The 72,089-nt window shown below is 37.6% G+C and overlaps 4 protein-coding genes and 2 pseudogenes across 6 annotated transcripts; 5 read left to right on the forward strand and 1 right to left on the reverse strand.

Moving 5' to 3' along the window:
• Positions 1–156: 156 nt before the first annotated feature.
• LOC143578992 (OVARIAN TUMOR DOMAIN-containing deubiquitinating enzyme 6-like) lies at positions 157–4,579 on the forward strand. The gene is made up of 8 exons (XM_077062415.1): positions 157–723; positions 801–962; positions 2,133–2,210; positions 2,295–2,373; positions 2,473–2,618; positions 2,694–2,759; positions 3,206–3,380; positions 4,339–4,579. Exons 1-8 carry the CDS (start codon positions 157–159, stop codon positions 4,530–4,532), a joined length of 1,467 nt encoding a protein of 488 aa, XP_076918530.1. The 3' UTR covers positions 4,533–4,579.
• Positions 4,580–7,173: 2,594 nt separating this feature from the next.
• Positions 7,174–16,807, forward strand: LOC143578991 (aquaporin SIP1-1-like; annotated as a pseudogene). The gene is made up of 3 exons (XR_013143375.1): positions 7,174–7,472; positions 8,660–8,932; positions 16,661–16,807. The product of XR_013143375.1 is annotated as an aquaporin SIP1-1-like (transcript).
• A 3,348-nt stretch (positions 16,808–20,155) lies between these two features.
• On the forward strand, positions 20,156–24,356 carry LOC143578993 (apyrase 2-like). The gene is made up of 9 exons (XM_077062416.1): positions 20,156–20,476; positions 22,471–22,599; positions 22,684–22,740; positions 22,851–22,943; positions 23,022–23,227; positions 23,313–23,404; positions 23,485–23,702; positions 23,784–23,973; positions 24,060–24,356. The coding sequence occupies exons 1-9, from the start codon at positions 20,156–20,158 to the stop codon at positions 24,173–24,175; spliced, it is 1,422 nt and encodes a 473-aa protein (XP_076918531.1). The 3' UTR covers positions 24,176–24,356.
• Positions 24,357–25,877: 1,521 nt separating this feature from the next.
• LOC143578990 (uncharacterized) lies at positions 25,878–27,061 on the reverse strand. The gene has a single exon (XM_077062414.1). It carries the CDS (start codon positions 26,984–26,986, stop codon positions 25,889–25,891), a length of 1,098 nt encoding a protein of 365 aa, XP_076918529.1. The 5' UTR covers positions 26,987–27,061; the 3' UTR covers positions 25,878–25,888.
• A 3,609-nt stretch (positions 27,062–30,670) lies between these two features.
• Positions 30,671–34,207, forward strand: LOC143579003 (ricin B-like lectin R40G3). Its single transcript, XM_077062422.1, has 4 exons — positions 30,671–30,871; positions 32,250–32,372; positions 33,667–33,895; positions 34,062–34,207. Coding segments are annotated over exons 1-4 (555 nt in total). The 3' UTR covers positions 34,064–34,207.
• Positions 34,208–48,013: 13,806 nt separating this feature from the next.
• On the forward strand, positions 48,014–49,908 carry LOC143579004 (NAC domain-containing protein 92 pseudogene; annotated as a pseudogene). Its single transcript, XR_013143379.1, has 3 exons — positions 48,014–48,209; positions 48,794–49,089; positions 49,175–49,908. The product of XR_013143379.1 is annotated as an NAC domain-containing protein 92 pseudogene (transcript).
• The last annotated feature ends 22,181 nt before the right edge of the window (positions 49,909–72,089 follow it).

A 72,089-nucleotide genomic window follows, 5' to 3' on the forward strand; every position in this document is an offset into this window, starting at 1 on the left:
CAGCTACAAGAAATTGACCGTAAATCATTCATCGGAGTCTCATCTCCCAAAGCTCGAACTCGTGATAAATACAAAATTAGGGTTTTGTAAAAAAAAATCAAGAAAATCAAGAAAAAATTGATCTTTTTTGGTTTTAGGGGTTCGAATTGCGAAAACATGACTCGGGTGTTTGTTCAAAGAGGGAGTGGATCTTCATCGTCATCATCGTCTGGTAATAATAGTAATGCGAATAGGAGTGCACATGTTGCAGGAGATGATGTTGTTGTGGTTCAAGAACAGGTTGTTTGTGAAGATCTTCCGGTTGATAATATCGAAACCGTCGATAAGAGCGATAAAATCGATAAAAGTGAGAAAACGGATAAAAGTGATGAACTTGATGTGAGTGTTGGTGAGAAGGTTGAGAATGAGGTGGTGGAAAAGACGGGTGCTTTGAGGGTTATTGAGGAGGAAGAGGAGAAGGATGGATTGGAAAAGGATGAGTATCGGGGTTCGGATGTTGGTGGGAGTGTGTATCCGCCGCCACCGCCGGCTCCGCCGCCGAAACCGTCGTCGACGAGTTTGAATTCCAGGAGGTTTGGGAATTCGTCTAGACGGGCCACTGCGTGGCCGGTTGTTTCTACGGTGGAGGGGCGGTCTTCATCGCCGAGGTCGCATTGTGAGAATGATGGGTATAATAGTGCTGATGAGCAGAACCCTTGTTATGGATCGTCTTACGGTGATGCTGTGAGTTGTAGTGATTTTAGTGCACCATTGAATTGTTACTTTCGTGACATTTAGTTAAATAAATGTTTTTTTTTTAGGAAAGGGAACGTCAATTTGAGCTTGATATTAGACGCACGAAAGGTTATGAAGTTAAACGAATGCTGGAAGATGGAAATTGTTTGTTTCGTGCTGTTGCAGATCAGGTTTACGGGGATTCTGAAGCATATGATTTGGCTAGACAAATGTGCATAGATTACATGGTATGTTAGCTTCTTCTATGCATCTTTTTGTTGAAATATAAACATGTTAAAGCAACCCAAAATGAGCTACAACTATCTTAAAATTGAATTTGATATATCCAACACCTGACATAGGGGTGTAAGGTGTTTGGATTTTTGTATTGAAACGCATAGTTACTTATTATCTGATTATTGTAATTACGGGTCGTATTAATTATTTAGAGGCCAATGATTGGTTTTTGGATAATTGGTGTCATACTAGCTGCAGTAAGACTAGACGTAACGGAGAATTTTGGGAGCTAACATTGCTTATGTGGCTGCCAAGTTTTTGTTAAACACCACAACACTTTCTTTTTCTTCACCATCATCAATGTACGCCAAGGCCTTAACGGGCTTTATTTGGTGATGACATTAATAACATTTAATATATGACCGTTGGGGGAGATTTTCCACACCCCTTCAATGGCTCATTTATTTTAAAAAGGATTTTATCTATGTACATCGATACCGATTTTTCTTTTCTTGAAAAAGACTTATCTCATTTACTACCCAAAGAGCATGTTATATTCGAGCGAAAGGAAGAACGAAACACGTGCTAAATATCGTGTCAACAAGTTTTTATATAAAAAGGTGTTCCAGTATCTTTTCTTATTTCAAGTTGCCTTTGTTTATTATTTTTCTTTTTCAAGTATCGTTTTTTTCCTATGTGCTTGTAACTTTTATTTTTTCAAAATGTCATCGTATATTATGTGTAGTTTTATTATTTAATTATTATGTTTATTGAATAATGAAATATCAAGTAAATAAAAAAATGATTTTGAGTAATAATTGCAATTAGTTAAAGCCACTACACTTGATTTAAAAGGGGCTTTATTTTCGTCTACATGACGCCTAAGTCGCATTTTAACTAAACAATTAGCTGAAACCACTGCACAGTACACGTAGCCTAAGAATGACAATGTAACAGCGAGATAAAATTACTATATTCCCAAAATTGCTGTTTTTGTTCGTTATATCCGCTTTTAAGTAATCAGAAACTTTCACCTGAACATTTGTGACATATTTACATGAGTTTATTATTTTTTCACTAACTCTAAAATTTCTTGAGTTCATATATATCAAATAACGTTATCTGTATTCTGTAAAGTAGTGTTAGTGTCGAAATAACTTACTAAGTCGTCGTTCATCCAGGAACGGGAGAGAGACCACTTTTCTCAGTTTATAACCGAAGGTTTCACTTTTTATTGCAAGAGGAAAAGAAGGGATAAAGTATGTAAATTTGCAAAATTACCGAATTTTACAATATAACACTAGATAGTTATAGACTTATAGTTATATCATTTATGAGTGCAGGTTTATGGGAACAATGTTGAGATTCAAGCATTATCTGAAATGTACAACCGGCCTATTCATATATATTCTTATAGCACCGGTATATATATTATCAGTTCATCATGTTATATTGTTTTCTTAAGTATTTTGACTTTTTTGACCTTTTGCTATTTGACTTTCAAAACTTTGTTAATAACAGAGCCGATTAACATATTCCATGGGAGCTATAATACGGACACACCTCCGATCAGGTTAAGTTATCATCATGGCAACCACTACAATTCTCTTGTTGACCCGCGTAGGTTGACCATTGGCGCTGGGCTCGGTTTTAGCTCCCTACAAGGGGTATGCTCACTTCACTGACAGTTAATTAAAGAATATAACTTTTTTGTATCTTACTTTTTATTTTTATTTTTTTAGGCAAACGTTGATAAAGATCAAGTAAAGGCGGTAATTAAAGCTCAACAAGATCAACAGATTGATAATGTAACGATTCTTTTACGTGATTTATTACTGCTAGGGGTGGCAAATGTGACCCATTGGGTTGTAATAAAATGTATATAATGGGTCAGAATGGGTCAAGCTAAAAAAAGAAAAGGATTGAAACGGGCCAAAATGGGTTGACATTTCTTGAGGGGGTTTTTTTTTTCAATGGAACGAGAAAAAACTGGTCAACCTTTTTTACTTTTTGATTTTTTAATTATTTTTTTTGAATTTTTTAATGAGGGGTTTCTAAAATCTCAACCCATTTCAACCCCTCATTAAAAAATTCAAAAAAAAAATTAAAAAATCGTTACTCGAAATATAAATCAAAAACTAAAAAAGTAAAAAAACTAAAAAGTTTCCTCCGTTTTTCTCGTTCCAATTTACTGCGTATTAATCTTAACGGTCTTCATGATCAGATCATGTTCTAATTAGCTGATTAAAAACAGGCTCTTTTAGCGGAGGCCCGGTTTTGCTCTGATGTGGAGTTAACTGAGAAAGAAATTGAGCGTATGGTGATGGAAGCTTCACGGGCTCAATATATGGCGAATGATAAGTTTAAACAGCAACTGGGTCTAAGGGAATCTTCGTCATCTGATGCTGAGCCATCATCTTCTGGAGGCAGTATGTATCTTTTCTTTTCCCTCGTTTAAAATGGATTCTTGTGTTGTCATGGTTTTAGAGGTTGCAAAACGGGCGGGTCTGGTAATGGGTTCATGTCAAAATGAATGACTTTTTTTGCGTGGGTTGAAGGTTGGCCCGTTCGCTTTCTTGTCCGACATTTTAAACTTTTTTCTTGAGTAAAATGTTTTAAGAAAACTTAAAAAGGTTGTAGATGATGACAGTATGTTGGTCATTTTTCAATACATTTTGGACTGCTTTCTTGACCCAAATATTTCAAGAAAAACTTAAAAACGTTGAACAATGATGAAGGTATTTTGGTCATTTTTTAATACATTTTTGGACCACTTTCTCAACCCGAAAATTTCAAGAAAAACTTAAATAAGCTGAAAAATGATGAAGGTATTTTGGTCATTTTTCAATACATTTTTGGACCAGTTTCTTGACCCGACATTTCAAGAAAAACTTAAAAAGGTTGAAAATGATGAGGGTATTTTGGTAATTTTTCAAATACATTTTGGACCGCTTTTTGACCCAAACGTTGACAAATGATGAAGGCATTTTGGTCATTTTTAATACATTTTTGGATCAGTTTCTCGACCCGAACATTTCAAGAAAAACTTAAAATGGTTGAAAATGATGAGGGTATTTTGGTCATTTTCCAATACATTTTTGACCACCTTCTTGGCCCGATTATTTCAAGAAAAACTTAGGTTGAAGATGATGAGCGCATCCTGGTTTCCATTTTCACTACATTTTTTACCCGAATCACTTTCTTGTCCAACATTTAAAATCTTTTTAACTTAAAGCTGAAGGTGATGAGGGCATTTTTGTCATTTTGCCAATACATTTTGGGCTAAAAGGGTGCAACTGAAAATGTTCTAAGGACAGAAAATAAGTTTTAACTTCAAAAACAAGAATCATTTTCAAAACTTTTTTATTAATAAAATAAATTTGCCAGGGCCATCAGGAAGTGAGATCACGGGCGGTTCAGAAGGGTCGGTTTTATGCAGCAGTATGCAAATGGTGCTGTCAATGGGGTTCAGTTATGTGCAGGCAATGGAAGCTTACAGCATATTTGGAGACGATGTCGATTCAATGGTTTGTTACCTTCTTGAAACCAGCAGCAGGCGCAAAGGCAAGGCTACCGAATAAGACAACGCTTACATGTTCGTGTAATAACAAACAGCAGTCAGCAGTATTATTATTACTATTATCATCATTATGTTTATAGGGACTTTTAGTGGTGTTAACAAATAATATGAGTTCTGCAAAGTTGTTGAAATAATGCCTTTGTGTGGGTTGGTTGAATCTTGGAATATTGTTTTTTTTTGTTTTTTGTTTTTTTGTGTGTGTATGTTCTGTCTAATCTTAGGTGGGTTTTTTTTTCGCTTAAAAAGTCTGTAAGGGGCTTACGTCTGTGGGCGTGCAAACATAAGCTTCTGAAGACTGTTTTTAAAAAGAATAGATTTGAAAAATGCTTTTATGGTCTTAAAAAATAAGCTATTGTTCAACTTCTTCACATTTCTTAACATCCTACACACACCCAATATCCAACACCACCACCACCCAACGTGCGCCACAACCACCACCGTCTGCCACCACCTTCCACCGTCAGCCACAACCACCGTCCACTACCACCACCCATTGTCCACCACCACCCACCGTCCGCCACCACCACCACGCACCACCGTCTGCCATTTGCCACCACCTTTCATCACCACCACCACCTATCGTCAGCCAACACCATCGTCCACCACCCACCACCACCACCGTCCATCACCACCACCACCCACCATCGGCCACAACCACGTCCACTGCCACCACGACCACCGTCCACCACCATCGTCCACCACCCACCACCACCACCGTCCATCACCACCACCACCCACCATCGGCCACAACCACGTCCACTACCACCACGACCACCCTCCACCACCCACCACCATCGTCCACCACCCACCACCACCACCCACCGTCCACCATTATCGTTCATTGCCTACACAATCGTCGTCACCAATCGTCCACCACCACCCCCTTCCACAGTTCGTACACCACCACCAATTATTTTAGCAGTCTACAAACGATAAATGACTTCTATCTACTGTGATATATATGATATATAACTAATTTTCAGCTTATGCAAACGATATCCAGTTTATAAAACAAACAGTATTATATTTTCAAATTACAGACATTCATACCACATCTTCAGTTGCAGACATGAAATCAGATTGCAAACAGTTTTTGTCTTAAAAAACCAACAATACCTTAGTAAGTGTTGCAAAAATCCTGACCAAGCGCCAAGATTAATCGCTAGGCCCCATATATCATTTTTAATGGAATCTATTGTAATACTAGTTTTAGAGCCCGTGTCACACACGGGATAATTAAAATTATAAAATTATAAGTAAAACAAATAATTACATAGCGTATATGAAAAAAAATGTATTACATATATGCTTGTATCTAGACAATATGTACATAAATTGATTTTATTTATATCACAAAATTCTTTTTTTAAATTAACTTAATAAAAAAATGCTCGTGCAAAAACGTATCCGAGAATATTTCTTTCTATTAAAAAATTTATTCTCGGTGCCATATATGTATAATTGAAAGACTTTTGGTTATGAACCAACTTCGGAAATAAAGTTTCTCATACGATAGTAGTTCTAACCACCAGTTTAAATACAAAAGGAGCGATGCATTTATTGATATATTTATCAATTTACCACTCATTAAAGGAAAGTAGAACATTAAATTGTAATAATGGATGTTCTTCAAGAGCTATGCTTTTCTGAGCTACACCATGAAAAAGATTCTGATAAGTTTCAGAGGACTTCTTGACTTTGTCATACTGACAACATAAAAAATAACATGTTAACCAATCCAATTTTGTGAATATTTTGTTTCATTTAAGCATAGTTTTCCATGACATGTTTCCCATACAACGTTCTGATCACCATTGAAGGAAAAATTAATGTTAACATAAATATTTCAAAATTGATAAAAGTTAGAAGCATTAATAGGCATGGGGGTGGTATGTCATAGTGTTCACAGTCTTTTCTTATATTTTAATAGTTGAGAGAAAAATAGTCAGTTTATCAAATCCCGAACCTTTTGATTATTTTAAAAAATGCCCCTTAAAAATAAATTTGAAACCAGAATCATGTTTAAAATTCTAACTTTCATACTTTTTACATTTCAAAGTCAACACTTTGAACCCATAAAAAATTTGACGATAAATCTATTTTGCATTTTCAAACTTTTAAAAATACTCAAAATTTTAATTTTTGACCCGTAACAAATTTTGACCTAAATGTAGTTAACTTGTACCCAATAATCTATTTACCAACTTTTGACGCATAATATCAAATTTAAGTTCCATAAAAACCCGAAACAATTTTCATTTAAGAAACATGATTTATTGTTTATTTTTGAATTTCACCAAGTATTTTGAAATATGTAGTAAAATAATATGTTAATATTTATATTTATAAAAATATATGGATATTATATAAATATAGTGTAAAAGTAAAGTGAATAATTATTGATTTATTACATATACTAGGGTAAATTAGTTTTGGACAAGGGTTCACATTTATTTTACTTTATTAGAATAGGTAGATTTGGTGAGCACCAAACTTTTAACTAACTTTTAAATTCATGGTCGTTGGTTCATCACACATATATGATATAATATAATATAACCATGATGTCAATAAATATTTCTTTATTGAAATTGTTTCCATAAAATTGCCTCTCTTTGGAAGAGATTTCTAAGTACCCCGAAAAACCGATATGGGGTTGGTTAAGGTGGCGGTTGGAGACGGCGTGTTGACGTTTTTGTGGGTGTTTTGTGCTTCGTGTCTTGGCGCTGCTACTTCCGTCATTGCTAAAGCTATCGGTGTCCAAGGGATGGCGTCGCTTTTCATCACAATGTCGCTTGTGTTCATACTCTTGTTCGTGTTTGGTTTCGTTGGGGCGGTGTAAGGTGGCGCTAGTTTTAACCCGACTTGTACTGCTGCGTTTTATGCCGTTGGTGTAGGTGGTGATTCGCTTGTTTCCGCTGCTGTTCGGTTTCCTGCTCAGGTGATTAGTCGTATGGTTTTGACTTTTGCGGTCAATCAGATCAAGGTTGACTTCTAAGGTCAACGCATATATATTGAGTCAAGAGTAAACTGCGAGATTATTCGTTTGAAACTGACACCGAACTGGTGAAACCGACTAAAACCAAACCGAATTGCAAATTTGGTTTTAAATCAAAGAGTGAACTGCGGTTTTCGTTCATGTGGTTTGTTTAAATATGTGGTTTTAGTCAAATAGTTTCAAATTTGCGATTTTCGTCCACGTGGTTTCATTTAACTTGCAATTAAACCCGAATTCACTAATCCCGTTAAGTCTGGTTGTTAAACCTATCAACTTGTCATTTACGCGAGCGGCAGTTTTGTCCTTTCCTCCCCCCCCCCCCCCCCAAAAACACACCCCAGCTCCTCACGTGAGGGGGCTTGCGAATTAGAACTGAAGTTTATTTGGGGAGAAAAATGACAAAACTGCCCGTCACGTGAAGGACACGCTGATGGGTTTAACGACCAGACATAACAAGATTAGTGAATTCGGGTTTAATTGCAAGTGAAATGAAACCACATGAACGAACATTAGAAATTTGAAACTATTAGACTAAAGTCGTAGATTTGGACAAACCATAGGGATGAAAACTGAAGTTTACTCTAAATCAAAACTAAATTGGTAATCTGATTTTCGGCTTCCCCAATTCTAAATTTGGTTTAAACCGAGTAACCCAAATAACCGAATAACAAATTATAGTCCTTTGATTTTTGTAATTTAGCTTTTTCTTTACTGTATAAATGTTACATACCTACACTCCACATGGATTGAGCCATTGAAATTCTATTTATAACTTAACAAATATTGGTAAAAACATTAAAAAAAAAAGTTTATATATTTTTTTATTCAGTTTATTCAGCAGAAGAAACTAAAAAACTGATCGGAACTCAAATTCAGTTTTCGGTTCGGTTTGAACCTTAATGGATTTGGTTTGGTTTAGTTTATTTGTTAGAATCATATAAAATCCTAAACCAAATAACCTGAAAACCGAACCGATGAATGTCTTGCCTCATATATCACAAATACATTTCACTCGGGTACCGAAAATAAACCTCTTGGCTCCTCATGCACAAGCAAACAATATTGGTTGATACAAAAGTCGTACGTTACACAAACAAAGATGATCCCAACCATACTCGTTTTCTTGACAGGCAGCTGGCGCAGTTGGGGGTGCATTTGCGGTTCTCGAACTCATGCCATCGAAATACAAACACACACTAGGAGGACCTTCTTTAAAAGTAGATATGAATACAGGAGCACTTGCTGAAAGCATTTTGACTTTCACAAGTACCATGTGTGTCCTCTACATTATCCTAAGGGGACCTAAAAGCATTATTATGAAAAACTGGTTGCTTTCGATGTCGATGATGACACTAGTGTTTTTCGGCCGAGGTTATACGGGTCCTTCAATGAATCCCGCCAATGTAAGTTTTACGGATTTGTTAGAATGACGCAAACCTACCATGTAAAAGATGTGTTAGTTGATTGTTAGAATTTTTTTATCTGCTTGTTGCTTACACAAATACGGGTCTATTGAACCCTTTATTAGAATTGGTTGGATTCTCTATTGTGACCCCGGTGGGCCCGATCAACAAGTTTTGGTTTTGCTACTGGCCCACCGCACAGAACCAATATCTAAGGATGTGTGAAGAGTATATTAGTCATTTTCATTACCAATTCTAATGATGCAAGCATGCTATGTAGAAAATGCACTTTTGAGTTGAAAAATATTTAACAAGGACAATATTCAACTAGAAAAGGGTAATTTTTACATTTGTTTGGTTTATTTGGGTAGTAAAGGGTATTTTAGTAATTTACATTGTCGATCTTGATTTTATAGGATTCATCTCTTTTATGTAGGCATTTGGATGGGCTTACGTGAACAACCGGCACAACACATGGGAGCAATTTTATGTTTACTGGATTTCTCCGTTTGTAGGGGCAATTTTGGCAGCATGGATTTTCCGTATCGTCTTTCCACCACCTTCAAAGGTGAAATCTGCTTGAAAAACAAGCCGTATTTAGGTTGACTGAAGAAACACTAATCGACCCCGGGCAGATTACGGATAATCTGGGGGTTAAATAGATGTTTCCCACGAGGGGTTAGATCTGGCGAAGATGGTTCTTCTGATAACCTGCAAAACAGACACCGTGAGCTCGTCACTGAGAATGGGGGGGTACCTCCTTGTGACCACCCTCCGGCGTGAGAATCAGACTAGATTGCTCTTGAATATAAGTGTATATTAAGAGAATGACTAGAGCAGATATCAGGTAATATATCAAGGTATGAGATATGAGATAAGATGATACCATTCCAAGGTGTTGGAGTATTTATAGCCGAAGGTAGGTTTCCAAGCAGGTACAGCCGGCTGAATAGTGTTCCTGTTCTGCTAACTGTGGGCTACGCACATGCCATGCTGGTGGTTGGTGGGTAGGCAGCGGCTGATAATGACCAGGCCGGCTGTGTACTATTCCTGTTCCACCAACTGCAGGCTATGCACGTCCTCCGACAGGTTGGTGAGTAGGCAGTGGCAAATAGTGACATACAGTACAAGAGCGTGCTGCTCGTCATACTGTTGTCAGTGAGCTGTCGTATCTTTGGTCAGATCTTTTGTCCATACCTCGTCAGGTACAGTACAAAAGATCCTCCAGTATCGTACGGACTGGCTCATTTGTGCAGGAGTGTTCCCGGCTTTGTGCGGGAGTGTTCCCGGCTTGCTCACTCCTTCTTCAGGTGACATTACTGAATTATTTAAGAGTTAAGTGCCTTGTGCGTGTAGCCTTTCTGCGCAGGTAGCCTTCCCTGATGGCTTGTATCCGCAGCTGCGGGAACAGGCGGAGTACTTCACCATTGGGAGGCTTTTCCTGCGGGAACAGCTTGCGTACTGCGCGTAAGGACGTCACGTCTCTGAGCATGGTGGGTCCTGCGGGCCCAGTTGGTTTCTGCGCAGACGTCCCTCTTCAAGGGGTTGCGAGTTTAGCCTTTGCGCAGACGTCCCTGTTTGAGGTGAGTCTTGCGGGTCCAACTGGGCTCTGCTGGGACCTACCTCTTCAAGTCCCCCCAGTCCAATGTTCTTCTCATGAATTGTTAATAAGTGAGGTGAACTTTTGGACTTAAGCAAAGGGTTTTGAAAAGGGTTATAGTTTTAAGGTTTTCCATGAGGATTCTTCCCGCGGAAGTCCTAATGTCACGTGCAGAAATTCCCGACTTTCCTGCTTGATCTTTGGGTATGATGCGGGTAGGTCTGTAACCTCCTCGCAAGTCAGGAGCGTTGAGTTCCACTTGTGTAGATTCTCCATGAGGTTTTGGTAGTTTTGAACATAGTGATCAATTATGTTTAAACAACCAATTCCATCTTGGAGCTTCAAACAATCTAGTTCTCGACGTTCCCGCTATGCGGGGATGTTATTCCCGTTTCCGCAAGCATGGCCCGGAAGATCCTTCTTGGTTTCAATTCCCTGCTGAGTGCTAGGTATGTGAAGGGTTTCGCCTTGACACTGTACCCGCACTCGTCTTATAGTTACTTTACTTCCAAGGTATTCCTGGCTTCAATTCCCTGCGGGTGCTTAGTATGTGAAGGGTTTTGCCTTGACACTATACTCGCACCCGTCTTATGGTTACTTGGTTGCCGAGGTATTCTTGGCTTCAATTCCCTGCAGGTGCTAAGTATGTGAAGGGTTTTGCCTTAACACTGTACTCGCACCTGTCTTATAGTTACTTGGTTGCCAAGGTAAGGGGTATATTCCCGCTTACTTTTGAATCTTTTTGAATCTTTGAAATTCGAAGAGTTGGTGAAAGGATAAGAACAGTCCAAACTGTTGAAACGTCGTCCGACGGTTTCTTCTGACAGTGTCAGGACGTGCAGGAAGTTATGGCGACGTGACAGTACATGGTCATTCCAGACGCTTTTTCAGGCGCGTGTTTCTTCTGACAATGCTGAAACCTCTGCTGGAATTCCTCTAATTCTGTCATCTTCTGATGAGGAATCCGCAGACGGTCCTTTCTTCACGCGGAAGAAGAAGGCTGCTGGCGGAAAGGGCAAGGCGAAGGTTGCCTCCACCGCCGATCAGGGGAACCGGTCAAACTCGGAGACCGAGAGCGAGGAGGCGGCGGGGAACCCAGGTGGTGTTGAGACCACTGCTCCGGAGGCTGAGACGACTGTCACCTCCGAGCAGCCCAGGACGACGACGGTGACCGGTATGAAGAGGCCGGCTCCATCGGGTTCGTCCCCGCCTGTTCGCACCTTTAGGCTCAAGAAAACCCGTAAGTATAATCTTCCTTTACTTTTACTGCATAACTTTCCACCATTATACTTATATCTTCTTTGTGCATGCGTGGATGCTACCGCATTCCAGGGTGGAGCGGGAGGGAGCAGTTCTGGACCCATGAAGGTAGGTTTGGTCAACCTACCTGAAGCGATGACCCAGGCGACTGCACCTGCTTCAGTTGGTTCAGTTGCTCACCCGGTTGAGCCAACTGTTCCAACTGTGACGACGTCCCCGCCGGCTGTCAGTGCCATATTCACTGATTCTTTCACTGAGCCGGCGGTGAGTATTTCTGTGGATTCTTCCACAGCCGCGGCCGCGGTTGTGAGTTCACCTCCGGTGAGTTCACCTCCGCTGGTTTCTACCACGGCGGCCTCCGCTATGCCTCCTCCGGCGCCGGCGACTACGGCCGGTCCTTCAGGTATGTCCGGTGTTGGGGCGTCAAGCCAATCTCTGCCTCCTTCCCATCTGCCTGACCTCTTGGATGGATATCCGTTAGGTTCGGGTGATGGGTTTGGCGGCTACAGGCCTGTTGTCGACCCTACAGGTGCGTAGGGTTATTTTGGCCTTTTTATTATTTTATTTTATATATGTTTTTTATATATCATCTTTTCCTAACTGCTTTTTGCTTTTGCAGTGTCGGATTCCAATGAAGTGTATGTTCCACGATGGAACATCCGCCGAGGAACAACCCTTCGGACGCCTGTAGAATGCGTCGAATGGGCGCGCCACGCCGCCCCCGCTGGTGCGCTGGGGGAAGCCATGTCCAGCTACCAGGAGGGTAGGCTGTCGAATGAACTGCGGATTCTCCTTGCCCGGATGCAGCCGCGCGTCGAGTTACTTTGTCGTGAAAACGACAAGTTAAAGACGGCGCATAGCCTGGAAGTGGCTCAGGCGCGGGCCATCCGGGAGGAGAACAAGAGGCTTGCCGCAGTGGCTGCGGAAAAGGAGAAGGCCTTCAAGGCCCTCGAGGTTGAAGTTCAGGCCCGGCTCGAGGCCCGTTCCAAGGCTGCCCAAGCTGTTAACGAACAGCTTCGGCTGGCTAAGGAAACTGCACGGAACGCAACTGAGAGGGCCACCAAGGCTGAAGCTGTTGCTGAGCCTCTACGCATTGAGAATGAGGAGCTTAAAGCCAAGCTAGAGAGGCTCCAGCAGGCTCATGATGCCTTGGCTATGGAAGACGCCAAGAAGCTCCAAGAGATCTTGGACCAGAGGGGCGTGCTTGACCACACTGAGCGGAAGCTAAAGGGCGTTGAAGAGGCTGCTGCTAAGGAAGTGTTGCTCGCCAACCTTAACAAAAGTGAAGCCGAACGCGCCCGTAACCAAGCTCAAGCTGCCCTCCAGGAGGCTCTGGTTGCCAAGGAATGGCTTCTTCGAGAAGCGTTGTCTCAGGTATGCGCAATTTCATGATATCTTTACGCTTCTTTGTACATAGAAAAGGTTTTGATACTTGTATTTTTTCTTGTAGGTTGTGCATCGGGTCTTCACGGACACGTCATACGACGATGCCATGAGCGCAGCCCTCAACGCTTCTCATGAGGATGGGGAAAAGGCTGGCTTCCTTCTTGGTCTAGGGTTCGTTGAGAAGGGCATCCCGCCTTCCAACTTCCCTTTATATGATGTGGATACTGAAGCTGTATATGACCAAGCAGTGAACCAGTATGCCGCTTTCCCGCATCCGGTGGTGGAGAAGGTGAACGAAGTTGCTGCTGCTGATGATGGGCTAACCATTCTTAAGACCTTCCTTGAACCGCCACAGCCAACTGATGGTGCGGGTACAAGTGGGTTTGGAGGGAGTGGTCCTGAAGCTTGAACCTTTAGATCCCTTCCCACTGTTAGGATAGGTTTACATTGTATAGATTTATATTCTTGTAGGCGGGTAGTTACCCGGCCATTCTTGTAATACTTGAATTATTATGGAATACAAATCTTTGTGCGGGTAGGACCGCTACTTTCAGTGGATGACTTGCTTAATAAACGTTATATGACATGCTTATGCATACTATAGTTTAATTTGGCACTTGTTTTGCCGCATAAACAATGTATGATTCGCTTGTGCATACTGTAGTTTAACTTAGCAATTTCTTAAGTACTTTGAATAAGTTAACCTATCAACGTGGCAGATAATAGGTTAAAGTTTTGCTTCCTCTTTCGTGATTGTGCGGGTAAGACCGTCACTTGCACTTAGTAGGATGGCTAAACTTTACCTATATCTGACATGCGTGGAGGTTTTCCTTATTTTTTCCTTGAAGATATTTTCTAAGTGTTCTGAATAAGTTAACCGTTCGACGCGCGGTTGTCGATAAGTTAAAGTTCAGTTTCCTCTATCATGATTGTGCGGGTAAAACCGTCACTTGCATTTAGTAGGATGACCAAACTTTACCTATGGCTGACCTGCGTGAAGGTTTTCCTTATCTTTTCCTTAGAAATTCTTATCGTTTTTTGTGTTTATGCGGGTTTTGCCGCCTTCCACATGCAACGACTTTCCACGTGATTATGCGGTGAATACCGGCATATCAGTGTGGAAAGTTGATAAGTATAAAGTAAGATCATCAGCGTCAATGTGATAAGGAGAATCATTTCCATTAGAAGTGGCTCTGGGCCTTTTCTTTTACAAGTTTGGAATTGATCTACATGCAAACTGTGTAATTGAGCTCCCTTCCATGTTCTTGGGAGTGTCATCGAGCCTTTCGAGCCGATATGCACTTGGTTCGGAATCTCGTTGTTTACGCAGTATGTAGTCTCCAACATTGAAGCTGCAGTTTTATTCGTGTTTTCCCCAACTGGGGTTCTACACGCATCAGCCTGCTCAGCGTTCGTTACGCCACGAGGTGCGCGAGCGTCCCATCTCTGACAAATGCTTCGACGATGTCCTTCAAGTCTGTGCATTCTTCAGTGTTGTGGCCTTTCGTCCTGTGAAAGTCACAGTATTTGCTCCGATCAGCATTGTGACGATGTCGGATTATTGGAGCCTTTGGCCATGGGAGCTTCTCAGTGGCGAATATCTCGGTGACGCTTTTGGTGAGTGGCGTCCATCTGGAGTTCTGGTTCGACTGTACGTTATCCCTTCCGCCTAACCGACGTTGGCAGTCGGATGAGGTGTCAAAGTTTACCCTTGACTGCCAAATGCCTAGCTTCCGCTTTTTGTTTAGTCGGGCGGTTAGGACGTTGTCTTCTCTTGTTTTCTGGGTGTAGAGGTTTGTGCTCTGGGGGAGATCTCTACCCAGTTGCTTCTCCGTTTCCGCAAAGCGTTTAGCTGCTGTCATGATGGCATCCCATGTGGACGGCATGCCATCTTTACCCGTTAAGGTGCGGATGAGCTCTGGGTCTTTCGCGCCTTGGATGAAAGCAGCGCGAACAAGATCTTCGCTAATAGTGCCCAGACTTAGCTTCTTTGAATTGAAGCGCGTGATGAAGTCTAGTAAAGACTCATCTTCCTCTCGGATGCAGTTGAGGATTGTCCATTGCTCTTCGGTATACTTTCTTTGTTGGCTGAAGTGTTGGCTGAAGTTCTGCTGGAAGTCTGCCCAATCGTAGATGTGGTGGACCGGTAGACGATCGAACCACGCTCTAGCTGCCCCAACAAGCGTCATTTGGAACATGTAACACCACGTAGGTTCCGTCCAATTACTGACGGTTGCCCCCGCTATGAATCTGTTCAAATGATCGTCTGGATCAGATATACCATCGTAAGTGCCGATGTTGGACATCTGTTTGGCACTTTTCGGGGCGATTTCTTCCGCAATGTCCCTTGCAAATTTGGACGTTCCCGCATTTGCAGCAGTTGGTCTAAATGTTTTGGAGAAGTCACGTGGGTTTCCACCCGCATTTTTTGGTTTGAAGGTTTCTCCAAAATGCCTTCTCGGTTGGGAGTCCGTTTCCTTACGCTTCCCTTTCGCCCTATGACGAGGGTTTGCGTCACTATCGGATTCCTCCGAATCATCGTCCAAGTACTCTCCGAATTCATCAGCCTGTTGGAGTGAACGTAAGCGTTCATCCAACTCAGCTTGGAATTCTTTTTGACGTGCTTCCGCCCACGCTTTAACTTCATCGAGTGTTTGGCGGGGGAGCCTCGTTCGTTGTCTCTCTAACTGGGTATCGGTGAATCCCAGTGAAAGGTTATTTACTGCACTTGCCCCAGCTCGGGTAACTGGGGTAGTGTTCGTAAAATTTACTGCACTTGCCCCGGCTTGGGTAACCGGGGTAGTGTTCGTAAAAACTGTGTAGTCGCCGGTATTCCCCCCAGTAGCTGGGGTTGTGGTTACCGGGGTTTCTTGGTCACTCGTTGGTTTTGGGACCGGAGTAACTTTAACCATCTTTCCAGGAGTTTTGAGAAAACTGAAAAGGATTAAGTTCTAGCTTTTATGCACGGATGGCGCCAATGAAGAGGTAGGTCCCAGCAGAGCCCAGTTGGACCCGCAAGACTCACCTCAAACAGGGACGTCTGCGCAAAGGCTAAACTCGCAACCCCTTGAAGAGGGACGTCTGCGCAGAAACCAACTGGGCCCGCAGGACTCACCATGCTCAGAGACGTGACGTCCTTACGCGCAGTACGCAAGCTGTTCCCGCAGGAAAAGCCTCCCAATGGTGAAGTACTCCGCCTGTTCCCGCAGCTGCGGATACAAGCCATCACGGAAGGCTACCTGCGCAGCAAGGCTACACGCACAAGGCACTTAACTCTTAAGTTCTGGACCCATGAAGGCACATTTACCCAGTTCTGGACCCATGAAGGTAGGTTTGGTCCCATGAAGGTAAACCTACCTTCATGGGACCAAACCTACCTACCTTCAGCAGGCACATTTGTTTGGTTTATTTGGGTAGTAAAGGGTATTTTAGTAATTTACATTGTCGATCTTGATTTTATAGGATTCATATCTTTTATGTAGGCATTTGGATGGGCATACGTGAACAACCGGCACAACACATGGGAGCAATTTTATGTTTACTGGATTTCTCCGTTTGTAGGGGCAATTTTGGCAGCATGGATTTTCCGTATCGTCTTTCCACCACCTTCAAAGGTGAAATCTGCTTGAAAAACAAGCCGTATTTAGGTTGACGAACACCAGAAAAGTATTTATGGCCTTTGTACCCTCGGCACCATATCAATGACACTATTGTTTTGCATCAAAAAGAACTAAGTCATTTTAATATCGTACAATCGTTTTATAAATGTTAGTGTATGATAAGTTATCATTTTTTTCATCGACCAAAAATTAAAAATTAAAAAGTAAATACCGAAAGACAGGCTAAAATTATTTTATAAAGGGAGACAGAAATAAGAAGAATGAGAAGGATTTGTAGAAAAAAAACCCTCAAAAATATAATGAAAAATTAATAAAACATCATGACTCAAAATTTAATAAAAAAAAAACGAAAAATGTAAAAATGCAAACATGCCACCGTCTTCCTCGTTCAAAAAAAAAACTCGAAAAAGAAATAATGTTGAGGAAAAATATCATTGTGTCTTTTTATTTATTAATGTGTCTTGTGCTTATTTTTGTCATTGACCATATCTTTTTTTCTTGGCATTATGTCTTTTTTTCTTGATATTGCATTATATTACTCAACATTGTGTTATATTTTGCGGCATATTGTGTCTTTTTTTATTTTATCATTGTGTTGTTTATTTATTTTCGGCATTGTGCCTTTTTGGCGTTTTTTTTTGTGGACGGGAATAACAGAAACATTTTGGTTTTTAATTTTTTCGGTTTTTTATTTATATTTTGAGTTACGATTTTTAAAGAGTTTTTTTTTTATCACAAATTTTTCTCAAACCTCTTATTTTTGTCTTTATTTGCATTTTAACTTTTCTCCAAAAAAATAATCTATATCTACATATTTAATAAAGTAAATAAGTTAAAGAGTGTTTTTTTTTGTTACAGTTCAGAAAAAAAAAAAGCTAAATGGTTTTAACACAAGTTGGCACGTGGTCAACATTTTGTCCCCAACGTGAGTTGTACCATAAATAACACTTGTGTGTCGGCTGCAACAAAATTTGTCCACGCGCACTTAATAATAATATAATACTAACGTTTAATATGACTTTGGTTATTCACGCACTCTTTGACTTATACACACCCATTTTCAAGTTGTTTTATATGATAGTATAACCCCTATACGATCGTATGTAGGGTGTGTAGATAACCAAAGGGTATATGAATAACATATCCCTATTTAATCTCGTTATTTTCTTATCATTTTACACAAAATAGAAATTATGACTTTAGGTCTAAGCATTAGTTGGTCTGATACCATTATCTTGATACTTAAACCGACACCAAACAAGTTTACCTGCATTGAAGTTGCATGTTTTCATATATTATACAAAAATAACAAATAATAAGAGTTGTTCGTGAATGTCCGGTAATGATTATACTTTTTGAAATTAATATGTAATCGTTCATGTTTGTTTGTTTATTAGAGTCGTTTATGTATGTCTGTCAATTAATGTTCATTAGTGTATGTTAGTGTTCGTTTGTCCATTAGTGTTCATTAATGTTTGTGAGTTCGCTTGTCCATTGGGGTCCGTTAGTGATCGTTTTTCCGTTTGCGTCTATTTACAATATTAACGAGCGGACACAAATGGACGCTGACAAACTCAATTCCCTTAATGGATGGATACAGACACAAATATGTGTTCGAGAACCGCCAGTTTGTCCGAAGAAGCTTAACGAACGAACACGGACAAGATCTCGTTCGGGTTCAGTTCGGTCCATTTACAGCCCTAACAACAAAGTAGAATATGAGTAGACTCTTTAATTGCAAGGCATAAACAAGCCAACTTAGCTTAAGCTTGGCTCATCCAAGCTTTTATGTTTAAACCCAAGCTCGCCTTGTGACTAAGTTACAAATTCAAGCTCAACTTATTTATTATTTATCAAGTATATAACTATTTTATTTATATAGATATATATAATATCTTCGTATATGTTATTATTACGCATAAAAATAACATATTATTTATTTATTTTTATCATACTTCTATCGCGAAGCTAAACAAGTTTGATATGTGAAGCCCCGGTTCAATTTGAATAATATTTAAGCTCATTTAAACTTTGCATCATTTCAAGTTTTTAGCAAACCAATCTCGAGTAGCTTATGTCTCAACTAATTTAAACCGGGGATGTGAATGGGTCAAATTTGGCCAAAATCATAACCATAACCGAGATGTAGGTTAATTGACTGATCGTTTATGACGGTTTCGGTTAATTTGTTTTGAAGGTCATAGCGAGTTGTTTACAGGCCGGTTAATCTTGAATTTATACCTAGCTAAAAATAGCTCAAAACAGTACAATTGCGCATTATTTCTGAAAATCCCAACTTGAAATTTATAACGAGTTACATAGTATCAGAAAATACATATAAACTATAATATTAAAAAAATAATACATATCCTCAGTTCGATTCATTTTAACGGGTATGGAAATCTCGTCAACCATAACCAACCCACTATCAAGGCATGTTTGGTATTGAGTTTGAAAAATGCTTATTAGTTTATTGGCTTTTCAAAAAGCCATTCTGAAAAGTCAAGACTTGAGGCTTTTGAAAACTGTTTTTAGCCATTTCAAAAAGCTAAGATAAAAAAGATTTTTGTGATTGCCAAACACATTTTAACTTATTGTCATTTTGAAAACACCAATAAGCCAATAAACATTTTTCAAACTCAATCCCAAACACGCTCTTATGAGTTTCAAAAAATCATTATACCAAGTCACTGATTTTCGACACGGCTCGGTTTTATCGGTTAATTTGGTTATAAATCAGGAGGAACCGATGGGATGTCCTACACCTATAAACTAACCGAACAAACACAGACACATATTTTTAGTTCATGTCCGTTTAAAATCTAAACGAACAATTCACGAACATAAATGAACAAACAAAACATATGTTCATGTCCATCCGCTTATTAAAACGAGCTTCCCGCCAGACAGTTCACCGAACATTCGGTTCGTTAACCCACATAACAAGTCCCTTTATGCATTTTGTCCAAACCACGTAAAGGCGTGCGCCTTTGCGGCAGTTAAACTTCAAATTAACACAACACACTTGATTCATTACTCGTTATTATTATTACCCTATAAATAACCACCACTCCGATCGGAATCCAACCACCACCACCGCATTATTATTATTATTATTATTATTATTATTATTATTATTATTATTATTATTATTCTCCGATCAACAAAGATCCGACCCGATCCGATCGATCCGATCGGCCAATTCGGATCGAGCTGGAGTCCGTACAAGACGCTTCTCACAAATCCCCGTCCTCCGCCGCCGGCAACGGCCAGATACGGTACCGATCTCCGTCCGCCGCCGAGCTTCTAGAAGGCCAGGTCTTCGCCACGTCAGCGCCAGATCAACTAACTGACAGAATGATTAAACGCCGGCAGCCACATACCGAGTCGTTATCCGATAAAATAAACCGTTACCGCGGGGCTATTTTGGTAATTTCAGTACCTGTTATTTTGGTATCGTTTGTGTTGTTTGTAATGCCGTCTGCGAGGTCTCCTGTTGACGGAGTCTCGTCGAACAGAAAGTTTTCGCCGAATTATGTGTTGCATTCGGATCCGGGGAGTAATAAGTATGCGGTGGTGTTCGATGCTGGGAGTTCGGGGAGTAGAGTTCATGTGTTTTGTTTTGATCAGAATTTGGATCTTGTGCGAATCGGTGATGGACTTGAGCTGTTTGAGCAGGTAATTCGATTGCTCCATGTTGTTGATTTTGCAGTTAGGTCAGGTTTATTAGCAATTATGTGCAATGAAGTGTAGTTTAGGATCGGAATTGAAGTAGATCCAGTGTAATGCGTTGATTTGCATTACATTAACGATAGACCATTACATCAAAACCATAAAACTGTACTTAGTAAGTAGTGATTGATTACATTATTTTCAAGAAATACAAAGTGTCATTTGTTGCATTTGTAAAACACTTGATCTTTAAATATCCTGAGTCATCTATCCAATTCACTGTTGTATAACACGCTAGTCGGGTGGTTTACATGTAAAAAAATGATTTTTACATATAAACACATGTAGAAGCCATTTTGATTTTAAAGATACATTAAGCCCTAACTTTGTTGATTTTGTGTTATTGTGAATTAGGTTAGGTTTATTAACAGTTATGTGTGATGAACTGTAGTTTAGGTTAAGAATTAGGTTAGGTTTATTAACAGTTATGTGTGATGAACTGTAGTTTAGGTTATGAATTGAAGTAGATCCGGTGGAATGGGTCGATTTCTGTTAATGATGAAACATTGCATTACATTATCTTGATCTTTAAATCTCCCAAGTCCTTTGGTTACTTCAATGTTGTCATGAAGTGTGGTTTAGGTTACAAATTGAAAGAGATCTGGTGGAATGTGTCAGTTTCTTTTAATGATAATACATTACATTATCATTTTCAAGAAATATAAAATCTTGTTGATTAGATTTGTAAAACCCTTAGATCTTTGAATCTCCCAAGTCCTATGTCCAATCCAATGTTCTAGAACTCGGCCTACTGGTGCAAACAGAGCTCGAGCTCGGTTCATTTCAGTCTCTATTTTCAAAGCTCGAGCTCAGCTCGTTAGTAATTTTCAAGCATGAGCCTTGGCTCGGGCTCGTGTACTATTTCTTATTATTCTCTATTTTCACAAGCTGCCTCGAGCTCGATAAGTGAAGCTCAGGCTCAGGCTCGCTTACTAAACGAGCTTACTTTTAGGCTCGAGGGCTCGTTTAAGCTCGGCTCGATCAAGCTTTTTCACCCCTAGAGCTCGCTAGTCAGGGGCGGGTGGGGGTGTGACTAGCGATTAATCGGGATTAATTGGCTTGGAATCTTTATATGTAACTTTCAGTTTTATCTATATAGGGGTGAGTTCATTGGGGAACCATGTGTTTTACATGAAACATTTTTACATGTCAAAAGTCATGTTTACATAATATTATTTGTAATTTTATATATAAACACATGTAGAAGCCGTTTTAACTAAAAAAACAGAAAAAAAAAAAGTAAAAATAGGTTTTATTACAAAAATGAAATTTTATTATTAGAACGCTTTCTACATGTGTTTATATGCAAAAACTCCAAAAAAAGTTTATGCAAAAATGAATTTTGTACATGTGAAAATGAGTTTTTATGAGTTTTTTACATGTAAAAGTAATGGTTCCCCACTTTTTTGTGGTTCCCCAATGAACCCCTTCTATATATATGTATATACACACACACATTTTTATGTATACATATATGTGGAATCACTGGAAATTGGCTGGAAACTGCTTGACCGATTAGGCCAGACTACTGATTTTCTCGCTGATTACCCAATAATTATTTAGTCTTTTAATCAGCGACTAGTCTCCGAATAAAGATGATTTTTCCAACAATGGTCAAATTCATCCCGAAGAGTCCTGTAACATAATGTATATGAAATGAAAATGCATGCTTTAAGTAAAATTTGCTTTTACTCAGTGGGACAGCTGTGCAATATACAATGTCCTAACAATATCTATCATACAATATACATGCACGTTCAATAATTCATATTCACTAGACACCGTTAGGTGCATTCATGCCACCATTTCGTGCATCACATTCGCTAGCTCAGCCTGTAAGATGGACATAATAAAAAAAAAGATTGTGTTTTTCTTCTATTTACTTAACCAATAAGTCTATTAGGATCATCAAACAAGTAATGTTTGCTTCTATATTTTAGTTGAAACCAGGTTTGAGTGCACACGCAGCCGACCCGAAAGAGGCTGCAGATTCTCTCCTGCCTCTGTTAGAGAAAGCAGAAGCAGTTGTTCCACAAAATATGCGCGAAAACACACCTGTCAAAGTTGGAGTAAGCGATTTGTATTATTGCATATAAGTATACCACTTCAGAATTTTGTTACATCTGCATGCTTATAGATCTTTATATATACAGGCAACTGCAGGTCTGAGACAGTTGGGAGTTGATGCATCTGAACGAATTTTGCAAGCTGTAAATACATACATACACACACTAATCTTCTGCAAAAAAAAAAAAAAGAAAAAAAATCCATCTTTAAGGTTTCTTTGTCTTGTATAACACTAGATTTTATGTTAATATAGGTGAAAGATGTTCTAAAAGTTAAGAGCAGCCTGAAATCGGATGATGATTGGGTTACTGTTTTGGATGGAACTCAAGAAGGTGCTTATCAATGGGTATGTGTTATTACTTATTAGCACAAGCTTGTACTTATACATTTGCTTCACTTTTTAATATCTTCTTAATGCTTACAGGTGACCATAAACTATCTTCTAAAGAAATTAGGCAAGAAATATTCAGAGACAGTTGGGGTAGTTGATCTTGGTGGTGGATCAGTTCAAATGGCGTATGCTATTTCAGAAGAGGATGCTGCAAAGGCTCCAAGAATAACAAACGGAGAAGATACTTATGTTAAGGAAATGTTTCTCATGGGTCATAAATATTATCTTTATGTTCATAGGTTTGTCTATTTATTTACATTTTTTAACAACCATGAAAAATAACAATAAAAGAAACGAAAATATGTAATCTTGTTGGTGCTGCAGTTACTTGAAGTACGGATTATTGGCAGCTCGAGCTGAGATTCTTGGAGTTGAAAAAGATTCTGATAATCCATGCATCTTGGCTGGCTATGACGGTAAATGGTTATATTAATGTTTTCGTCGTATTTGTTATAAAATGGTTATATTAATTGTATAATTTTGTCTTATATTTTAGGGGTTTATAAATATGGAGGAAATGATTACAAAGCTTCAGCTCCTCTATCCGGTTCAAACTGGAGCAAGTGCAGGGAAACAGCAATAAAAGCCCTGAAAGTTAACGAATCGACTTGCACACACATGAAATGTACATTTGGTGGTGTATGGAACGGTGGTGGTGGTGACGGTCAAAAGAATCTTTTTGTGGCTTCTTTCTTCTTCGATCGTGCTGCTGAGGTATCACTATTATTATTATTGTTGTTATGAACACTTATCCTTCAAGAATCTTTATAAAAACTCACACAATTATGTATCTAGGCCGGTTTTGTCGATGCAAGTAAACCTGTTGCCACAGTTAGTCCAGCCGAATTCCAGAAGGCGGCTCAAGGGGCATGCGCGACCATACTTGAAGATGCCAAATCTAAATATCCTCGCGTGGAGTCTGCTAACTTACCATATTTATGCATGGATCTTGTGTATCAATACACTTTGCTTGTTGATGGCTTTGGTAAGTTGAAGTTGAATCACTGGTTCAGCCCGTTTAGCGATATTTTATTTAACCCGTTAAGTAAATTCGATTGCGTTTTTGAACAGATCTGCAGTCTCATCAACAGATTACGCTGGTGAAAAAAGTTGAGTACCAAAATTCATTGGTTGAGGCTGCGTGGCCATTAGGCAGTGCAATTGAAGCGGTGTCAGTGGCTCGTTAACTACCGCCACAACCACAACTGCTGCTGTTACGCCATCGGTTGTATTATGTATCAAACTGGTGAACTGTGGTTTGGTGCCAGATGAGCGGGTCGGTAAATGCTTTTGAGGTTACAGAACGATATTATTTTCGGTTTCTAGTTATTATTATTTTTGAGTTTATAATTCTTGGGACGGAATTCTTGGATACTTTTACTTCAATTTTGAACACAGTAAAGACATAAGTAGGATTCATTTGTGTTGGTATATCTAGCATTTGTATCCATTTGCAGTGTGCTTGAAAATGCAATATTCAGACAAATCACTTTTTACAATGCGATGCAATACAATACATAAACGACAAAAGGCTCGAGCTTCTTTAATTGTCCCTAACCATATTAATCAGCCTTTACATCCATGAAAAACGACATTCGTGCTAATGAATGAAACGGAAGCCACGGATGCAGCAAGTCATAATCCTTCCCATGCTATCACTCAAATCTCTTCAACACCTCACTAACAAAAACTACTAAAAGAACGCATCTCCTACTCTTGAAGAGAAACAATCGGCTTAGTAGACGTAAAATACAAAATGTGCATCAATGCAATGCAAATGCCTCACGCGATTTACAGGCCTATGGGGGGCATTATGTAATCGCCTAAGGGGGGCATTATGTAATCGCATCGTATCACTCTCGCTGACGCGTTTTCCTGTTTCATCTTGTTTTTTGAAACCAAGATCATATGTTTCATGAAGTTTAGACATAATATTGTATATTCAAACACAACGTTGCAAAAGTCGCTAGGCAGACCCTAGGCGGCCGACTAGGGAGTTGGGAGTAGTCGAAGTATTTGGAGAGTATTCGGACATGGTAAATATAAAGAAAATTAATTTTTGGACATTATATATTTGTCAAAATAAGCATAATTCATGTCAAAAGGATACTCTAGTTGACTCGGCAACTTTTGATGATTTTTTTCACTGACTTTTAGAGAACCCTAGCCCGCCTAACCCGACTTTGACCGCCTAGACCGACTTTTAAAAATTCCTAGCCCGACTTTTGACTACCTAGACCGAATTTTGACCGACTTTGACCGCGTCCAACCAATTCAGGCCGACTTGGAAAAAGTCTACAAGGTAGGGGTCGGAGGACTGACTAGTCGGTCTTGGAATCCGACATTTACAACACTGTTCAAACATGATAAGGAAAACTTAAAAGTTGCATGAACATGGTTGTGAAATGTAATTAATCACCAGTGACAACTCTGCATCAAAGGCAAATGGTTGTTGGCAACAATTAGTTCGAAAGTGATAGCTTTCACTGGTGTAACTGCAGACGTTTATATCCGAACTCTCACTACTCTTTCACGAAGAGTTGCAGCGTTTTACCCAAATCGCCATAACGTTTCAACCCATATATAAAAGATTCATTTGGTCTATCATTTAGATACAGACTACAACTTAGTTCTTCACACGAAAAAGATATAACCACGAAATACTTTGGTCTTAACCGTAAAGATTCAAAAAGTTATCCGAGAACCTGAAATGCAAAACCTACATGCCCTGCTAAGCTCTCTTATCATAACACCATATTAAATCAAGTAGCTTTACTTTGACATGCCAACATTCTTTATGTATTCAAAGAAAACAGTACTTAATTCATGTCACACAATATGACAATAACATGTAAAACCAAACTTACATTAAACACCCAAACCACATGAACTGAACCTCATCAGTTCCTTCCAAGTGGCAAAGACCTGCAAGAATATGTTTCCTTAAACTCCGACTTCCTCGACGACGTAAAAATCGACGCATACACCTCCTTATTCGCATTCGGCGGCGCCATATCCCCCGCCTTAAACCGTTTCACTTCTTTCCCATTCGCCTTCGACCCATCAACACCCTTCGTCTCAATCTTCCCCGACACCTTCGTACCCTTCAAATCACCCGCACGCTTCGTCCTACTAACCTTAACTACCTCATCACCGACACCCGACTCCACGTTCTTAACCTTTTTCACCTTCCTCTCCCGCAACTGCAGCTTCTCACTCTCCATCCGCTCTCGCAACTTAACCACCTCGTCTTCACTCCCGTTAATCACAATCTTATCATCTTCCATAAACTCCTTACGGCACACGTGACACGTCGAGGATTTAATCTCCTTCAACGCCTTCGCACTCAACACGTGCCCGCACCCCTTCAACGCGTAAAACTTATACTTCCCATTAAACTCCAACCCGGTAACCGGACACTGAAACTTCACATCCGAATCCGACCCGGGAATCGGGTCGAGCTCAACGGGCACCATATCCTTCAACCCCTTAATATACCCGAACGCTTTCGGGACCTTCTTACCCAACAAAGCCTCAACCAAGGCCTGTTTATTAAACACATTCCCTAACGAATCCACCACAATCGGCCGCTTCAACGGCTCGTTCGACAACGCGCAATTCAACCATTTCGACAACCTTTGCTCATTCGGGTCAACCTTATCGGGCTTTTTATCCGCATACATATTAAGATAACAGTCACGTGACTCAGCTCCGGTGGCGCCGCCATCGCCGCCGCCGCCGGAAAGTCGGAAATTTAGGGTGACAGTTGCAAGATTTTGGATTCCGGCGAGTTTGACGGCGGCGGAGTCGGAGAGAACACGGCCGTTGTGGGTTAGGTAACAATTGATCTGGGGTTTGGGGGTTTGTGTTAATTTGGACAGGATTGATTGTTTGAGGCTGTGGATTGTGGAATTGAGGGTTAGGGTTAGGGTTTGAATTGGGGTTTGAAGATCTGGGGCTTGGATGAAGATTTGTAAAGTGTTGGTAGTTGAATTCATGGTGTGAATTTGGGTTATTGAGGTCTGTGTGTGATGAATATGAATGGATTTTGGATGAACTGGAGATTGAATGAAGATTAGCGACGACCTTGTGACGAACCAGATCGGAGTTGTTCTGTTGGGACAATAATAACGATGATGAAATAGAAACTTATATACCGGCATATAAAAGAGGAATATATTTTCACCCATACCCCTTCCTTTAGAGAAAATCCCAAAATGTCTTGTTAACGGAGGACTTAATTAAACAATTGGTGCCTACGTTTCATGAAAGTAACAAAATTAAGTATTAACATTTAAAAATCACTTGTTTAGGTATTCAACTTTTCATTTTGTAACAAAGTTAGGTACTAAATCTAACATCCGTTATAAACTTAACAAAATGGGAGTCATGTGAAAAAAAACTAAGGGAAATTTTGTCATTACACATTTAACCCAGACTAATGTATCAACTACTTCTTCGTCCCAACAAATTCTCTAATGAAAAAAAGTAGTTGAATCACCGTTTCGAAATAAGTTTTACATCAGTCGACTCATATCGTTCTTCCGATCAAAAGCCCTAAAAAATCTGTTTGAAACTAGGGAAAAAACATAACGACATTAAGTATTTTTTAACGGAGGACCAGTGAGACAAAAATAGTTAAAAGGTGGGACCATTGCTAGTGATTTTTAAAGGTGAGATTATTATCGGCCAATACACAAAAGGTAAGATTATTTATTTTCATTTTTCCTTTTATATGCATTACAAGTTATTAAAAAACCAAATATGAGTAAAGTTAAAATAATGTAATATTAAAAAAAACAACTGATAGGCTAACATATCATGAAAGGCGTTTTAGAGGCTAATATGTCGTGAAAGATGCGTGTTAGAGGCTAACAGGTCGTGAAAGACGTGTTGAGGCCTAACACGTCGTCAAAGACGTGTTTGTATAAGACATTTCTAAAAACTTTTATTTAAGGGGACAAAAATGGAATCTCGATCCATTAATAAGACATTTTGGGAATTTTCCCATTTCAAAAATGTACCATTCTAACTCATCTCTTGACCATGTGTTAAGAAGTTTAACACGTCTTCGATGACGTGAAATTAGTTATAGTAATATAAGATTAAAAAAAACAAATAAAAGACTAATATGTCTTTAACTATGTGTTTGGATCACGTTGAAGACTTCGGGTATTCATTCAAGGTGAAAACCTATGCCAAAACTCAAAGTTTTGTATCGAATTGTATGTCGAGTTTTCCTGACATTTAAAAGTTGTGACAAAATGACCTTTTAGAAGATTCTACAATCCATTTTTGTTATGTGTTCCGTTTTCATATAGGATGTTGTCTTTCTATACTTAACAATCATACCTAGTGTGGCTTCACTTATAACCACGCTATCGGTAGAATCTAGGTAGGGTGACATGTAGGCACATCATACCTATACCCCAAAGGATATAAATGTTCCTTTAAGAGGCGCCATAAGCTCAAACATATGTTTGATCTTACGTGTTTACAAATAAAAATGTGCCTTTCTATATCAACAATTTAACAAGAAACACAAGAAATCATTGCCCATTGATCAAGTATTAACAAATGGTAGTCAGTTTACCTCTGCCCGACATAGGAGCTCACCGAAGAAATGGCTTGCCACTGATCAAAAAAGGTTACGAGTAACTTACATAGATTAGATTTTCCAACTCAGAACGAGATAAGAACCTTATCTGGTTATTGACTTTAACCAATTTTGACAGCTTGACATAAAACTAATTTTAGTTACTAACCGATATTCCCATAATCGGTTAACCGGTATATTCACCTATAACTAGAGGTGCACAAATCAGGTTTTTCAATACCCGGTTCTAGATATAGAACCAACTATGGGTATGATCGAGCATTGAGAAATCAAGTATTGGCCATAACTTGGCCGGGTATGGAACTGGTTATTGGCTTGAAAAACATACCCATTGTCACTAGTTCCAAGTAGAGTATCGAAGTTGGTACCCAATGCCTGGATATTTCAATACCCTATTTCATATATATCTTGGGGATTTTTTCAAGTACTTTTTTGGGTATAAATCACGCTTTTTTAAGAGGCTGAACTTTTGAGGTATTTTTTGAATATTGAAAAAACCCGGTTCTAGTTTACGGGTACTATTGGGTTTTGATACAGAAATGCATACCCTTTAATCACCCTACGGGTATGGTCCAGTCCGAGTTAGGTATTTTTTTTTCCCGTACCGGTACCTATAAGACTGGTTGCTTTCTTTCTAGCCCATCAAACACACGTGGAGAGAGCCCAAGCCCAACATTTAAAAAGATATCCAAATATGGTCCAACCGATAACTATCAATCGTTATTACTTATCCATCATAAAGTTTTATTTTATAAATATGAAATTGAAAATTCAAAGAATCAAAACATAACCTTAATCAGTAAGGAATGCGTGGAGGGAGACATGTGGTTTTGGATTTTGATTACGATCTTTTGCGTGGCCCACCATGTTAAAAATAAATATTAGTTATATGTCAATTTTGAAATTAATAGATATTTTTAAGTTAACCCTAAATTAATAGACCATGTTGTCTTAATCGGGTCCACATTAGTTTTAAAGTTTGGCTTGAGCGTTTCTTTTGGGAAACCCTATCACCGGCTGCCACTTGACATTTGTTGTGCCACCACAAGAGCATAATTCTCTGGTGCAACACACGGCGAGACGAAAACCCGGTGGGCTCGGGATTCGAATTGACAATCCCTCAAAGCCTAGCTCAAATCCTCCGTTGCCAAATCCACCAAAGTGACATAAGTGAGAGATCAAACTTGGGTTTTCACCGGAGAACTAAGCTTTCCTACCGTTAGGGCACAAGTAGATGTTTAGATTTTATTAATTTCTTACAAGTTTTAGCTTATAGGTGTATGTTATAGTGAAGAATAACTAAAAAGAAAATGTTATATTTTACCTAGAAAAACTTCAGTTTCAAGGAATATGAATATGATGTGATGGTAAAATGTCTCTTCTATATTTTACAAAAGGGTTTAAATCTTGTAAGATACAAGTGTATATGATTTATCAAAGTATTTACGAGCATGTTAGTTTGCCATTAATTGCTAGTTAATATGTTGAAGGTTAGTTGTTCTTGTCAGGACATTTAATTAATATTTTTAAAAGGCCAACGAATCCTTCAAATGGGCTACAAACTAAATTCGTCACATTGTGATCCACTCGCCTTTTGATCTGGGAAAAACTCTCACCTAAGGCCAATGCTTGTGAACACTCGCCCTAAGACACGACAGTGCGGTGAGATAAAACTCGTTCAATTCCAAGGATCTTATTAATGAACACCACTTACGCATCTAGTCTCTCATCATCATCACCTTGATACCACTAAAACTAAATGCTAAAAACAGGAATCAAACATGAATCATACGAAACAAGAGGTATGTCTACCGACAAACGTTATGTCACTAGAAGTCTTTATCATCTAGAAGATAAACCTAAAAGTCTAAAACCAACACAATTATTGTTTTTTTAATGTTACCACGTGGCCACATATCACTACAAAACAAAGTAACAAACAATAATGATACCATCATGGGCACCAATTTCCCCACCGGCCAAAATAAAGATCTTTTAACTACTATTTAAGCCTAAACCAACAACCACCTCTTTCAACTTTCAACTACCTACCACCTTAATCAATATGAATCACCACCAAGCACCACCACCACCACAACCGCACCATGCTGAACCGGTCCACCATGTGACCACCCACCACACTCCTAAGTACACTGACAATAAACCCACTGTTAGGTTTTTTTGCAAGGCCAAACCTGAGTACTCACTCACTATTCGTAATGGTGAACCGGTTCTTGCACCGACCAACCCGTCTGATCATCATCAGGTATATATTATCTACTTGTTTGAACTGTGGTTTTCGTCCTTGTGGTTGTTCAAATCTGCAGTTGTAGTTTAATAGATTCAAATTTGCGATCTTCATACCTGTGTTTCATTTCACTTGCAACTAAACCCGATTCACTAATCTCGTTAAGTTTGGTCGTTAAACCCATCGGCGTGTCCTTCACGTGAGGGGCAGTTTGGTCCTTTTTTCCCCAAAGTACACCCCAGTCCCGTGAAGGGGCTTGCGAATTAAGATTGGGGTTTATTTGAGAAGAAAAAGGACAAAATTGCCCCTCACGTGTGAAGGACACGCTAATGGATTTAACGACCAGACTTAACGGGATTAGTGAATTCGGGTTTAATTGCAAGTGAGATGAAACCACATGATAAAAATCACAAAGTTGAAACTACTGGACTAAAACTGTAGATTTGGACAAGGCACAAGGTCGAAAACCACAATTTACTCTATTTATATTTAGGAAAAAAAATTGTATTAGAACCAACCAAAATTTTGGTTAAACAAAATCCAATAAGTCAGACCCAAAATACAAAGCATATGTACAATAGTTGATTAGTTTTAATATATGAGTTATTAAATTTATATTTACTTAAGGCCCGAATTTGTACTCACCTGCGGCCTAAATTTTTTTTAGCAATTATCGAGGTCAGTCTTGCAGTCGAGCCTCAAATAAAACTTGTTACTGAGCCCAAACTCGAGCCTCATTAGACCATCCGGGAGAATCCTTGAAAATCCAGCGACCCTGGTCTAGTAGAAAAATTGGTGGCTAAAATATAATTTAGAAAAGATAAAAACCTTAAAATATATAAAATTATAATTTTTTTAATTAAAAAGGTTTAAGGCGGTCAGGAAGAGCGAGTCCTAGGTGGTCACCCACCTTGCTCCTATGGGCCACCCTGAAACCTTGTATGGGAAGATCATTTAGGGCTATGTTTTTTATTTTTAAGCTTTTTACTCTTTTGGGTTTTTATGTACTAGCTTCACACTACACACAAACTCAAGCAGCACTTAGGCTTGTTTAGATTTTTCTCAAAATATATGAATATGTATGTACATTAATAAATAATAAATGAGCTGAGCCGGAGTTAAGATCGAGCTTGAAAAAACCACTCACGACTCACAAGCCAAGCTCGAGCTTTATAAAAAGAGCTTGAAATGAGATGAGCCGATCTTGAGCCTGGTCGGACTCTCATAAGTCAGAATGAACCAAGCTTGAGCTTTTATATGCCAAGACGAACCGATCTCGAGCTTGGGCTCGACTCATTTACCCCCCCCCCCCCCCCCCCCCGAACTCACAACTAATTTTTGGAAACCCTTTTGATTGCATCTGAAAGATTGAGCTAATATTTGAATTGTTCCACAGCATTGGATAAAGGAAGAGAAGTTTAGCACAAGAGTGAAGGATGAAGAGGGTTTCCCATCTTTTGCTTTGGTCAACAAGGCTACCGGGCAGGCGTTAAAACATGCCACCGGTGCCGAGAAGCCGGTAAGAACTCATTTACAATCATAAGTCCATTTGATTTGAATATGATGCTGAAATTATAATATACTTAGGGGTTTGTCTTTTCAAGTAGTAGAAGTGATTAGTTTGTAGTGTTTGAGTATAGTGAAACTGATTTAGATCTTGTTTGGTTACAACTAGTTAACTTTGAATATGAAATGGTTCAAAAGAACTTAAAAAGTGATATGGTATAGAGTAATTTTATTGACTACGGAGAATAATAGCGGAAAATCTTCAAATTAGTCAAGTTGATCAAGTTATTTATACACAAAAGTCGTTGCGTTGTGTTTTGAAAAAATAATTAGATATAAAACGACCCATTCGGAGATTGACACCTTAGCTCGTTTGACAGAGATCTAAACACTCTTGCACCTGGCCCAGAATAACAATAAAATAAACATATAAATAAATAAATGAGTCAATAGTCAACACAATATCCAACCAACATCTTACATGTCAAACACCTTAGCCGACTACATAGGAGTCGGGGCTCTTGTGTAGCTGAAAAATTGGTAGTCCGGTTCTCTCTAACTTTGGCAGAGTCGGCTCTTGTGTAGTCGGCAACTTGGTAATCTGGCGCTCTCCTAGCCATAGCTGGGAAGTAATATTAGTGGTGCCACGTGTAAGATGTTGCTTAATTGGTGAATAATATTTTTTGTATATTGAATAATTGAAAACCTGAATTTTCTATACAAAGAGACATGAAAACAGTAATTATAAGTTAACTAACAAATAATAATAATAATAATATCTTGGTGTTTTTTTCGATGTTTTTCTAGCTTCTTGCTAGTTTTTCCTTGGTGAATTGAGAATACCATTTGCCGTTCAAAAAGAAATAATAATGACAAAATATCGATAACTATCCTTATAATATCCAAAGTATAGGATATATAATGGTTAACATTTAAACTTAAAGATTAATAATAAATTAAAAGCATGTTTGGGACTGAGTTTGAAAAATGCTTATTGGCTTATTTGCTTTTTAAAAAAACCATTTTGAAAAGCCAGGATTTGGTGTTTTTGAAAAACTGCTTTTTAAACCTTTTAAAAAGCTAAAGTAAGAAAGATTTTTTAGATTGGCAAACACATTTTAACTTATTGGCTTTTTCAAAACACCAATAAGCTAATAAGCATTTTTCAAACTCAATCCCAAACATGCTCTAAATAACAATAACAATAACAGATAATAAACTCCATAAACAAATTGATTATAATCAGCCCAAATATGTATCATGTATCTGAATATTATTATTTGTTTGCTATGTGAATGATTGTGCAGATTCAGCTGGTGGATTACAATCCGGATAAGCTGGATGAATCGGTTCTTTGGACCCAAAGCAAGGATCTGGGCGATGGCTTTCACGCCGTAAGGATGGTTAATCATATCAAGCTCAATGTAGATGCCTGGCATGGCGATAAAGATCATGGTGGTGTTCGTGACGGCACCAAAATTTATCTCTATAAGTGGACTAAGGGCGATAATCAAAGATGGACTACCGTACCTTTTTGTAAGTGTTTGCCATTTCTTGACACATTTAAAGATTTTTGAAAGTTTGTCAACCAGACCGATTTGTTTTCATTTATATGACAAATTAAATGTTTTGACTCGTTACCCAACCTAACAGTTTCCGTTTGAATCAATGTTTTGATCATCTGATTATATTTTGTGTGCAGGAGGTATTTTCATGGCTAGAAGTTACTATGTGAGTTTTTATGTGTGTTGATGTGGGTGCTTTGTTCATGATCATAATGATGCCAATATGTATGCTTAAATAATGATGTTTTGAAATATTATGATGATGATGGATGTTGATGATGATCTGTGTGTATTTTGAATAAAAGCAATTTTATTTAGTTTTATATATTTGTTTGAACGACCAACAAAATATATTAATAACAGGTTAAGTGAGACGCTGACCAAATAATTATATCCACCAAACATATAGACACACCACTCTAAACAACCCACCAAGAAAGATCCGATGAACTCGATCTACTTTTAACCCAAAGAAAACCGAGAATTTTAATATTCCCGCCAAGTCAACTAATTGAATGGGATTACAATTAAACACCAAGTCATTCCCCGCCTTCGATGATATAGAAGCAATTCTATTATCCCATCCTTTATCCTGCAAATTGTGTGTGTGTGTCTTTTTTTTTTTTGTTTACATTCTAAATTCCTAATTAATTACATGTTTTTAAATATGAATTAACCCTTTATTTTTCTTATATTTTAAAGGTATGTAGCAGCCCAACTGTTTAATCCCAATTTTAAGGTTATGTTTGGACTTGAAGTATTCAACTTCAAGATAACACAAATGAATATTGTCTGTCCTTTATACTCTAGAAGACCAACTAAGACGTAGTTGCATCCAAATTCTATAAATCTATACGGATAATTAATTATTTATTAAATCCTTTATACTTAAATTAGGAATTATTGTTAGTTTGAATTAGTAAGGTTTACATAGGAGTTTAATTATTTATTCAACACAGGAAGTGCCGAGTGGGGTTAGGATTAGTGTCGGTATAGTACAAATAGGGGATTATAGTTATTATAATTTGCATACTTTCATTGATTAATAATAAAAAGAGTTGAACAAGTTGTTAAATCTCGTGTTTGTGTGTTCGATCAAGGGCCTGATTTTCCAGCAAAAATGTAGAACCATAGTATTTCATCGTGTCCCATTGGTTTGTAAGATAATATTTTCACTGTCATTCAAACAAAGAAACTTATGGTAATTAAGAAATGGATAAACCAATTAATAGATGTATGGATTCATACATAGTGTAGCGAACTAGTGAGTTGTGTATTATGTATTAAGATTTGTCAAAAACAACATTAAATCAGAAGATTTTGTAGATCTTTAAATAAGCATTTTGCAAGTGGTTTAATAATTCATGAGATTTGGTTAGCTGTTTAGTTACTTTCTTAATTAATTGCCTATTTTAAATTGACAAGATATTTAACTACCTTATGGCCAGTTTTATATAAAAAAATGGAGCTTATTGTATTAGTTTTGGACGTTTGGCATCCCATATTTTTCTTTGTACAGACTTTTTGTAGTTTTCTTTTAAATCGCGCGTGTATCAAACGTATCTAGTTTTTTTCGCTTCCATTCTGCATCCCCTTTCTATCTCGTTCATTCGTAACGTGCATAAATGAAAATGAAAACGTAAACAAACTTCATTAACATAGGTGAAAGAACAATATATGTGTTCATCATTGATCTAGTGTACAATTTGTTCTAGTTATTAGCTCGGGTTCGATATATATTTTCATGTAAATCCAAAGCCCAAGAAAATTACCTGAAGAACACCCCTAATAAAAAAATAATGTGTTTTCCGTTTATTTATTACTCAAATACATACATTATATGAATATATTTGATCCCTCGTACAATCACTGTTGTTCATGTTTCGCAAGAAGTCGGAACGAAGACATACTAAGAAGTCTGTTGTGATCCAAAATAAACCCAACTTACCCAATCAAGTAGCCCGTTTAAATGGCCCAGCAAGTAGACGCAACCTAGATATAAGCCGGAGAGTGGATGGAAAATGTTATGATGAATATGATGTTAGTGTGTGGTCTTCTTCTCCCGTTCCCCCTGCTCTATAACTCTCTAATGTCTCATTTTCTTCTTAATTGTATTTCCTTTTTGTAATCAATTTCTCAATCAATGCAATATATAAAATATATAGATTCAATATCAATTCGAATGGTTTGATTTGTTGTGATCCATTCACTTCAAAGTCATCATTCAAAAATCTGTATTTATTTAAGCATGTTTAACTGTGATGTTAACTTCATTCATAACTTATGCCTCGAAAACATATCCACCATATTTGAGTCAGACATTTTATAAACCCATAATATATTCCATATATTCTATCTTTATGTGGTTTAACCACACGTTACATTTTATTGCATAATATGACTTTTATCAAATAATAAAACAGAGCCGGCTGGGGCATAGGGCAACGTGAGCCACCGATCAGGGCAATTAATTTTTGAGGGCATAAAATTATATATATATATATATATATATATATATATATGAAAAAAATATGTATATTTAATATTTTACCCTAATTATACAATAACTAGCTTGGACTAATGGCAAAATGGTAAAATGGTATGACTCCCAACGAAAAGGTTGTAGATTCTGGTCTCACTAAGCTTATTTTTATACAAAAAGTTTTTTACAAAACCTAAATCATAACCAAGTAAACTCATTTAAAAATTTAATTGTTTAAACCAAACCAAAAACCATTTATATAAAGCCAAAAATTTTTTTGCTTGTATTATTTCGTTATTCGTTAAGATCTACGGGCCCTTTTATTTCGGCTCGATCGAAACATAAATTCTCGAAAACAGCCTTGAATAAAACTATTACAACCACCTGCTTTTGTATTTGAGTAGTCTTCAAACAATGTTGTTAGAACAATAGCACATGTGATAAATTCATAAAATGAAAATGTAAAAGAAAAAAATAAAAATAAAGTGACGTCATAAGTAAGGGGATTAGAGTGTCATTTTTGTAAAGTTGGTGGGGGTGATACGTATGACACGGAAACAATTCTGGAAGTGGGAGTTGAACTTAGAAGCTCATTTTCAACATGATTTTAATGAAAGCAAATTTCTCCTTAATACATTTTTTTTTATTAATTTGCATTTTTATAATATTTTTTCACCTCAAAATACGGGTGAAAATGTCAAAGTTAGAGAAAAAATTAAAGAGGTGTATTGTCAAAGTTATGTATAATATGTTGGCATTATCCTAACCATTAATTTTTTTTACGTGGAAGAAAGTTTGGCCATCCAAATATATCCATTGATAAAAGACAATTCAAATTCGCGATCACTGACAACAGTGGTGACCCAACCCACCATTAATTCCAGAATAAACTCATCGTCCGAAAACCCACTATGGTAAAACTCTTGGTTCACGCATAATATTTTGTCATGAACAAACTTGAAAGTCAGACCGACAACATTTCTTAGAGAAGTCATCGGGGTAGTGCAAGAGCAATTAAGCACTGCTCTATCTTCAAATATCGAAATCTAACATTGATCATCAAAATTTACATAATCTATATATAGTTTAAATAGAATGGTTTAAAAGTTATATAGTTTCTCACTTAATGATGCTAAATTTAATTGAGAGAACATACCCGTACTTAAAATACTTCAAGCAAATGAATGATAACAAATGAGCTAGAAGCTTTCTATACGGTCAAAGACTGGATGACTTTTTCTACAAAAATTTTCTATACGGTCGTATAGCCCTATATGACCATATAGGTTTTATGGCGTGTCAGGGAGCAATACGAGCTATTAAACACCTATACGATCGCATAGGCTGTTTTTTGTCTCCTGTCAGTCATGCGTAGCCTATAAAGCCCGTATAGCTCTATACGAGCCGTATAAACATGTCCCGTCAGCGTGAGGGTGATGTATGAAAATGCATCCCTTCTATGAAACATGTAAAGTATAACAAAGTAAACAATGTAATAATATTATTTCAACTAAATTCACTTCCATTCTTTCATTTATTTTGAACGGCATATGAGTTATTTATTGTTTAATAAATGATCTAATTACAATATAAAATAAGATAATTAGACAACAAGTTGTACCACAACCCTGTTTAAATGACAAAACCTTCTTTGAATTTGTTCTATATTAAACGTTTTCATCTTACTTAAATATATCAACGTTTTAGTTGTCAATAATAAATGTTTCAAAATATATGACTTTTAAGCATATACCTACTCTATAACTGTGTTGATTATTAATTAAAAGAGGTTGCGATGAATTAAATAAACAATTGTTCAATTTGTTGAAGTGGAGATGAGTAGATGACCACCCTACAAATTTTTATTTGGCTTTTTACTAGTAAGTAATTATTGTTCTAAATTTATAGTGAATTCATTTTGTAAAATATTCAACGTTATATCGTATACTTTCTACTTTAATTCGTATTAAATAAAGTATTCTTTCTTATATAAAACACGAATAGTCATGAAGTGGTTATAAAAAAAACCCTGGACTGAACTGTTAACTATGAACACCTTCTTATTCATTGCCAAATGGCCGATGTGGTATGGAAAGTTGGTGCAATATCGATGTATTGGCCAATGACTCGGTTATGGAAAAGATCAAATTTAAATAAAGAACTATAAGAAGCAAGGCATATAAAAAGATGGACCAAATTGTTGTGTTATACATAAAGGACGAGAAATGATAGGGTTTTCAATAATATTTAGAAGGATCCGAAGAAAATTATGGATGGAATAAAGACAAATTCTTTCATTTTAATAAAAAATAGTGCCAGTTTTACTATATTAACTTGAATGACTTGTGTAATTTTAATGTAGACTTGTAAGATTTAACCGGGTGACTATACCATATTTTGGCATTTTGTTTTGTTGGATATATTTTTTTTTGTTATAATTGCACTTTGCCATTTGAGAAAAATAAAGCTAACGATGGTTACTGGGACGATCAACCAGACCACTCGGCTAGGTAGGTCGGTAGTTTTTGAACATGCCAATTTTATTGGTTTAGTTTTCGTGGTTTGAACCGACTTTTTTGCAAAATTTTTCTTCATCATTGAAAAATTTTAAAATAATGGAATTTTCTTTTATAAATATAATACATATCGTAACTAGATTTAACCTCCAGATAAGTGATTGTATGATAACTGGTCTCCCTATCACATACCTATATGCATCTAGGGTTTCCTCTTAGCAAGCTTATTCACTAAAATCATGCACAAATTAATCAATCTTTATAAGAACTTACGCAACACATGGGGTCATGGACGATTGTTACATCACCGTAAATGATAATCAACCCATAAAACTACATCCCCTTACGAAAGTCACAGACCACACACTCACCAATATCCTCCCTCTCACAAAACCTACAAAATGCAAAAACAACATTCTCTTCCCCGTTCTATCTTTATACGTCCAAATTTCTCCTCCTCTATAGAGTTTTAGGGTGACATGCCCATTGTGGATGATCTAAATGGTTATAGAGGCTCTTAACTAGCCAGGGAAATATTTTTTGTATAAATAAAAATATATATAATATAATTATATAAATTATTAAGAGTTTAAAATAGATTAGTAATAAATAAAACCTTTTGGAATTACTAGGAAACTTATAACTAGTTAAAACTAAGTTTGTAGCCAAATTGCTTTATGTATAGGAGGACATCTCTTTTACATAGACTAATAATAATTCAAATAGCTTATTTGATACCATCAATGATCATTAAATAAGAAAATATATACAAATGACACTTTTCTTGGACCAACTGAATAAGAGGAATATTAAGTATTCTACACAATCCTTTACTTTATGGTTGTGTTTCATATTTACCAACAACCAAATAATTGTCTAAATATTTCGTACAGGATGATCCGATGGTAAAAAGACCATCTCCAGCTGGCCTGCTAGTGGTAAAACCCGGACGTCCTCAGGATCAAACTGGAAATCACAAAGATCCTAGTTATCGTTCATTGAGCCACCCATCCCTCCCCCAAGTGTTGTGTGTGGGATTGAACCTGGTCTCTAATAGAATCCCAAAATTCCTGCCACTCCATCACATTGAAAACCTACAAAACTTTGAACAATAGCCTAAAATACACAAAATTTGTTATTTTAATAAATTAAAATTAACTGTTATAAAATGTTAACAATGACCTGAAACCAATTAGATTTTGGGTTGACATATCTCACAATTTAAAAAGTGTTGTGAAAATGAACAACCATGAAAAACGGTGTTGTAAAAATGAAAGAAAAAGTAAGAAAAAAAAAGAAGTAAAAAAGATGAGTTAAAAATATTTTTCTTAAAAAATAAGGGTAATATATCATGTTAAGAATTATAATTACTACTGTTTTTAGAATATGTTACAATAGGATTATAACTTATCAAATATCTGTGACATTTGAGCCAAAACAAGGTACACCTCAGTACGTATTTACCGATTAAGCAAATAAAAGCCTTTTGCGTAACAAACGAACGATTAACCGAACGGGTCGGGTTATGACCCAGATATCTCGGGGGGCCATCTATAAGTGATATACGTTTAATACAAGCTAAAATATTAGTAATATGGCCTTAGTTCGATAACAAACAAATTAAACGAAAACATGCTCGTTTAACTACCCATTATAGATTTAAACGCGAAAGATAGTTACAAACCAAGCATTGTATCAGCCGTTAAGCCGAAAAAGACTTACCAAACACTTATTTGAAATGTTTTAAGCGATCCGTAAAAATATTTTTTATTTTTACAAACATATAGTATGTTTTTATAATTTTACACAAAACTAGCCGAAAAACACACGTTTTCTCACTGTTTAACGCACCCGATAAGTTTTTCGCGCCAAAAAAACCGAACCCGAACTAAATTTGGACTGGGCTTTTCGTATTTGGGCTTGAGAAATCAGAATATTGGGCCAAAACAGCCCAAAGGGAGCCCATAAGCAATCCCGATCGGCCAGCCACCCCACCCCCCATTTTTTTTATAAAACTTGTTACCTAAGCTTTCTATTCATTTCACTTGATAAAAAAACTGGAGTCCAATCAGCTGCAAGTCATTTTTCCAGAAATCTTCCAAAACCCTAAGGTAACAACTTAAATAAGTAGCTTTTAAACTTGTTTAACCTTGATTAATACCATAAAAACATGTCGTAATTGCTAAAAATCATTCCTAACCATGTAAAAATCCTAAAAATAGTCCATAAACATTTTTTGATCATACACATGGTAAGGAACCTGTTTTTATAGTTTTTTTTGCCATAAACACGGATTAAAGGGTTGAAACGGCGTTTTTACGGTTCAAAAGTTCGTTTTTGTGCACTAGCCGAAACCCTAAGTTAAAGGGTTGTTCTATTGATGAAACCTGCTTGGTTTGTGATATAGGACTTGTATATAGCCTAGGTAGGAGCACAAGATCTTGAAAAGTTGATTAGAAAGGTGGAAACGAACCAAAACCGCTAAGGTATTGCCGAAACACTCGCTTACGGGCTGTTTAGGTTAAGGTTGTGATGTGCATATATTTAGGTCTTCAAATTTTGCAGGGACATCAGGGACCATGTCATTGAGTTCCTGTTCAAATTTGGTAATTTTTTGACCATCCGAGAATATTTGGGGAATTTATTACCAAATTGGAACATTTATTTGGGAAAAATAGCTAAAATACTTCAAAAATTATGAAATTTTTCTGGGAACTCATATTTGATTTATTTTGATCACATATGAATTTTGGGATCATTTGGAAAAGTCTAAAGGTGTTTTGTGTATATGCGTTCGTGTGAATTTTTATAGCCGAATTTGGGCCGAAAAGAATATGGCACGAGCTTTTTACCTTCTGGAATTGATACAGGTTGTTTTGGGACATGATTTGAGTATTCAGGAATTTTTATGGAATTTTTGGAAATTGTTTGGGGTAAATGGACGATTTTCAGGCGAAATATAGCTGATAAAATGAATTTTTACAAATTAATAAATCAGTAAATAATTACAGAAATATTTTTATAAAAATATACATATTTTAATTACTAAGTGTCTAAATTTTCATAATTTAATGATTAACGTTTAATTAATTATGCTAATTTAAAAATTAAACAAATTCAGTTTTTATAAAAACCGGCAAGTTCGCGACTAACGAACCTGCGGAAATATCAGAACACCAAGAGTGATCAAAAAAATCATATTTTTGGATTAATTAAGTAAAAACGAACTTTTCTATGAGAAACCTGGACAATCCGGATAGATTGTGCGCGTTTCTTCTTAAATCAAACTGAATAAATGGAAACGGGCCCCGTGGCTAATCCGGGACCCTAGTATGTGACCCTTCTTTATAACTTAATCATTTTATTAACCAATACATTTATCCAAGCTTATTTCCCCATAACTGTTTTCTGAACGCGTAAACAAACAACTTGGCCCAGCTGGGAAAACGGGAATCTGAGCCAAGTTCGGTTTTAAGTATTAGACATTGAACAACATCACAACCTAAGCCTATTGCCACTTTCTGGGTGTTCCAACTATACCCATATTAGTTATACAGCCCAGTTTAGTATTGAGATTATAATAATATCAAAATATTAATATTATTATAATATTGATTATAGGAAACCGTGATTGCAAGTTATACAAACCTCGAACCGACGTGCTACTGATTATCCACTAAACAGTGAGTTTCATGACCCCACTCTTTAAACAGTTTTACAAACTTTTGGGGTGAAAAGCATGTTTGATTATGAATACATATATGAAACTTGTAATGATGTGAATTATCTAAGTGCTAACACACGAAAGTCCCCACGATCACAGTGATTAACTTCGAGCCGGTGGCTTGTGAATAGTACTATTGGTTTGACAAATCCAAACGGAATCGGCCTGGTTGCCGTGTCACATAGTGCCGTTTGCACATGACCATATTCATATATACAGGCTATGTAGTGTTAGACATAGCTACTCGGGGCATGTTGTGGGCGGAAAGGGGCCACAGCGGTTGATTGAGCGTGGGAAATAGATGCACGCAGCACATGCAGTCAAGGCTTCACTGTAGCTTAGCATAATTACATCATTTATATACATACATACTTATATCATGATTGAGCGTGGGAAATGGATACACGCAGCACATACAGTCAAGGCTTCACTGTAGCTTAGCATAATTACATCATTTACATACATACATACTTATATCATGATTACAAGTGTTGACTTGTGAATATTCATAACTATTTTCTTGAAACTCGTGAAACTCACCAACTCCAGTAGTTGACCCGTTTTAAACTGCTTTTCAGGATTACCAAAGTTAGAATAGAGTGATGTCGTGCTATCTATTGTGGAACATGCTCGATGCTATGTGAATAGATGCAAGGTTATTAGTACGAATAGAATAGTTTAACGACGTATTTTGTTGTAACACCTAGTTTGATCACAAAGATAATCAATGTAATATAATGTAAATTAGTTTGTAATGTTTCTTTATAAACAATGTTATTGATACCAGAGGTGTCTGTTACATTCCCGTCTTATGCTTCCGCATTGTGCTAGTCGGGGTGTGACAATATCATATATCTATAATATATATAAACGAAAACCAAAAAATCCTATGTGTTGTGATGTGGTCGCTCCCCCCTTTTATGGAGTCACCCAATTTCTTGATTTTTAAATGGAGGCCTCTCATTGATTTAACCCAACTTCATGGGTATGGGTCTTATCAAAACCAGATAGCTCTTAAACGGGTTATAACATCTCATTAAATTAAAAATTAATCTTACCAATTATTTGATATGAAAATCCTACAAAATAGGAATATACTAAAATTTAATATCCAATTTAAAAAGAAAAAAGATATTATTTATAATTAATAAACAATTTTACAGTAAAAAACAAAAGCGGGTCATGGGTCACTAAATCCAGATAACTTTTAAACGGGTTATAACATATCATTTATTTATGAAAGCCTTTCATCATCAAACCCTAAGTATATCATTAACTTTCTTACAATAAAGAAAATTAAAATTTAAAAAATAAATATTAAAAAATGTAAAACAACCATTCTCTCAAGCCATCAGATTGCTTTATTTGTAAATGAAGGTTTCTCATGCATTTGACCCGAATTCACGGGTAAAGGTCTCACCAAACCCAAATAACTTTTAAACGGGTATAACATCTTATTATATTAAAAATAATCTCATCACATATTTGATATGAAAATCCTATAAAATAGGAATATACTAAAAATTAATATCCTATTTTATTTAAAAAAAATATTATTTATAATTAAGAAACAATTTTATAATAAAGAAAATAAACGGGTAATGGGTATCACCACACCCAGATAGCTTTTAAACCGGATTATAACATATCATTTATTTGTGAAACCATTTCATCATCAAACATCAAGTATATTAATTATTAACTTTCTTAAAATCAGTAAAATTAAAATCAAAATATACATATATAAATATTAAAAACGAATAATGTAAAACAACCCCCGTAAATACGGAAGATAAAATCTAATATCCATATAAAATTGGTAAATCATACAAACACACACCCACACCAAAATTTCTTTGATGATATTTTATAAACTTATAAAAATATATATAAATAAAAATTCGGTTTAGCTATACTTAATATTAACAAGTTTGTAGGGTATGCATGAGATTATCCATCAAAAAGTCGGCCGATGTAAGTTATGCATACCAAAGAAATAAAAAAAATAAATGAGATGGTTTTTTTCAATATGAATATGTTGACTGTGAAAATAAAGTAAATACACAAAATTCGTTAACATGTGTTGGTTTACTTTTTCACAACCTTTAGGGCACCCTTTGAAAATGCGTATATTTTTTTTATTTACTGTAAAAATTTTAAAAAGTTTTAGTGATACAAGCATACAAGTAAATCAAATATATAAAGAATCTAGCTTTTACACCCTGTATTACGAGGCTGTTTTACATTATTTGTTTATAATATTTATAAATTTTAGGATTTTAATATTATTTATTGTAAGAAAGTTAATAATATACTTAGAATTTGTTAATGAAAGGGTTTCACAAATAAATAAGATATTATAACCCGGTTTAAAAACTATCTGGGTTTGGTAAGACCCATGACCCGCTTATTCTTTTTTACTATAAAATTGTTTCTTAATTATAAATAATATCTTATTTTTAAAAAAATCAGATATTAAATTTTAGTATATCCCTATTTTATAGGATTTTCATATCAAACATTTGACGGGATTAATTTTAATATAATGAGATGCTATTACCCGTTTAAGGGCTATTTGGTTTGGTGAGACCCATACACGTAAATTTAGGTAAAATACATGATAAACCTTTATTTACAAATATAAAATCTGGTAGCTTAAAAGAATTTAGAAAGATTTCGTTTATATATATATATATATATATATATTTAAGATTAGATTAAGATACATGTTTAAAAACCTTTTAGTAAATATATAAATTTGAATAAAATACTATTTTAATCGAAGTTTGTAAAATATCATATAATAAAAGTATTAAAAGTAATAATACTTTTTGTAAGCTTAAATTATATATATCTTGTAAAGATATCCAATTATTGGTGTTCAAAAGTTGCACTTTATCATCAAAACCGGTAGAGTGCGTGTGTATCGAGTGTGTGTGTGTAACGGCGTGTTGATGCGTTCTACAGTAGCAGTTGTAACTTGGAAGCCATAAACCATTACTTTAAAGTTCAAAGCCTTCTTCCACAACTTTCTATTAGTTTTGACTTTATTTGCAATTCTATGACTTCCACCATTCCCACCCTTCTATTTTCAAAAACTTACACTTTTTTTCTTACTTTCATTTTGCCGGCTTGTTTAGGGGCGGAATTAGGTGAAGGTGAAGGTGAAGGTGAAGGTGAAGGTGAAGGTGAAGAGGGTACGTACATTGACCTTCTTGTTACCGAAATATGTCCATTGATTATAGATAGAAGATGAGTTTTTCAATGTAGATATGAATTGGACCCTTTTGTAATACTCAATTAAACAATTCTAGTTTTATAGTCACTTAACTGTGGTACAAATCATGAAAACATTAACAAGTTGAATACAAGACTTTAACAAAAACTATTAACAATCATTTAACAATAGCAGCACTTTCTTTTATTACTATTGTAGTAGCAAGGCGACAAGTAGCAAGAACAGTTGGGTGTCGGTTTTATAACCTTTAACCTTTAGATTATAAGTAAGCATATAAGAAAGGTTCATCTTTTGTGCTTGCCATATTTTGTCATAGTTGAAACCGGTCCGGTACGTTGTAGTTCGCTCGGCTCCCCGAGAACCGGCCGGTCCGACCGGAAAACCGGATCGGTTGAATTGGTTTGCTATGAAAAAAAATTATATTTTTTTTGAAAATCTTTTTTCTAGCCATACCCGGCATTTTTTTTTTACCAAAGTTGCTCGACCGGTCCGACAGGTTGAACTGGTAAGCCAGTTGTCTGTCTGGTTCACTCTCCGATCCGATTATGAAAACATTGCATATAAGTAAACATTTAAAAAAAAATAATTTTAGGGCTCTCACACAATTACATGCTAGATCCATTATGATTCAAGGAGTTACAAGGAAATCATATACTACTAGAAGCCAATTAACATAAATTATAAGGGTGTAGTTCTTCCAACCACTCAAACTTAAGGGCCATAAAGACAGCTTTGTTACAAGTATTGTGAACAGGTTGATACTAAAGATATAAGGGTCCCACTTAAACCCTCACCTCATATATTATATAACCATTAACAGCCAAGAAACTTGCAAAAGCTTTCTCGTTCAATTTTTAAAACATGCTTAGTGGATAAAATTCAAGTATTTTAAAAGCTTCATGAATATCCTTTTCATGATTCTCAAAAGTAACCAACTCTTATATAAATACCTTTAATTAATGTACGTAATGGTAACATTAACTTGTAGGGTTTATCCGGACCGAACATGTTTAATGAAATATTTGATATAAATTCATTTCTGTCCATTCTTTATAACAAGAAGTAACAAACAAGCATAACTCCAATTTTATATCAAACAAGCAAATATAAATAAATTTATGGTTCGTTAATTAGTTAAATGAATCTAACATGAACAAATATATTTAATTTTTTTCTAACTTTATATACATTTCTGAAGGGTAAACACTCAATAATCCATACAATAATGTATGCGTTTACAATTGTTTTCATTTATGTTAACACATTTGAAGGAAAGTAAAAAAAGGTATATTTACATGCATATAACTTTTTAATAGTTTAGTTATACCTAAACAAATAAATATAAATAAACACAGTGGCGAAGCTTGGACGAGTTCGTCGGATGGGAGGACTCAAAATGTATTAAAAAATCATAAGCAAGAGGTCTGCGCTCAAATTTTTGGTAAAAAACGGAAGCTTCGCCCATGAATAAACATATAGTAAAAACCGGGACCTTAGGAAGCTTCGCCCTGAATAAACATATAGTAAATGCCGGACATAATTTATGTTCATTCCTGTAAATTGGATCACGATTGAATATAGAAACAAACAAGAACTAACAAAAGCATACAAATTTTGTTTGTTTAATTAAGTGTCGTGTCAGTTAAACTTATTTTTAGTTATATGAATGTGTGAAATTTGTTTCAAATGAAGAGATGATCTTATTCTTATGCATATAAAATCTGGTTGATGAGTAAGCTTCTACAAGATAACCATTAACAGTATTTTTAAAGCATTTAATATTTTTACCCTTTTTTATATAAAAAAGTCTTACCTCACACATACGTACATATATACGTAAAAGAATTATGAATATATATACTTTTGGACAGGCACTTTCTTCTAATAAAAGTCCAAAAGTTTGACAATAGGCAAATACAAAGAGTATTCCTCAAGAAGTTGCTTGGGGTCCACGCAACTTATTATATATATATAAACCCTATCACTTGCCTTCAATTTTTTCTTTCTAAACAGCTGTATTAATCTCCCTTTGTAAACGAAGAACCAGTCTTCAATCTTCATAATCAACCCACTAACCGATTTGTATATTTGTGTTTAGTTAAATTAAAAGTGAGTGTTTTCGTTGATTCGTTGTTGTTTTGTACCTTGTTATGGAAGGCAAAGGAGACGATGCGTTGATCGGGCTACCTCCAGGGTTCCGGTTTCATCCGACGGATGAGGAGATTGTAACTCATTATCTTACGCCTAGAGTTCTTAATCGTAAATTCACTGCGAGTGCGATTGGAGATGTGGATCTGAACAAGTGTGAACCCTGGGATTTACATAGTAAGTTCTTTAAATTTAGGTGCCTATTTTTTTTTATATTGTATTGCATCGTCGTCTATTGATGATCATTGTTATGATCGTCTTACGATCGTCAGCTAGAATCTGTTACTGTGTCCACAGGACATGGTTTGATGGTAAGATGTCAAACCTTTATATAAAGGTGAGGGTTTTTTGATGGTTTATATAGACCATGTCCCTTGAACACATCTTACACCGCACCATGTCCCTTGAAGACCGTATCTGAATCTAAAGGACGATCATATGATGATTCATATATTCTATATAATAAAAGTAAATCAAATTGAGTGGAATCATATATAACTGAATGTTTTTTTTTAAATCTTGAACGACAAATAATATACTCTAAATATTAGTAGTAGTGTAAGATATGTTGTTTGTCGTTAGAAAAATAGATTCAGTTACGAATCTAGTAAAATTTTGATATACTTCTTATTAAAAAATAAAAAGAAATGCATGAAATTGTGCAATCACCCTCTCAAAAGTCTTATAATGATTGCTAATTAAAGATGTACCATAATTAGCCAATGACGTCAAATTTAAATAACTATAAAATTATGTTGTAGAGAAAGCAAAGATGGGTGAGAAAGAATGGTACTTCTTTTGTCAAAGAGACAGAAAGTATCCAACTGGAATGAGAACCAATAGAGCCACGGATTCCGGATACTGGAAGGCGACCGGAAAAGATAAGGAGATACTAAAGAAAGGAAAATCCGGCGGTGCCGGAAATTTGGTGGGGATGAAGAAGACACTTGTTTTTTATAAAGGAAGAGCTCCCAAAGGAGAGAAAACTAATTGGGTCATGCATGAATTTAGGCTTGAAGGAGAGTTTTCATATTACAACATGCCTAGAGCCTCCAAGGTACAACTTCTAAGTTAATTTTATTTTAGTTAAAAGTGTTACAATTTGATTAAAATATTTACTTATAATGTTTTTATATTTTCAGGATGAATGGGTAGTATGTCGGATTGTTGAGAAGAAAGCTGAAGCTACTAAAAACCCGAATCCAAATACAGGACATGGGATGACAAGGATGAACGACGAGTTATTAGATGGTTCATCATGGTTGCCACCGTTGATGGACTCACCTGCTCCTCGTTTTAACCAGTATAGACCAGGGTCGAGTTTTACTCATTCGGATAAAAATGACGTTATAGATAACAACAATGAAAACTATCCGTCTTATTTGCCTTATGACCAATCTCAAATACTTCAAAACGAGCAAGATTACAAAAACGTGATTGTTTCCCCTTACGATTACAACTTCGACACCAACTCGTTTCAAATGAGTCCATTCACCAATGACCACCAAGATGACCTTACTTTTAGTACAAATTTTCCATATCTATCATCTGGGACAACCCGTTACACGGATTGGGCTAGTGTGCTAGAAGGGGACGATGAGAAAGTGTTTGGACAATGTAAGGTGGAGCCATATGTCACGAATAACACCCACCAATCGAGCAAGGTTAGCGTGTCATCACAAGAGACAGGTATTAGTACTGAAATGACTACAGAAATATCTTCTGCGTCTGTCCATGATATATACGGATATAAGACGCTATGATCTTCTAGATGATTGAACTACAGTTACAAAAACTGGTATCTTTGTTGGAATATTAATCAGCAAAGATCGGTGGTGGCTTGATTTAATTGATCATCTAACCTTCGTTATTGATCATAATTATCGGTTGTTAGGATCTTTTAATGTATGTTTTTTCTCTCAAAGTAGATAGTGAGCGATGTGTGTTTAGGATAGAAAATTAATTTGATGGTGTAACCAAAGTTCATGTAAATTTATTGAAAATGTGTACATAACTAATTAATTAAATCTTAACTTAAGCATGATAGTACATAATCACTATATTAGAAAACGTACGCCATTGCTATTGATTTCGATGCATTTATGCAATTATGCGGTACATATGATCATATCATACGTTAACTTGAAACTTGACTCACGTCCTTTAACGTGTAGTTGTCAAGAAGTTATCAGGAGTTAACTCACATCATCGTCATTTGTCAATGGCTGCATAGTTGGATCAAACCGTTCGATGAGCTTGATTTACCTTTGATAAGACTGGCCTAATGCACTATTGTTGTGTGCCCGTTAGAGATATCAAGATTCAACCTTTGAGAAATTTACATTCGAAACAAGAGCAACTTTCATACTAAAACAACTAGGATCACCTAAGAATATCCGAACCTTAAATCCTTTTCTTTGGTCATATAATATTTATCAGATATTGAACACAAGACACTCACAATCGGCCTAAATCAACTACACACTCTGAACATGTTTAAACGACAATATAACAGTCATAACCTACACTACGAGAAAAGAGTAATGTTTCCTACAAAAATTTCTAACGCATTTCTTACAAACGCTATTTCCTACATGTTTCCAACGAAATTCCTACGAGAAAATCAAACCATAAATTTGCAACAGAATTGTGACAAGGTAGTGACAAAAAACAACTGTGTTAGAACTGCGTAGCAAATATTCCAACGCAATTCCAACAAAAACATAGTCGTAAACTTTTGTTTAATATTTTCGTAAGAAATGCGTAACAAAGAAAACAAAATATATAAATTAACAAATATAATTACATAAAGTGTATGAGAACAAAGATATGATAACATATTAACGTAATAATAAACTAAATTTATAAGGGTGAGAAGTTTTGATGCGCAAAATATCAAAAGAAGTGTGACATGCAATGCTATAACTTGCACATAATAGAGGCGTTATATGTATAGGAACCGATAGTATTTAAGGTTTATCTCTATATATTATAAGCGTTATAATAAGTGTAACATGCATTGTTATAAAAACTTGCACGAAATAGAGTAGTAGGCGTTGTATGCATAGGAACCGACAGTATTTAGGGTTTATCTCTATAAATTATAAGCGTTACAATATACAGAGATGAATCAAACACATGGGCTCGATATATTAAACCCTAAATACGTGATGCTGGCAAATGAGTATTAGTCGAAGGTGGTATTAATATTCCAGTTGGTTGTTTTGTTGATTAAGTTTTGAAAACTATATATGTCAGAAGACTTAAACGCGTCATGTGGCTAAATTCCAGTTGCACCTCTCATGATAATATTATTATTAATTAATATTGCTTTCAATCCCGCGGTTTGCATATTTTACGGACACGGTTCCGGCGGAATTAATTCAAGGAACATGACGATTATTCTTTCATCATCGGAATCTTTTTACGTTATATTCTTCTTCTGCGGGCATATACTTTGTTAAATGTAAACAACCACTGTTTGTTACCCTCTTCCTTAAGTATCTCCGAATGGAATGTTATTCTTGTAAGCAATCGTTAAGGCTATTCTATATGGTTGGGGGCATCGAAGCCCCTCCGTAGTGCCACGTCATCGTCGCGTAGAAAACGGAGCTTCGAAGCCCTTCTCTATAACGTCCTGCTATGGTTTAAAGCCCATTGGACGTCCCAATATACACACATTTATATGTATGTGTGTGTGAGAGATGGAGAGAGAGGGCCCACTTTTCTCCTCTTCCGCGCCAGTCGTTCCAAAGGCGCCCCCCCCCCCCCCCGCACCCTGACCTGCCGCGCCCCTTAGCGTGGAGTCTAATAGGAAAAATATTATCGATTTTACTAGTTTATTAGTAAAGGTGAATAGTCTTCAACCAAATGATTTTGAGTTATAGTCTTGAAACATAAGATAAAATAGGTGAAAGAAAATTAGCTGTAAAATAGAAATACAAAAAAAAAGATGTTTTAGCTGTATACATTGAAAAACCCAAATTCAATTTCCAATTGTGTCACTTTGGGTGAATATTGACAATGAAATATTTAAGCTAGGCCTTGCGGGGTTGTCAGCTCAGGTCCTGAGTCCACTCGGGTTTTGAATCCACCTTGTGTTATGCCAGAGAGTTCTGCACTTGTGGCGGTACAACGATTGTTAAGTGGCAGCTGACTGTATGATTTCTCAAGGAACACCGATGCCAAACTCTGAATCCAGCGTGGGTCGGTTAATACCACAAAGTCTAGCCAGAGCGGAGCGCGGGGCTCTCTAAGTTTAGGGAGTGCGGTGACCTAAATACAAAAAAAAATAGTCGTTTAAAAAAAATTATTTGAATATATGATATGCAAAGAGTTATATTGACATTTAACAAAAGCTAACAAACATTAATAATACAATGTTTAGTAAATGCACTAGTTTTAAAGTGGTTGATGGTTCCAGTCTCACAATAAACATTGATGTAAATTTATTAGCAGAGTAGCTTAGAAATCCGTATATTACATAAGTTGAATAAAAAAAATAATAAATAGATAATAAAGAAGATTCGGAAATTATAAAATGATATTGTAAGATAATACACCTTAAAATTACGTATAAGTTAATAACTAATAACTTAATATATATTTGAAGTCGGATACCCGCAAATATTCTATTTTCCTTTCTTATGTATGATGTTTAAGTTTAGGCATTAGACACGACACCTTCATGATTTTTACGAAAGGGATTTATGTCAATAGTGTTTTTAAGTCGTACTTACACAACACAAAAATAATTAGCATCATCCACGAAATAAGAGTTGTGCTTTACAAGGAAGTCCATAAGTGTCCAATAATAGTTGCTTTATATTCAAAGCATATGCCATTACTAATTACAAGCTACATCTTTTTTTTTTCTAGAGGGTTTCATTTAAAAACCAGTGACTAGGACTGTCAATTTATGACATAGGCGCGTTAACTTGACACGATACGACACGGGTTTAACAGATTTGGGTTTAAGCTTAACATGTTTCGTGTCATAACAGGTTAAAACCTGTTAACCTATTAGTAACCTATGTAGATTTTTATTTTAAAAAAATAAATATATATACACCATTAAAGTCTTAAACCTAAAGTCATGCTTACAAACGATATTTCACTAATACCCATCAGAACCCGATATTATATTTTTTTATGGATGTTATGAGTTGCATCTATGGTTTTTTGTTTCAAGCGTGTTATGTATTTGTCATCTTTTGTTTCTAGTATGTTATAGATTTGTGGTTTTTTGTTTCAAATATGTTATGGATTATATATTAATTAAGACTTTTATGCTTGTTTTGAAAATATTTATTTCGTATGTATTATTCATTGTGTTTTTAAACATGTCTTTTAGCAGGTCTTAACATGTTAATCTGCTACCAAATAGGTTCATTTTCGTATGTGTTCGGAAAAAATGGCACGATTAGTTATCGTGTCGTGTTCGTGCTTAACACAACAGGTTATCGTATCTTATCGTGTCGTGTCCGACATGTTATGACAGTGCTACCTGCAAGATAGCTGGAAATTAAGTTATTAATATATCATACATGTTTAAGCATCTTTATCAATGATTCATTTACTTGATATTTAAGAAACTAAAACCAACATGCATAGGGGATTAGAATTCAATCTTCATAACCATTCTAGAAGCTGGATATAGGCTGATAATTTTTGACGTGCACTTGTTAGTTGTTAACACGACACTAATATTAACATGTTTTGTGTCTTAAATAGATCGACATGCTTAAATTTGTGTCCTATCAAGTTAAAAACATGCTAAATTAATATGTTTCACATAATATGAAAAAGTATACGTAGTGCAACCCATGTACCTCCGCCTTAATTTCAAATGTGAATAGACGCCGCATCCTCCAACCTCCCGGATTGGCCCTACATGTATTTGTATTCCCACGAAGTAAAATCTTTGATCCGAATGATTAGTTCTTGAACATTGTAAGCTTTGTACAACAAGTTGGTTACTAGGGAAGTGGTGTATAACTATGAAGTTGTAGCTTGTTGCACATGTTGAATGTTACTTGAGTTTACTTAGCTTTGATGCGACTAAACTTGTTATATTTGTAGTAATGTAATTTGCTACATTTGTAGTAATGTTTTTACAATGTAATCACACAATGAAGATATAGAAAAACTGTACTAACTTCCACTTTCAAAATTAAAAATTAAAGGTTCTGACTTTACTTATAGTTAGATCACTACAGTAGAAACTCGATAAATTAATACTCGATTATTTAATAAACTCTCTAAGATAATACTTTTTGCCGGTCCCGACTCGGGGATAGGGTGCTAAATTAATAATTCGCTAAAATTATAAGATAATACATTTTTGATAATTTTTTTAGACCCCATATAAAATATAAATTAATAATTCTTTATATATATCATATTACATGAATGATTTATGAAGGTTTCTTGAAAAATGACTCAATTGTCTTTTGTTTTTTGTTGAAATCAATTTCCCCTTGAATCTCGTCTCTAATTTTCCTTAGCATGGTAAGAACTTCTGGTGTTGTTTTCTCATAGCTCAACAAGAAATTGTTCAATGTGATTGCCGTTTTAATAGCTTCGTTTCGCGAAGGGGGCTCCATTGTAGAACTTTCATCTTCTTCATCGATATCATCTTTATTAATTTCAATAACGCTTTCAATAATTTCTTCATCAGTCAACAACTGTGCAACTACATTTTCTTCTGGGTGAGTCAGAACATTCTACTATAAATTAATAAAATATTAATTAATATATAAATTAATAATTATTAACTTATCGATTAATTAATAACTCTTTTAATTAATAAATTTTGATGGTCCCAAATATATTATTTTATAGAGTTTCTACTGTATTATAATGTGGCCGGTTTGGTGATATATGCACGAGTGTATGATAGCAAGTCACACACCTGAATTGCGAATATAATGTGTATCCGTATGAGTCTAATAATAATAATAATAATAATCTATATCTATATCTATAGTATATATAATGCATGGGTGAAGAACCTTTTAAATTTTAAGAGGTACAATCACTATTGCATAAAGTATAAGTTTTAATGCATAAAATTTTGAAAATTTAGGAGTAATATAGTATTTTGGACACTATGCACGGTTAATAATATTTAGTTTAGAAAATAGTTATAAATATTAAAGTAGTTACACATAACCCCCCTATCTTTATCTATTTATTTAACAAATTCATTTAAAATTTTTGTTTCTTCTATATCTTTTAATATATTATGTTTTAAAAATAACGAACTTACCATTGCAATGTGTTTTTTTTGTCGACGTCTCAATGTAAATTTATTTTATTTTGAGGTGTTTATATAATATATAAGTCAATTAAGCATAAGAGTACAACTCAAATATGCAATTATAAACCTAAATATAATTACAAATTTCACCTCTCAAATATGCTTGACATTTTTAAAATTTAATTAATAATTACCTTTTTATCCCCTTAAGTTTACCAATATATTCATCTATTTTCTTTTTTCGTTGTTTTTCTTTTATACTTTTGAATGTTATAGGTTTTAATAATTTCAAGCATACAATAACGACATATTTATTTTTATCAACATTTCGATGCAATATTTATTGAATATCGATGTGCATGTTATAAATGAAATGATTTCGTGTCATTTAAAATAAAGTATCAATTTTGGTTCAAGTCAAAATGACTAGCAAAATGAGTTTCGATCATATATTTTTTTTAATATTTTTAATTTTTCGGGTCAAGGATCAAGAACTTTGATAGGTCAAAAGGCGTTTGAGTTATAACGGGATGTAAACCAAACGGGTTTAGGCCATTATAAAGTAGAAAAGCAACATTCAATTTTTATTTTTTTGGAAATAGCGTATCGTACCATATGTTTAAACGTAGTAAAAATCTGTTAGAACATATTGTCACTGCCGTAACATTGTGTGGGTTTACTACTAGTAATAATAATAATAATAATGATAATAATAATAATAATAATAATAATAATAATAATAAAAACAGGTAAAATGGTATACAATGGTTATTACTTATTAGCAACTGGCTTCATTCAATCTAACATGAAACATATATTGCTAAATGGGTATCCTTAAAAGATTGTTAACTTATAAAGAAGAAAATATATGTGTAAGTGATATAAAATGGATGGGTTATAAATGGAATGAATGAAATGAGGAAATCATGCAAAGGCATGTTTTGTTTGTGTAGAAGAGTTTGGTTTCAATTGAAAGCAAAGATTCCGTGTGGTTTCATGCTTCCCGGGAGAGCATCTCAGGCTGATCACTTGTTTTTTTTTTTTAATTAATATTTAAGAAAAAAATGAGATTAAAATTGCGTCATTTTTTTTTCTTTTTCTTCAAATGAATTCAACAATCCTGGATTAATGCATGAAAACATGGGACTTTGGACAATCAATATTTTAGTTATTTATGAACTGCGGTTTTCGTTCATGTGGTTTGTCCAAATTTGTAGTTTTAATCCAATAGTTTTAAATTTGTGATTTTCGTCCATATGGTTTCATTTCACTTGCAATTAAACCCGAATTCACTAATCCCATTAAATTTGGTTGTTAAACCCATTATCATGCCCTTCACGTGAGGGACATTTTTGTCCTTTTTCTTGATGTCTAAACAGACCTTAATCGAGTGTTAACCAAATCGGTTAGCCTTCACGTTTTAAATGCACATTATTGTACCATTTGTTTTTCAAATACCTCATATTTGATATGTTTTCAAAAGTCGAATGTGTACCGTAGCCAAATAAAGACTAACGTTTCAGAACTACATGTTTATAACGAATCATATATTTTTTTCTTAACGGTGAAAAATAAATTTTTAACAGCTAGCAACATGCTAGATCAAGAAATTTAAAAGGAAAAAAATTAAAATTACACCAACTGTTCCACCCTGAATATTGCAATTTCGCACTATGATTTACCCATCTTGAAGTTAATTACACAACTCTAGCAAGCTAGCAACTAATAAATTCTTTTTGGGGTTTCGAATTTTTTTGCATTTTGATGATTTAGGTCCATTATGAAAGAAACCTATTTGGGCTGATCTCAAATTGTGAGTCCTCCCCGAAGAAGATCTAAATGTAGGGATGAAAAAAAAATCAGAGACGAACCCCCAAAAAATGTCACACCCCAGTCCAGGGCCTAGAGGTGTGACCAGCAGTTGGTAGCTGTTTTGTAAATATATCAGAGTAGTGGGTTTATTTTAGCGAAAGTCTTTTAAATATTAAAATATTAATTTACATTATCAAAATTACTTGGGAATTAAACACCCGAGTTTCAGGTTTACAAAATACAAGGATTTGTAATATTCAAAAACGAGCCATCATGAGCGATCTTCTGTGACTCCAATCATTGTATATCATCTATTATCATCTAGTTACCTGCAAGGGTGGGAAAAACACGTCAGCTATATGCTGGTGAAATGTTGACTCGATAAAAATTTATAACAGTCGCTAAATACAAACATAGTTTTATGTTTCACAAACTCAGCAGGAATGCCTGTCCATTCCCGGGATTTGTACCACTGCCATACACATACAATTCAAAGGTTCCCCGAGTACATAGCCCCTATTCGGAGACAACCTTCCCCTAGACTATGTAACCCTGTTGGAGAACCGGTTATGACTAAATTGGTTTTGTATGCCAATTATCAGTTATGTTTGGATCTAGACACATTTGTATTTGGTCTGAGTTTCTTTTTATTATATATTTTGTATTGTAACGATTTTAGAGATTATATCTCATGCAATCATTTATCAGACTCTTTGTAATAAACAACCAGTCTATCACAAGAGTAAAATCAGTTTAGATAGTAAAAGGTTAACGTGTTCACCTTATATTATTAGTAGGAAATATCAACCTCCTTGGCTTCAGTATGTTATTAACCTATATTTATAATAGGTATGCATAAGTACCTATTTGGTATTATTCAGCAGACTTTAAGTCTGTTTCAGTTTTAGCAGACTCGAGGTCCGATCAGCAAACTTGAAGTCTGGTTCAGTTCAGCAGACTTGAGGTCCGATCAGCAGACTCTTAGGTCTGACCTAACCTTAGTATAGTTATAGTCGTTTTATAAAAAACACTTTGAATTAACATATGACGTCTGGAATAGCACACTTTGGCCTAATAAAGGATATCACGTTGGCAAACTTCTCCAGGTAAGCAAACGGGTCCCGCGGTTGATTGGGATTTGTACGAATTGCTTTCCCTAGGCAAGAAGAGTCTACTAATGATACTCCCCCTTCCAGTTACTACATGCCCGTCAAAATAATAGTTTTGATAACATTACTTCACATGGAAGCAACGTTTTTACTTTATAAATATTATTTGGAAAATATTTTTAACGACTATAGTCGTAGCTAAGTTGTAACTAAATATTTAAAGTACTAGTAAAGTAACTTAACCCTATTCCTACCTTAATCGGCTTGACGGAACTTAAGAACCTCAGAAATCAGCAGCAATTCAGCTTGTACTTCGTTACAAGATCAGCAGCTCGTTAAACAGCGTAACGACACCTTGTTTCTTCACGAAAACAGCCCTCGGCACCTAGGAACTCTCTTGCACGCTAACCAAGGTTAAATATGTGAAAACTAAGGTGAAAATGGGATGAAATGGCTTGAACCCGTAGCTGCCCCTTTTATACTTGAGTTTTGCAGACCATTGCGTAGCGCGATGGCCTTTTTCCTAAGGCCGTCGCCTTTTTCCTAAGGCCGTCGCGTAGCGCGACGCCGCAATTAATCAGAAGCTGCCACGTGTCCCGGGTTACTTAACCTGGTCATCGCGTAGCGCGATGGACCAGTTGAGTTTGGTCGTCGCATAGCGCGGCGCCCCTCTTTTTCTTGAATTGTGTAATTCTCTGTCGCGTAGCGCGACGAAGTTCATCAGGAGACCATCGCGTAGCGCGATGGGTCTAAAAATGTCACACCCGGCCCTGAGCGGCGGAAACAGCCGGGCGCGCACGAGTGGGGATTGATAATTAAGCACGGGCCATTGCAAACATTCAAAGATTTTCATTTCGCATGAAAAGTTTAATACAAATACATTACATTGATTAAAAATTACATAAAAACATCCAAGTATAAAACTGTTGAAGATTTCCACGCCATATCCCCTTGCGCGGCGGGAACAACCACGCGCACCGAAGGGATAGAACTAAAATCTTCCAAAAAGCTAGTTTTAGATGTTCAGCGTGAGGTGCTCTAGGTGTGACTCCATGCGCTACCTAGTTATCTCCTGAAAGACACGTAAAAACATTTGAATCAGATTAAACTGAGTGAGTTCACAAGTTTTAGTAACTTGATAAATCGTGTTTGCATCATAATCTTGATACAAATCATTCTGAAACATAATTCTGATAGCATCATTAAAACACATGCTTGGTAAAACATAGTCCTATCAACATATTCTGATAAAATCGTTCCGCGGGTTACGCGCGAACATTTCTGGGAACTGTGCTCGTCTATGCAAAGTGGCGCTGCCACTACGAGCTAAAATAAGTAATACCGTCCCGCGGGTTACGCGCGAACGTTTCAGGAAAATGTGCTCGTCCATGCAAAGTGGCGCTGCCACTACGAGCTAATCAATAATTCCGTCCCGCGGGTTACGCGCGGACGTTGTGCCGGAAAACAAGGCGCTCGTCCATGCAAAGAGGCGCGACCCCTACGAGCGGGCTCAAACCCATAGTACTGCCCCATGACCATACTAGGCACTCGTCCATGCAAAGAGGTGCGACCCCTACGAGTGGGTGGATCAAACCAGCAGTCCCTACCCTTAGAGTTCCAATGGTAACGTGATCACTTACTCGAGTTCTAGCGCACACACATCGAAAACCTTAGATAACCGTTCGCATTGCTCATCATGAAATATAATTTAAACACAATATCGCTTGCATAGCTTGTAAGTATACCATGATAAAACATTATTTAAGTACGTGTCCCTCGCCCCGAAAACAGTTTAAAAACAGTGAAAACAGCGAAAATAGGGGCTGTGAGACTCACCTGTGGTTCTTGTTAAGGGATTAATCGAGATTCGGGTTTTCTTGGTGTTGGCCTCGGAATCGAAGGTCTAGAATACGATTAAATAACAAGTATATATATTAAGATCAAGAAATAGGAGAATATAAGGGTTGGATAGTAGATCTCAAGGTTATATTCTCGGCTTACCTAGTAACAGGATCGGAGCTGAAAACAACGGATGCTTGGGAGAGGATTAGTGCAAGTTTGTAGTTCTTTGAAGTGTGTTTTGGGTGATAACTTAGGTTACATATTTATAGGCAAACTCAAGGGAACACAATCCCTTGCTTTAGGGGATTGAAATCTTTTCATATCTAGGTGTAATGATGATAAAGTATGGAAATTATTATTGTTTATTTAAAAGTGGAGGAGTGGTTAAAAGATCTTGATTTGATTTGGACAGGACATGCAGGTCTGGGGTTGGTGAGAATAGGGTGGCTGACAGTTGATTTTTCATGTTACAGTGTGCTTTTTCAGGTACTTTTGTCAGTGTACAGTAAAAAGTGGAAAGTCTCTGAAACACGCTACTGTTTCCTTTTGGGCGGGAGAAATCTCCTTACGCCTGGAGAATAGACTGTTCTGTGCGTATTACTTTGTGCGCATAGCTTTCTGCGTGAAGGACATTTCTTTGCTGCGGGTAGGTGCGTGACCTTCTCGCAGCCAGGGACATTGAGTTTCATTTGTAGATTCTCCAGGTGGTCTTGGTATTTCAACATAGTGATCAGTTATGTTGAAGTCAATTCCATCTTGGAGCTTCAGACAAACTAGCTCTCAATGTTCCCGCCATGCGGGGAGGTTAGTTCCCTTCCGCACGCGCATAAACGATTTAGGGTGCACCCGCCTTAGCATTATGCGGGATGGTCAACCCATTAGACAACATAACGTTAAGGTACATGAAAACATAAAGCCAAAACATTCGCGCATGGCGCATATAACATATGCCCACGCTGGTTCTTAACATGGCGCGCTCGCGCAGGGCGCACATAACAAATGCACGCGCTGACTAACATGGCGCGCTCGCGCAGGGCGCACATAACAAATGCACGCGCTGACTAACATGGCGCGCTCGCGCAGGGCGCACATAACAAATGCACGCGCTGACTAACATGGCGCGCTCGCGCAGGGCGCACATAACAAATGCACGCGCTGACTAACATGGCGCGCTCGCGCAGGGCGCACATAACAAATGCACGCGCTGACTAACATGGCGCGCTCGCGCAGGGCGCACATAACAAATGCACGCGCTGACTAACATGGCGCGCTCGCGCAGGGCGCACATAACAAATGCACGCGCTGACTAACATGGCGCGCTCGCGCAAGGCGCATATAACATAATTACCTAATATTTAGGTTGATTACTTGGTTTAAGGGATTGGGAATTTACCAGGTGTCACATTCTCCCCCTGTTAAGGGAATTTCGTCCCGAAATTTAGGAGACGTCGCTGGCAGGAGCCACGTTCTGAAAGAGGTGTGGGTATTTCTGGCGCATTTGATCTTCTCTTTCCCAAGTGAATTCAGGCCCACGCTTTGAGTTCCATTGAACCTTTACTAACTTGATGCTGCTTCTGCGTAACTTTTGTTCTTTCCAATCGGTTACGGCTATAGGCTCTTCTACGAAGTGCAGTTGTTTGTCGATGTGAATCTCTTCCAACGGTAAAATCAACGTTTCATCAGATAAACACTTTTTGAGGTTGGATACATGAAACGTATCATGAACTCCACTGAGTTCGGCGGGTAAACGGAGTTTATAAGCAACCGGACCGATCCTTTCCAGGATCTCAAATGGTCCAATGTAGCGCGGATTCAACTTTCCTCGCTTGCCGAAACGGGGGACTCCTTTCCATGGAGAGACTTTCAACAGTACCCTATCCCCTACTTGAAACTCCAATGGTTTTCTTCGCACATCTGCGTAGCTCTTCTGTCTATCGCGCGCTGTCTTAAGGCGATCCCTTATCTGAAAAATCTTGTCTGTTGTTTCTTGGATCAATTCTGAACCAGTCATTTGCTTGTCACCCACTTCAGCCCAGCACAGTGGGGATCTACACTTGCGCCCATACAAAGCTTCGAACGGCGCAGCCCTAATGCTTGTGTGATAGCTGTTGTTGTAAGAAAATTCAACCAATGGGAGATGAGTATCCCAGCTACCACCGAAATCGATTGCGCACGCGCGCAGCATATCTTCCAATGTCTGGATTGTTCGTTCGCTTTGCCCATCCGTTTGAGGATGATAAGCTGTACTCATATCAAGGCGAGTACCTAGAGCTCCTTGTAACGATCTCCAAAACCTTGATGTGAACCGACTATCTCTATCAGAAATGATGGACACTGGGACTCCATGTTTTGAAACTACTTCTCGAATATACAATCGGGCTAACTTTTCCATCTTATCGGTTTCCTTGATCGGCAGGAAGTGCGCTGACTTAGTTAGCCGATCTACAATAACCCAGATCGTGTCATAACCCCCAGGTGTCCTTGGCAGTTTGGTGATGAAGTCCATAGAGATTTGTTCCCACTTCCACATGGGAATTTCTGGCTGCTGAAGCAACCCCGACGGCTTCTGATATTCAGCCTTTACTTTTGAACACGTCAGGCACTTACTGACATACGTCGCGATGGCGCCTTTAAGATTGGGCCACCAATATAGCGCTTTAACATCTTGGTACATCTTGTCTGCGCCAGGATGTACGGAATACCGCGTCTTGTGAGCTTCGTTTAATACTTGCTCGCGCAATCCTCCCTTGAGAGGGACCCATACGCGGTTAGCGAAATATAGATTGCCGTTCTCTTTAAGTTCCAAACTCTTAACCATACCCCCAAGGCATTCGTTTTTAACAAACTCTGGTTTCAAGGCTTCTTGCTGAGCGTCTCGGATGAGGGTAGAGAGATCTGCGTGAATGGTCAACCTTAGAGCCTTGACTCGTAGCGTTTTTATTCGCTCCTTCCTACTTAGCGCGTCTGCTACCACATTCGCCTTTCCAGGGTGGTACTTAATTTCACAATCATAATCATTCAACAACTCCACCCATCTTCGTTGCCTCATGTTTAAATCCTTTTGATCAAATATATGTTGAAGGCTCTTGTGATCCGTAAAGATTATACACTTTGTACCATAGAGGTAATGGCGCCAAATCTTTAGCTCGAAGACAACCGCTCCAAGTTCTAAATCATGCGTTGTGTAGTTCTTCTCATTGGTCTTGAGTTGGCGTGAGGCATACGCTATGACTTTGTTTCGCTGCATAAGGACACATCCAAGTCCCTGATGTGAAGCGTCGCAGTAAACAACAATGTCATCCATCCCCTCGGGCAAAGAAAAAATTGGCGCACTATATAACTTCTGTTTCAACATTTGAAATGTTGTTTCCTGATTTTCGCCCCAAACAAACTTCTTGTCTTTCTGAGTTAGCGCGGTCAGAGGTAGAGCTATTTTGGAGAAGTTCTCAATGAAGCGTCGATAGTAGCCAGCTAGTCCTAGGAATTGCCTCACCTCAGTTGGGGTTTTTGGCGCTTCCCAATTTTTGATGGCCTTGACTTTGGAAGGATCAACGTGTATTCCTTTCTCGTTTACAACGTGACCTAGAAAGTGAACTTCTCTAAGCCAAAACTCGCACTTGGAAAACTTCGCATACAACTTTTCTTTCCTCAACAATTCCAAAATCAATCTCAGGTGTTGCTCATGCTCGGCCTTGGTCCGTGAGTAAATCAGAATATCATCTATAAACACAATCACAAACTTGTCCAAGTATGGTTTGCACACGCGGTTCATCAGATCCATGAACACAGCCGGCGCATTAGTTAGCCCGAAAGGCATCACTAAGAACTCATAATGGCCGTATCTAGTTCGGAAGGCTGTTTTCGGCACATCTTCCTCATGGACCCTAAGTTGGTGGTATCCTGACCGTAGATCTATCTTCGAATAATAACTGGATCCCTGCAACTGGTCAAATAAGTCGTCAATCCTCGGTAAGGGGTACCGATTCTTGACTGTCAGCTTGTTCAGCTCCCTGTAGTCAATACACATTCTGAACGAACCATCCTTCTTCTTAACAAACAGTACTGGAGCTCCCCAAGGTGAAAAGCTTGGGCGTATGAAACCCTTATCCCATAGTTCCTGTAACTGATTGGATAGCTCTTGCATCTCAGATGGAGCTAATCGATAAGGCGCTCGAGCTACTGGCGCAGCTCCTGGGACTAAATCAATACGAAACTCGACTTGTCGCGGCGGCGGTAATCCGGGCAAATCTTCAGGAAAAACTTCTGGAAATTCGCGCACTACTGGTAAGTCTTCAATTCTTCGCTCATCTCCTTTCTTCTCTACGACATGCGCCAGGAAGGCGTAGCACCCTTTCCTTAGGCACTTTCGCGCCTTTAGGCACGAAATCAGTTTCGTCGCAACTCCCCTTCTTTCCCCTTGAATTACCAAGGTTTCTCCGTTCAACAGTGGGATCCGAACCCGCTTCTCATGGCAAATAACTTCCGCGCGGTTCTCGACTAACCAATCCATACCTACCACAATGTCAAAACTTCCCAAGTCTATTGGCAACAAGTTAATATTGAACCCGTGACCTCCCATGACTATAACACATTGTTCAGTTCTTTCGTTCGCGCATAACTGCCTACCATTGGCTAGTTCTATAGTATAGGGTGTGTCTAGCCTACTGGTTGCTAGGCCTAGGGAGTCTTTAAACTCGGCGGATATAAAACTTAGGTCAGCGCCAGTATCAAATAAGACAGATGCAAAATGTCCGTTAAGCAAAAACGTACCGGTTACCACATTCGGCTCTTCTTTAGCTTCGCCTGCGCCGATCACAAAAGCTCTCCCGCGAGCTTGGTTCCCCTTTTGCGGGCAATCCCGACTAAAATGCCCTGGCTTCCCGCATGCGTAGCAGTTGTCGCTTGCTCCAGCTTCTCTGACACGGCAATTCATCGTCTTGTGCCCTGGTCTGCCACATTTGGCACATTCGATTCTTGTGCATTCACCCTCGTGGTGATACTTGCATTTGCTGCACCATGGGCGAGGCCCGCTGTATCCTTTCCTTGATGGCTCCGCGGCTTGGATCGCGTAAGCCCTTAAGCTCTCCTGCTTCTTGAACGGTGGCTGCTTGGAGTCGGACCCTCGGTGGTGAGAGTTCCATTTCCTCTTGGGATCAGAGGTTCGCTGCTCGATTCCGCGCGGAGTCAACATACCCGCACGGACCGTATCCCTTGTAAGGGTGATGGCCCGCGCTACCGCCTCATCAAAGGTTGGAGGCGCTGCGGCGTTGAGCGGAACCCTAACAACAGGAGGTAGCCCAAAGATATATACCTCTCGATCTTCTTTTCCTCCGTGTTTGCCATGTCTGGTACCAACTGGCAAAGCTCGTTGAACCGGTTGTTGTAGGCGTCGATATCCGTCCCTACCATGGTGTGGTTCCAGAATTCCTGTTGTAGGTTCTGAATTTCTGCGCGAGAGCAGAACTTTCTCATCATCATTTCCTTCAGTTCCTCCCAGGTCTTGTGGAGAGCAACTTCTCGCCCCAAGGTTTTCACTTGAAGCTTCCACCAAGACGAAGCTGCTTCTTGGAACATGCAGGTCGCGTAAAGGACCTTCTGGTTCTCACTACATCCGCTAATGGAGAGAACTGTCTCCATCTTGTCAATCCAGTTGTAGAGCCCAATGGCCCCTTCGGTTCCCTTGAATGGCCAAGGCTTACAGGCCATGAATGTCTTATAGGAGCATCCTTTGTCCAAGGCTCCTGATTCGGGTTCTGGGGTCTCATTCTGACGACCCTGACTTGATTCGGCCTTGCTGGCCTCATGTGTTGCGATTGCTTGCGCGATTATTCCCGCGAGTTCCTCGGGTGTCATGGTAATTCCTTTGGCTTTAGTTGGAGGCATTCTCGCTTTAAAAGAGTGAAAATATATCAAACTTAGCGCATGTACTTTGAGCACATAATGTTATCATTGTTTACTACACTGTGTGACCCGTGTTCCTAAGTGTGTGTATAGTTTCTTTTGAAAATATTTTCTTTGAAAAATATTTCATGCGATTCCCCAACGGTTATAGTCTAGGTTAAAACTTCTTTTCCTAGTTCGATATAACCAGTGCTCTGATACCAATCTGTCACACCCGGCCCTGAGCGGCGGAAACAGCCGGGCGCGCACGAGTGGGGATTGATAATTAAGCACGGGCCATTGCAAACATTCAAAGATTTTCATTTCGCATGAAAAGTTTAATACAAATACATTACATTAATTAAAAATTACATAAAAACATCCAAGTATAAAACTGTTGAAGATTTCCACGCCATATCCCCTTGCGCGGCGGGAACAACCACGCGCACCGAAGGGATAGAACTAAAATCTTCCAAAAAGCTAGTTTTAGATGTTCAGCGTGAGGTGCTCTAGGTGTGACTCCATGCGCTACCTAGTTATCTCCTGAAAGACACGTAAAAACATTTGAATCAGATTAAACTGAGTGAGTTCACAAGTTTTAGTAACTTGATAAATCGTGTTTGCATCATAATCTTGATACAAATCATTCTGAAACATAATTCTGATAGTATCATTAAAACACATGCTTGGTAAAACATAGTCCTATCAACATATTCTGATAAAATCGTTCCGCGGGTTACGCGCGAACATTTCTGGGAACTGTGCTCGTCTATGCAAAGTGGCGCTGCCACTACGAGCTAAAATAAGTAATACCGTCCCGCGGGTTACGCGCGAACGTTTCAGGAAAATGTGCTCGTCCATGCAAAGTGGCGCTGCCACTACGAGCTAATCAATAATTCCGTCCCGCGGGTTACGCGCGGACGTTGTGCCGGAAAACAAGGCGCTCGTCCATGCAAAGAGGCGCGACCCCTACGAGCGGGCTCAAACCCATAGTACTGCCCCATGACCATACTAGGCACTCGTCCATGCAAAGAGGTGCGACCCCTACGAGTGGGTGGATCAAACCAGCAGTCCCTACCCTTAGAGTTCCAATGGTAACGTGATCACTTACTCGAGTTCTAGCGCACACACATCGAAAACCTTAGATAACCGTTCGCATTGCTCATCATGAAATATAATTTAAACACAATATCGCTTGCATAGCTTGTAAGTATACCATGATAAAACATTATTTAAGTACGTGTCCCTCGCCCCGAAAACAGTTTAAAAATAGTGAAAACAGCGAAAATAGGGGCTGTGAGACTCACCTGTGGTTCTTGTTAAGGGATTAATCGAGATTCGGGTTTTCTTGGTGTTGGCCTCGGAATCGAAGGTCTAGAATACGATTAAATAACAAGTATATATATTAAGATCAAGAAATAGGAGAATATAAGGGTTGGATAGTAGATCTCAAGGTTATATTCTCGGCTTACCTAGTAACAGGATCGGAGCTGAAAACAACGGATGCTTGGGAGAGGATTAGTGCAAGTTTGTAGTTCTTTGAAGTGTGTTTTGGGTGATAACTTAGGTTACATATTTATAGGCAAACTCAAGGGAACACAATCCCTTGCTTTAGGGGATTGAAATCTTTTCATATCTAGGTGTAATGATGATAAAGTATGGAAATTATTATTGTTTATTGTTTATTTAAAAGTGGAGGAGTGGTTAAAAGATCTTGATTTGATTTGGACAGGACATGCAGGTCTGGGGTTGGTGAGAATAGGGTGGCTGACAGTTGACTTTTCATGTTACAGTGTGCTTTTTCAGGTACTTTTGTCAGTGTACAGTAAAAAGTGGAAAGTCTCTGAAACACGCTACTGTTTCCTTTTGGGCGGGAGAAATCTCCTTACGCCTGGAGAATAGACTGTTCTGTGCGTATTACTTTGTGCGCATAGCTTTCTGCGTGAAGGACATTTCTTTGCTGCGGGTAGGTGCGTGACCTTCTCGCAGCCAGGGACATTGAGTTTCATTTGTAGATTCTCCAGGTGGTCTTGGTATTTCAACATAGTGATCAGTTATGTTGAAGTCAATTCCATCTTGGAGCTTCAGACAAACTAGCTCTCAATGTTCCCGCCATGCGGGGAGGTTAGTTCCCTTCCGCACGCGCATAAACGATTTTTGGGGTACTTTCGGATAATTTCAGGTATAGATCGGGTATTTGAAAATCCAGTTTTGTGTATAGGAAAAACCTGGTTCCGGGTATGGAACTGGTTTCAGTTTCCTGGTACAAATCGGGTCTGGTTCCGGGTGCATGTTTTGATATTGAAATGCATACTGTATCCGTATCCTACGAGTATGGTCGGTTACGGGTTTGGGTAGTAAGAACCCAGATATAAAAGACCAAGTTCCAGATTTTTTGTAATACCGTGAAAATACCCCATCTAATTTTGGGCCAAAAATGTCAATTCTGGAAGTTAAATGACTGAAAATGAAAATTTTGAGTTTTTTGTGACACCTGGTAAATTCCCAATCCCTTAAACCAAGTAATCAACCTAAATATTAGGTAATTATGTTATATGCGCCCTGCGCGAGCGCGCCATGTTAGTCAGCGCGTGCATTTGTTATGTGCGCCCTGCGCGAGCGCGCCATGTTAGTCAGCGCGTGCATTTGTTATGTGCGCCCTGCGCGAGCGCGCCATGTTAAGAACCAGCGTGGGCATATGTTATATGCGCCATGCGCGAATGTTTTGGCTTTATGTTCTCACCCCCCAATTCTCTGTACCAAACACCCCCTTATATTTCTCAACAACACAGCCACCTGACAAGAACAACAACAATCACTACCGTCGCCACAACCACCACCTTACCGCCACCATCGCCACCACCACCGCCTTCGCCACCACCACCTTACCACCAGTGTAACCACTGCCACCGCCACCGCCACCATCGTCGTTGTAGCCACCGCAAACATTTTCACCGCTGCCACCTGACCATCACCGCCACCCTACCATCACCATCACTACCAATGCTACCACCGCTTGACACCTCCACCCCCACCACCACCACCACCGTCGCCACTGCCACCACCATTTTCGTCGCTAGAGCTAACACCACCACCGTCGGCATTGCACTTTTTTCTTTGGTGAAAAATTATTTTGATTTAGGAGTGTTTTTATTATTTTATTTCATTCATACAATTATACAATTTTTTTGATACCAAACAAAATAAAGTAATAATTGATTTCATTCCTATAGATTAACCAAACAAGACAAAGGAATGTTAATGATCTATTTCATTTCCTTGTCCATTCCACTCCTTCTCCCATTCCATTACATCCAACCAAACATACCCTTTAGAGTGTTTGATAAAATGGGGTATTCAAGATACGTATCATTACTTTAAACAATGCATCTAACAGTGACAGGCAACCACCTTAACCGAACAATTTTCGAATGCAAGGAAAAATTCATTTTGAGGGATTGCTTTTTCATGTTATATGTTGTGCGCACATTTTAAATCTGGTGGTTGAAGATGGTCTAGGAACTTTTGAATCATGTCTTTCGGAAAATAGAGAATGTATGAAGTGCTTTAGAAAGTCATATGGTCATCTACTGAACTTCGGTGAAAATAACTCTTGGTATCAACACTCGACGGTCTCTTTGAACCGAGGTAAAACTAGTTGCAAATCAACGTGATCACATGATTGGGTTCGGTTATGCACTAAAACAAGCTTTTCAAAGTTATGCATTGTGATTTCAAATGTGCATGGTCCCCCACAGATGTGAGTAGTAAGTTAAAATATCTTTTTCAAAAGTATTTTAACGTGTTAATGGAATCTAAGGCTCCCACGAGTAGCTTAACAACCTCAACATCTTCTAACGAACAAACTACACATGGAGATGATTTATTTGCTTACTTAAATCTAGACTCATTGAGTGAACAAAAACTGCATTAATTAAGGTGTATTTGAATACATGTGTTAAGCCAAACATTGATGTCTTGAAATGGTGGAGTCAACATAGCAACAAGTTGCCATTTTAAGTAAGCTTGCTAAAGTCATTTTTGGCAATTCAATCGAATCTGTTGCTTCTGAATCAGCTTTTAGTGTCGGTGGGAGTATATTAGACGACTATCTAGACCCTTTCAAAGGATATGGTGGAAATTTTTGTTTGTGGAAGCGATTCGTGAAACGTTGTCAAAAACAACTATAAAAGCAAGGTAAGCTTTCATTACGTTTCTTTAAATCTATTTGTGCCTTTCTAATACTTGGTTCTGGGTATGAAACCGGGTTAGGGTATGACCAGTATTGGAAAATCGGTTATTGGACATACCCGGGTCCGGGTATTGTCTCTAAAAACCCTATGCACCAGGTTCGGGTAAGGTATAGAACCAGGTATTCTAAAACTGAGTATTTGAATTCCTGTTTCCGGCATTGAAAAAAAAATCTTATTTTCAGGTTTTTTCCAGGTATAGATTGTGTTTTTTTTAAAGGTGTGGCACTTTTGTGGGGTATTTTTGGGGTACTTTCGGATAATTTCAGGTATAGATCGGGTATTTGAAAATCCAGTTTTGTGTATAGGAAAAACCTGGTTCCGGGTATGGAACTGGTTTCAGTTTCCTGGTACAAATCGGGTCTGGTTCCGGGTGCATGTTTTGATATTGAAATGCATACTGTATCCGTATCCTACGAGTATGGTCGGTTACGGGTTTGGGTAGTAAGAACCCAGATACAAAAGACCAAGTTCCAGATTTTTTGTAATACCGTGAAAATACCCCATCTAATTTTGGGCCAAAAATGTCAATTCTGGAAGTTAAATGACTGAAAATGAAAATTTTGAGTTTTTAGACCCATCGCGCTACGCGATGGTCTCCTGATGAACTTCGTCGCGCTACGCGACAGAGAATTACACAATTCAAGAAAAAGAGGGGCGCCGCGCTATGCGACGACCAAACTCAACTGGTCCATCGCGCTACGCGATGACCAGGTTAAGTAACCCGGGACACGTGGCAGCTTCTGATTAATTGCGGCGTCGCGCTACGCGACGGCCTTAGGAAAAAGGCGACGGCCTTAGGAAAAAGGTCATCGCGCTACGCAATGGTCTGCAAAACTCAAGTATAAAAGGGGCAGCTACGGGTTCAAGCCATTTCATCCCATTTTCACCTTAGTTTTCACATATTTAACCTTGGTTAGCGTGCAAGAGAGTTCCTAGGTGCCAAGGGCTGTTTTCGTGAAGAAACAAGGTGTCGTTACGCTGTTTAACGAGCTGCTGATCTTGTAACGAAGTACAAGCTGAATTGCTGCTGATTTCTGAGGTTCTTAAGTTCCGTCAAGCCGATTAAGGTAGGAATAGGGTTAAGTTACTTTACTAGTACTTTAAATATTTAGTTACAACTTAGCTACGACTATAGTCGTTAAAAATATTTTCCAAATAATATTTTATAAAGTAAAAACGTTGCTTCCATGTGAAGTAATGTTATCAAAACTATTATTTTGACGGGCATGTAGTAACTGGAAGGGGGAGTATCATTAGTAGACTCTTCTTGCCTAGGGAAAGCAATTCGTACAAATCCCAATCAACCGCGGGACCCGTTTGCTTACCTGGAGAAGTTTGCCAACGTGATATCCTTTATTAGGCCTAAGTGTGCTATTCCAGACGTCATATGTTAATTCAAAGTGTTTTTTATAAAACGACTATAACTATACTAAGGTTAGGTCAGACCTAAGAGTCTGCTGATCGGACCTCGAGTCTGCTGAACTGAACCAGACTTCAAGTTTGCTGATCGGACCTCGAGTCTGCTAAAACTGAAACAGACTTAAAGTCTGCTGAATAATACCAAATAGGTACTTATGCATACCTATTATAAATATAGGTTAATAGCATACTGAAGCCAAGGAGGTTGATATTTCCTACTAATAATATAAGGTGAACACGTTAACCTTTTACTGTCTAAACTGATTTTACTCTTGTGATAGACTGGTTGTTTATTACAAAGAGTCTGATAAATGATTGCATGAGATATAATCTCTAAAATCGTTACAATACAAAATAGATAATAAAAAGCAACTCAGACCAAATACAAATGTGTCTAGATCCAAACATAACTGATAATTGGCATACAAAACCAATTTAGTCATAACCGGTTCTCCAACAGGGTTACATAGTCTAGGGGAAG

Source organism: Bidens hawaiensis, unplaced genomic scaffold (genome assembly GCF_021521415.1).
Source record: "Bidens hawaiensis isolate Kalapana, Puna unplaced genomic scaffold, B.hawaiensis_p1.1 tig00029507_1, whole genome shotgun sequence".
Lineage (NCBI taxonomy): Eukaryota > Viridiplantae > Streptophyta > Magnoliopsida > Asterales > Asteraceae > Bidens > Bidens hawaiensis.

What these genes read in the sequence shown, in the direction of transcription:
- LOC143578992 (XM_077062415.1), top strand. Translation starts at nt 157, where the DNA reads ATGACTCGGGTGTTTGTTCAAAGAGGGAGTGGATCTTCATCGTCATCA. An exon ending in GATCGTCTTACGGTGATGCT is followed by an intron (nt 724 to 800) that starts GTGAGTTGTAGT and finishes TTTTTTTTTTAG; the next exon opens with GAAAGGGAACGTCAATTTGA. An exon ending in TATATATTCTTATAGCACCG is followed by an intron (nt 2,374 to 2,472) that starts GTATATATATTA and finishes TGTTAATAACAG; the next exon opens with AGCCGATTAACATATTCCAT.
- LOC143578993 (XM_077062416.1), top strand. Translation starts at nt 20,156, where the DNA reads ATGATTAAACGCCGGCAGCCACATACCGAGTCGTTATCCGATAAAATA. An exon ending in ACACACCTGTCAAAGTTGGA is followed by an intron (nt 22,600 to 22,683) that starts GTAAGCGATTTG and finishes TTATATATACAG; the next exon opens with GCAACTGCAGGTCTGAGACA. An exon ending in TATTATCTTTATGTTCATAG is followed by an intron (nt 23,228 to 23,312) that starts GTTTGTCTATTT and finishes TTGGTGCTGCAG; the next exon opens with TTACTTGAAGTACGGATTAT.
- LOC143578990 (XM_077062414.1), bottom strand. Translation starts at nt 26,986, where the DNA reads ATGAATTCAACTACCAACACTTTACAAATCTTCATCCAAGCCCCAGAT.
- LOC143579003 (XM_077062422.1), top strand. Translation starts at nt 30,671, where the DNA reads ATGAATCACCACCAAGCACCACCACCACCACAACCGCACCATGCTGAA. An exon ending in ACCCGTCTGATCATCATCAG is followed by an intron (nt 30,872 to 32,249) that starts GTATATATTATC and finishes ATTGTTCCACAG; the next exon opens with CATTGGATAAAGGAAGAGAA. An exon ending in CCACCGGTGCCGAGAAGCCG is followed by an intron (nt 32,373 to 33,666) that starts GTAAGAACTCAT and finishes ATGATTGTGCAG; the next exon opens with ATTCAGCTGGTGGATTACAA.